The 69223-nt window shown below is 38.1% G+C and overlaps 1 protein-coding gene across 1 annotated transcript; it reads right to left on the reverse strand.

The window, feature by feature from the left end:
• Nucleotides 1–10795: 10795 nt before the first annotated feature.
• On the reverse strand, nt 10796–58926 carry TMPRSS11A (transmembrane serine protease 11A). The gene is made up of 10 exons (XM_052641766.1): nt 58862–58926; nt 55600–55721; nt 53783–53901; nt 30112–30179; nt 28019–28179; nt 23505–23543; nt 21158–21329; nt 17050–17309; nt 12780–12922; nt 10796–10957 (listed from the first exon to the last, which is right to left on the reverse strand). Exons 1-10 carry the CDS (start codon nt 58924–58926, stop codon nt 10796–10798), a joined length of 1311 nt encoding a protein of 436 aa, XP_052497726.1.
• Between the last annotated feature and the right edge of the window lie 10297 nt (nt 58927–69223).

A 69223-nucleotide genomic window follows, 5' to 3' on the forward strand; every position in this document is an offset into this window, starting at 1 on the left:
GAAGAAAAGGTTGTGCCTTTGTACCAGGAACAGTGTTCATTGCATGAGGAGAGAGAGGAAACAGAACTGTGGTCCGCTGTGGCATGACTTTTGACCTAGAATGGTCTCCATCCTACTTCCCAGTTGTCCCTCCACGGAAAGGAAGAGGAGCTTTGGGTGTTGGAGGCCCAGCTATAGGCTTGTGCTGACCCCCACTGTGCAGTGTATCATGAGCCAGATTATGTTACCATTTATAGTACAGTTACCCACTCCAGTGTTCTTGCCTGTAGAATCTCACGGACGGGGGAACCTGGTGGGCTGCCATCTATGGGGTCGCACAGAGTCGGACACGGCTGAAGCAACTTAGCAGCAGCAGCAGCATAGTACAGTTTCAAGAAAGCACTGATAGGAATCTGAATGCTGTCTCTACCCAGACATGATCCCAGCAAGATGATTTGACAACAGTTTAATATGTGGGAATCATCAAGATTGAGTGAAAAAATTTAAGGTTCCCTAGTGAGTCATTTCATACTTTTCTGCTTAAGTCACTTAAACAAAGCAGCAATGAGCTTCTACATGACAGATCCTCCTGAGATGACCCTGGGAGGCCCAGAGTGCAGAGGTGGTTGGTCCACTCTGTGAGGGCAGTTACCACATAACTCAGTCAGAGAGGGGCTCAATCTACTGTATTTTTCTGTACCATGATGTTACCCTAATTGATCATTATAGCCCATGCAAAATATTCAACAAGTTATGCAGTAATTTTCAGGGGCCCTGTATAGGACATAACATCATCTATATGCTTTAACCCATAACACCTATTTCAAGGCTAAACACAGTTTAGGGTAATCTGAAGAACTGCTCTTCAGTTCTTTTTCTGACTCCTGAAGTCTACATTTTTATCTTTGATTTTCCCTCACTTTCTAAGTGACATTTGGGATTTCTTTTCACTTTTTTAATTGACTTCTGGTGTGAGAGGAGTCTCCTGAACTTAGAAAAGAATAAAATCAGTTTAAAAATATTAGTTTATCATTTAATTCTTGATTACTAATGGAAAGGAAAGGACAGGCATATGGATAATTAAAGTTGGTGAACCAAATGTCATCTTTTTTTTTCTTCTGAAATTCCAATCCTTTTATTTCTGTGAGCATTCAAAAGTGGATATTGTATATGAATTTTAGTTTTATCTCTATTATCTTTCATTGGGAAAATTCAACAAAGAAGAGCCTAAACTGCAAAAATACAGTCATGGAGATCTAAGGTGACCTTTTGGAAGTACTCATATTTGTGAGGTCCATGAAGGAAAAAAGATGAAAGGACAGTCCTCATAGATCAAATAAAAACACAAAAAGGCAGATGCGAGATGTGCTTTTTGATCTTATCTCCAAATATCCTTTAGGTTTGGAATGTGCTCAGTTAAGGGAATATGGGGCAAAGTTTTTGATTTAGAGAGCCTCCTGAAAGGTTAGTGACTTGTCTTACTGTGTTTTGATTGCTTCTAATGTAGACAGAGAGCTGGAACTCCTTAGAAACATTCAAGAATATGCTAGATGGGGCCAGCACAGGTTGGAAAGCAGTGTAAAAGAAAGTGAGCTGAGGGAAGCAGTTAGTAACTGAGAACTGAGGTGTTTTTCCTTCATAGAATTCATAATTAGCCTGTTAATTTATTCTTTAATGAACCATAATATATACAGATTATTTTCCTAAAAGCTGTAGGAAATACAAAAATGAATAAAGCAGTCTTTAGCCTAATGGAACTTAGTATGTTTTTAGAGATAATAAATGTACATAAAAGTTATAATACAGAGTAAAGTATGAGAAAAGCTCTAGGGAAAGAAAAAAAGCATTCAAAAAAACTTTGGATAAAGAGTAATTTTTATTGGATAGTAAAGGTATTATTGATAGAGGTGATATTTGAGCTAGATCTTGTAGAGTGAAGAGAATCTTGCATAACCTACTATCTATGTGTTAGGAAATAAAAGAGTAACATTCAGTGTTACAAGAACACTGAGAACGAGTGAAACAAAATTTTACTTGGTTGTTGGCAGATTGTAAAGGGCCTTACAAGCTATGGTGATGTGGATTTATACTCTGTTTATCAGGCAAAGGGGAAATCAGGGAAGGTTTGAGTGCATGGGAATAGCAGTATTGAACAGTATCATAATCTAGCTGTGCTGTGCTGTGCTAAGTCGCTTCAATCATGTCCAACTCTTTGTGACCTTATGGACCTTAGCCTGCCAGGCTCCTCTGTCCACGGGCTTCTCCAGGCAAGTATACTGGAGTGGGTTGCCATGCCTTCCTACAGGAGATCTACCCAACCCAGGGATCGAACCCGAGTCTCATGTCTCCTGCGTTGGCAAGCAGGTTCTTTACCACTAGTACCACCTGGGAAGCCCCATAATCTAGCTACAGTTTGCTAAAAATATAGTTTGAAGTTAGGGAATGTAGTGGGAACAGGTGAGATAATAACACTATGGCATTAATAATGACGAATGATTATTCCAGAATGTGTTATAGTAACTGCAGGTTACAACTTGTTATTAATAGATTCTGAAATCAATTTAGTTGGTGGGTCAAGCATTTTTAAAAAGCAAAATAGAACAGAAATATTAAATTTTATTGTATTTAGTAAGAGAGGCATTGTTTTAGGAATCTTCTGTTTCAATTTTTAATCTATATGTGTTTTGTGTGCGGGCGGCTGCGAGAGTGAGCCGGCTCACTAAGCGCGGGCAGCTGAGAGAGCTGGCGAGAGCCGGCTCACTAAGCGCGGCCGAGAGGAGCTACCCACGTCCGAGGTCAGGGGCAACGGCCTAGAGTGACAGGCTGGGACAGCACAGGAACGGCCGAGAGGAGCTACCCTGTGTTCAAGGTCAGGGGCAGCGGCCGGGAGGAGCTACCCCGCATCCGAGGCCAGTGGCGTCCAGGAGGAGACACCCTGCGTCCAAGGTCAGGGGTGGCTGGGAGAAGCCACCTCATGCCCGAGGCCAGGGGCGGTGACCCTGAGGAGCCACCCCGAGCCTGAGGCCAGGGACAGCAGCTGGAAGGAGACACCCACGCCCGAGGCCAGGGCCCACAGCCAGGAGGAGCAACCCGAGGAGCAGTGGCTGCGCAGGCACAGGAGGGCCTAGAGGAGCTATCCCATGTTGAAGGTCAGGAATGGTGGCGGTAAGGAGACACCTCATCCAAAGTAAGGAGCAGCGGCTGTGCTTTGCTGGAGCAGCTGTGAAGAGATACCCCCACATCCAAGTTAAGAGAAACCCAAGTAAGATGGTAGGTGTTGCAAGAGGGCATCAGAGGGCAGACACACTGAAACCATACTCACAGAAAACTAGTCAATCTAATCACACTAGGATCACAGCCTTGTCTAACTCAATGAAACCAAGCCATGCCTGCGGGCAACCCAAGACAGGTGGGTCATGGTGGAGAGGCCTGACAGAACATGGTCCACTGGAGAAGGGAATGGCAAGCCACTTCAGTATTCTTGCCTTGAGAACCCCATGAACAGTATGAAAAGGCAATATGATAGGATACCAAAAGAGGAACTCCCCAGGTCATTAGGTGCCCAATATACTACTGGAGATCAGAGGAGAAATAACTACAGAAAGAATGAAGAGATGGAGCCAAAGCAAAAACAATACCCAGCTGTGGATGTGACTGGTGATAGAAGCAAGATCTGATGCTGTAAAGAGCAATATTGCATAGGAACGTGGACTGTCAGGTCCATGAATCAAGGCAAATTGGAAGTGGTCAAACAAGAGATGGCAAGGGTGAACATCGACATTCTAGGAATCAGCGAACTAAAATGGACTAGAATGGGTGAATTTAACTCAGATGACCATTATATCTACTACTGCGGGCAGGAATCCCTCAGAAGAGATGGAGTAGCCATCATGGTCAACAAAAGAGTCCGAAATGCAGTACTTGGATGCAATCTCAAAAACGACAGAATGATCTTTGTTCGTCTCCAAGGCAAACCATTCAATATCACAGTTATTCAAGTCTATGCCCCAACCAGTAATGCTGAAGAAGCTGAAGTTGAACGGTTTTATGAAGACCTACAAGACCTTTTAGAACTAACACCCAAAAAAGATGTCCTTTTCATTATAGGGGACTGGAATGCAAAAGTAGGAAGTCAAGAAACACCTGGAGTAACAGGCAAATTTGGCCTTGGAATGCGGAATGAAGCAGGGCAAAGGCTCATAGAGTTTTGCCAAGAAAATGCACTGGTCATAGCAAACACCCTCTTCCAACAACACAAGAGAAGACTCTACACATGGACATCACCAGATGGTCAACACCGAAATCAGACTGATTATATTCTTTGCAGCCAAAGATGGAGAAGCTCTATACAGTCAACAAAAACAAGACTGGGAGCTGACTGTGGCTCAGATCATGAACTCCTTATTGCCAAATTCATACTTAAATTGAAGAAAGTAGGGAAAACCACTAGACCATTCAGGTATGACCTAAATCAAATCCCTTATGATTATACAGTGGAAGTGAGAAATAGATTTAAGGGCCTAGATCTGATAGATAGAGTGCCTGATGAACTATGGAATGAAGTTTGTGACATTGTGCAGGAGACAGGGATCAAAACCATCCCCATGGAAAAGAAATGCAAAAGAGCAAAATGGCTGTCTGGGGAGGCCTTACAAATAGCTGTGAAGAGAAGAGAGGTGAAAAGCAAAGGAGAAAAGGAAAGATAATAGGCATCTAAATGCAGAGTTCCAAAGAATAGCAAGAAGAGATAAGAAAGCCTTCTTCAGCGATCAATGCAAAGAAATAGAGGAAAACAACAGATTGGGAAAGACTAGAGATCTCTTCAAGAAAATTAGAGATACCAAGGGAACATTTCATGCAAAGATGGGCTCGATAAAGGACAGAAATGACATGGACCTAAAAGAAGCAGAAGATATTAAGAAGAGGTGGCAAGAATACACGGAAGAACTGTACAAAAAAGATCTTCATGACCCAGATAGTCATGATGATGTGATCACTAATCTAGAACCAGACATCTTGGAATGTGAAGTCAAGTGGGCCTTAGAAAGCATCACTAAGAACAAAGCTAGTGGAGGTGATGGAATTCCAGTTGAGCTGTTTCAAATCCTAAAAGATGTTGCTGTGAAAGTGCTGCACTCAATATGCCAGCAAGTTTGGAAAACTCAGCAGTGGCCACAGGACTGGAAAATGTCAGTTTTCATTCCAATCCCAAAGAAAGGCAATGCCAAAGAATGTTCCAACTACCGCACAATTGCACTCATCTCACACGCTAGTAAAGTAATGCTCAAAATTCTCCAAGCCAGGCTTCAGCAATATGTGAACCGTGAACTCCCTGATGTTCAAGCTGGTTTTAGAAGAGGAACCAGAGATCAAATTGCCAACATCCGCTGGATCATCAAAAAAGCAAGAGAGTTCCAGAAAAACATCTATTTCTGCTTTATTGACTATGCTAAAGCCTTTGATTGTGTGGCTCACAATAAACTGTGGAAAATTCTGAAAGAGATGGGAATGCCAGACCACCTAACCTGTCTCTTGAGAAATCTGTATGCAGGTCAGGAAGCAACAGTTAGAACTGGACATGGAACAACAGACTGGTTCCAAATAGGAAAAGGAGTACGTCAAGGCTGTATATTGTCACCCTGCTTATTTAACTTATATGCAGACTACATCATGAGAAACGCCAGACTGGAAGAAACACAAGCTGGAATCAAGATTGCTGGGAGAAATATCAATAACCTCAGATATGCAGATGACACCACCCTTATGGCAGAAAGTGAAGAGGAGCTAAAATGCCTCTTGATGAAAGTGAAAGAGGAGAGTGAAAAAGTTGGCTTAAAGCTCAACATTCAGAAAACGAAGATCATGGCATCCGGTCCCATCACTTCATGGGAAATAGATGGGGAAACAGTGGAAACAGTGTCAGACTTTATTTTTTTGGGCTACAAAATCACTGCAGATGGTGACTGCAGCCATGAAATTAAAAGATGCTTACTCCTTGGAAGAAAAGTTATGACCAACCTAGATAGCATATTCAAAAGCAGAGACATTACTTTGCTGACTAAGGTCCGTCTAGTCAAGGCTATGGTTTTTCCAGTGGTCATGTAGGGATGTGAGAGTTGGACTGTGAAGAAGGCTGAGTGCCGAAGAATTGATGCTTTTGAAGTGTGGTGTTGGAGAAGACTCTTGAGAGTCCCTTGGCCTGCAAGGATATCCAACCAGTCCATTCTGAATGAGATCAACCCTGGGATTTCTTTGGAAGGAATGATGCTAAAGCTGAAACTCCAGTACTTTGGCCACCTCATGTGAAGAGTTGACTCATTGGAAAAAACTCTGATGCTGGGAGGGGAAGAGGAGAAGGGTACGACCGAGGATGAGATGGCTGGATGGCATCATGGACTCGATGGACTTGAGTCTGAGTGAACTCCAGGAGATGGCGATGAACAGGGAGGCCTGGCATGCTGCGATTCATGGGATCGCAAAGAGTCAGACACTACTGAGCGACTGAACTGAACTGATATGAGATATATTTCTTACTATGAATTGTGGTCATTGTAGAGAAATTCTTACTAGAGGGTGTATTCATAGAAAGCCTGTCTTCATAGCAATAGCTGATAGTGCTCTATCAATTTGCTGTAAGCAGGAGCATGAGAAACTCTTCAATCACATTGTATGTGAGGCAATCACTCTGTATCTGAAATAGTCACTGACTACAGTATCTGTCAAGTATCTGTCACTTATTCTGCCATTTCTTTTAAGAACATGATAGTGAACACACAGTTTGACCAGCAGACTATAGTTTTTGAATACTCTGTAAAAATTTTCAGATTATCTCTGGCATTTTTGAAAATAATCAAATGCCTTTGGAATAATAATTCTCAACAGGGAAGAAGTTCACCCGTTACGAGACATTTGCCAACATCTGGTGATATTTTCAGTTAACGTATTTTGAATGGGGTGGAGAGAAGTATATTTCAGATGTCTAAAAGGGAGAGGTCAGGGATGCTGCTAAAATTCTACAATGTACAGGGTAGCCTCTCAAAACAAAGAAATATCTAGTCCGGAAAGTCAGGAGTGCTAAAGTTGAAAAATCCTGCTTCAGAGTGACCCAAATTCAGTTCAGTTCAGTTCATTTCAGTCACTCAGTTGTGTCCAACTTTTTGTGACCCCATGGACTGCAGCATGCCAGGCTTCCCTGTCGATCACCAGCTGCCAGAGCCTACTCAAACTCATGTCCGTCGAGTTGGTGATGCCATCCAACCATCTCATCCTCTGTCGTCCCCTTCTCCATCTGCCTTCAGTCTTTCCCAGCAGCAGGGTCTTTTCCAACGAGTCATTTCTTCGCATCAGGTGGCTAAAGTATTAGAGTTTCAGCTTCAGCATCAGTCCTTCCAATTAATATTCAGGACTGATTTCCTTTAGGATGGACTTGTTGGATCTCCTTGCAGTCCAGGGGTCTCTCAAGAGTCTTCTTCAACACCACAGTTCAAAAGCATCAATACATCAGTGCTTAGCTTTCTTTATAGTCCAATTCTCACTCCATACATGACTACTGGAAAAACCATAGCTTTGACGAGACAGCCCTTTGTTGGCTTTGTTGGCAAAGTAATGTCTCTGCCTTTTGATATGCTGTCTAGATTGGTCATAGCTTTTCTTCCAAGGAGCAAGCGTCTTTTAATTTCATGGCTTCAGTCACCATCTGCAGTGATTGTGGAGCGCCCCCCCCCCGGCCAAAAAAAATAATGTCTGTCACTGTTTCCATTGTTTCCCCATCTATTTGCTATGAAGTGATGGGACTGGATGCCAGGATCTTAGTTTTCTGAATGTTTAGTTTTAAGCCAACTTTTTCACTCTCCTATTTCATTTTCATCAAGAGGCTCTTTAGTTCTTCATTTTCTGCCATAAGGGTGGTGTCATCTGCATATCTGAGGTTATTGATATTTCTCCCGGCAATCTTGATTTCAGCTTGTGCTTCATCCAGCCTGGCATTTCACGTGATGTACTCTGTATACAAGTTAAACAAACTGGGTGACAGTATACAGCCTTGACGTACTCCTTTCCCAATTTTGAACCAGTCTTCTTCCATGTCCAGTTCTACTGTTGCTTCTTAACTTGCATACAGTTTTCTCAGGTGGTCTGGTATTGCCATCTCTGTCAGAATTCCAGTTTGCTGTGATCCACACAGTCATAGGCTTTGGCATAGTCAATAAATCAGAAGTAGATGTTATTCTGGAACTCTCTTGCTTTTTTGATGATCCAACAGATGTTGGCAATTTGATCTCTGGTTTCTCTGCCTTTTCTAATCTAGCTGCAACATCTGGAAGTTCATGGTTCATGTACTGTTGAAGCCTGGCTTGTGGAATTTTGAGCATTACTTTCCTAGTGTGTGAGATGAGAGCAATTGTGCAGTAGTTTGAGCATTCTTTGGTATTGCCTTTCTTTGGGGTTGGAATGAAAACTGACCTTTTTCAGTCCTGTGGCCACTGCTGAGTTTTCCAGATTTTTTGCTGGCATATTGAGTGCAGCACTTTCACAGCATCATCTTTTAGGATTTGAAATAGCTCAACTGGAATTCCATCATGTCCACTAGCTTTGTTCGTAGTGATGCTTCCTAAGGCCCACTTGACTTCACATTCCAGAATGTCTGGCTTTAGGTTGGTGATGACACCTTGTGATTATCTTGGCCATGAATATCTTTTTTGTATAGTTCTTCTGTGTATTCTTGCCACCTCTTCTTAATATCTTCTGCTTCTGTTAGGTCTCAAACTAGTTTGAATGACCCAAACTAGTTAATTAAAAGAAATGTAATTTTTAAACAAAAGTTGAAAGAAAGATTTATTCAATTGGCCTAACACAGATTCAATGATACTATTTGTAGAATGCTCTGATCACCAACTTTATTATTAGATTTTAAATGATACACCAATATTTGCTTATACGTGATCCAGGATTAAATGTTTCACAACACTATTTAGAAACACAAAGTTATACCTCTAAGATCGTTCCTTGAATCTCTAGAAATTGGAATTATATCTTACTACCATAATATTGAATAATTTATGTGCCTATGTATATCTTTATGTATGAAGAAGCAACTTTATCCTGAAGTGAGTTCTGAGAATTGGCAGCCAGCTGCCTAAGTGAACCACATCATTTAAAATTCTTGAGATTCTTAATTTAAAACAGATTCAGTAGAAGTCACTGAAATTTTTATACAGCTGATGATTCAATAATATAGATGATCATAAAGATAGTTTGTAACAAAAGGATATGTGAAATTGATGGGTCCTAGGCCCTGAGCCGTAGGCCCACTGGGGATACAAATTACCTACAGCTTCACTAAGTCATTTAGTTTTCCTGGCTTCAGTTCTCTGAACTCTAAGTGTAATGGCCTACAGGACTTGTAGTGTTTTCTACGCTTCAAATTCTATGAGTCTAACTTCTGGATTAATTTTTATGGTGAATAAATTTTAAATCTCCTTTGGATTATTTTAGGATTATTTTTATGCCTTATCAATAGCACGTGAGGGGAATTATAAAATAGCTCAATTTTCTAATGGCTTGGTTTATATTTGGTTTACATGAGTAAATGATTCATAACCCTGATGTCTAACCAGTATTGTCACACAGAGTAACAGTTTCTACAAAATCATCATCTAATTGTATTAATATTATGGAATACATGAGCATGACTCTCCTAATATCTTCATGAGACACTTTATTTATGGGTTCATTTGCTATTTCAAAGAACTTTGTTCATATCTTCTGTATGGCAGGTCATCACGATCTGTATTTATTAAATTAGAAAAAAATACTTGGTATTTCATGGTTACAATAGGCTATTGCCACAAGCCTTAGGAGACAATTGGCTACAGTAATACAAAGGAATAAACTTTTATATTGGAGTGAGTAGCCTATCCCTTCTCCAGCGGATCTTCCCGACCCAGGAATTGAAACAGGGTCTCCTGCATTGCAGGCGGATTCTTTACCAGTTGAGCTACCAGAGAATCCCATGTGGAAAGATAATGCTCATTAATTCTTCAACATATTAACAAATTCTCATTTTTTTCTAGGCATTTAACCTTAACAATAATTTACAAAGCTTCCCCCTGGTAGTCAAAGCATGTAAATGCACCTGTAAAATGTTTCCCATTGTTTTGGGACAGCTCATAAAGTTACTATCACATTCCCTCAAATATTTGAAACAAAAATACGTTTTGACTAGCTAATTACTGTCTATATTTATCAATCACGCTTTTCTGGGAATATCTGAAGATAGGGATATTCTGTATGTGCCCATGTGTGTGGGGGTATGTGTGTGTGTTTGTTATCTTTATCACTGAAAAATTAGGGAGATTTCACAGCAGACAAAGGTCAGAAGATCTCTGGCTTAATTTATCACCATACTTTGTTTCTTATATGTAACTTTTTAAAAAATTAAAATCCTTCCAATGGATTTATAACTAGAAAATATGTAAAGTCTCTTGTTTCTTGTTTAAAAGACATCCCTTACAAAGACATCCTAAAAATGTTGTGGATTATCCTCAAAAATTTGCATTGCTTCTCTTCTATACTCTAGCTCACTGATTTAAAAAGCTCAGTATCTCTATTGTATTTTTCAAACCAGGCTAAACTGGCTCACTACCTTATAAATTTAAATCCTTTACAAATTGGCCATGGGTTTTTTGGTTGATTAAAGTGATTCGGAAATAAATCATGTCATTTAATCTCACTTCATTGTACTACAACCACAGAATGTATGAATTCTCATGCATGTATGGCCTGCATACAGCTCTCAGTGTTTAAGTTGTATAGTGAATTAGAGGCCTGTTTTTGAAGTAATCCAGTTTCGGTAATAAGTCACTTTTGTGTAGACTCCAGGTTTGTTCCTTTGACCACAGTTATCTCCCCAGCTCACAATTCCAATGAGATACCAGGTATCTTTAAGGTCCTTTCCAACTAAAGGTCCCCCAGAATCACCCTGAAAAGAAAAAAAAAAGAAAGAAGATGAATTAAATATGAAACTCATTACTTAAGATATTTTGATGAACCACATATTTTATTATTAGAAAGTATATTTGTAGACTACCAATTGTAGGATAATTCATTGAAACATGGGTTTCAGTAATTATAAAAGCCTTAAAGTTCAATTTCCACATTTAAAAAATATTTTTCAGTTTTATAGATGGATAATTCATGAATAAAATCATATATATTTAAAGTGTACATTGTGATAATTTGACATATATACTTTACGAAATGATTACCATGATCAGGTTAATTAACACATCCATCACCTCACATAGTTACTTGGCGTGTATGTGTGCATGTGTGCCTGTGTGTTTGTGTGTGTGTGTGTGTGTGGGTGGTGAGAATGCTTAAGGTCTACTCTTAGCAGATTTCAAGTATACAACACAGAAAGTCAAGCTGTGATTTTTTTTTTCTACTCCAAGTAGGGTGCCTGGGCTTCATTTTATCAGATAAACCAAACCCCTCCCCATGCACCCTAGTAGCCATCCTTGTATTCCTGCTTCCATTGTGCCTGAGTCCCTTCCTTGATGATTTCCCAACTCTTTTATGACTAGAACTGCCTAGAGCTGCCTTAGTATGCACTGCACAGCCACACGGCAGGAGTCTTACCTGTTCTCTCCAATGCAGTGAAAGCTCTCTATTTTATGACCCCCACTCTATCTAGAGACTTACCACTAATCTCACCATTCGCCTAGATTCCCATGTCCCCCGTGTTCCAGTCACCGCCTTTCACTTGTCTGTCATAGCAGAACCTCTCTCTGGAATCCCTGAATGCTAGCTGCCCCTCTCTACACTCTTGGCGACTGGGGCTAGATGTGTACCAGATTCTGCTCTAGCCCAGCCCATGTGCTGCACAACTCCCTGCTGGTTTTCTGACAGAGGTTGTCTATGCTGTGTAATCTGTGGGACTCTGGGCATGGTTTTCTGCCACCTGATGACAATACAGTTCCCATCATTTCACCATATGGAATCACCTCCTTGGAGTTTTCAAGAACCCCACATGTTCTTGTAAACACTTATAAAGCAAGTGCCTACAGGATGAAACACGTTACAAATGCATTTGTCCGAAAATATACATGCAGGACAGATGCTGGACAAGAGGAGGGCCCTGGAAAGGGGACTAGATACAACTTGACCTAATCCACCTCACCGTTTACTGCTTCTCACTGCTCATCCTCCTTAGGCTGAGACCCAACAAATTACTTGCAGTTGCCTCAAATATGAATTGTAATTTCATAATATGGCTATGCTTTATCTCTTTTCTGTAATATTCTCTGCTTATTCTATGACTGGCTACATGTTCTTTATCTTTCAGGCCTCATTGAAGTATTATCTCATATTTGTTCCAAACATGTTCCCTTCAAGCTAAAAATTTTTATTCTCCACATCTGAAACTAACATTGTATTGTAAATCAACTATACTTTAAATAAAAAATTGTTCTCCATTATATAACATTACATCATAGTGTATTGTTCATGATTATTTCCTTTTTAGATGTTAGCTCTTTAAGAAAAGAGACTCTGCTTTATGAAACTCTGGATTTCTGGTATTAAAATTAAATTTTATTGGTTAGTTTGATAACATCAAGAAGCTTTCTGGTTATTTTGTTTTGCTTAATAAAACATTAAAATGTTTGTGTTTGAAATTAGTATTTATAAATTTTTGCATGGACATATCTCTGTATTTTACTAATATAAAGAGCATAGAATATTTTTGAGCTAGATAAAATATTTTTGAGTTAATGACATCAAAATAATCTCTCTCCACCTACCCTGCAGGCATCATATATTCCTTCCAGATATCCAGCACACATCATTCCAAATTTTATATCACTGCCATACACATGTGGCTGCTTGCACACATCATCACTTATGATTTTCAGTCTGGCTTCTCGAAGATCATTTTGGGATTCCCCTTAAGGAAAAGCAAAGTAATTTTAGTGTTTACAACCAGTATTCTTAGCTAGAATGAAGTGCAGACCTTTTTATTTCAAACTAAAGTTGTCAATCCTAAAGGAAATCAATCCTGAATATTCATTGGAAGGACTGATGTGGAAGCTGAAGCTCCAATACTTTGGCCACCTTATTAGACTCATTAGAAAGGACCCTGATGCTGGGAAAGATAGAAGGCTAGAGGAGAAGGGGATGACAGAGGATGAGATGGTTGAATGGCATCACCAACTCAATGGTCAAGAGTTTGAACAAGCTCTGGGAGATGGTGAAAGACAGGGAAGCCTGGCACGTTGCAGTCCATGGGTTCACAAAGAGTTGGACATGACAGAGTGACTGAACAACAACAAAAACTGTCAAACAAGATGAAGGTAATGTAAACAATTCTTAAGGAAATAAGTTCTATTTATTCTCTGGCAAATGTAAATGAAAATTGTCCTTACCTCATTTTTAAATACCTATACTAGCAAAGAAAACATTTTGTTTCTTTTTTCTAGAAAACCTTTGTACCTTTCCTTAACAACAATCAGTTTGTATATTTAGGAAGGTATTTATTTTTTAACATAAGTTTTTATTTGTAGATTGTTCCCAGAAACTTTATAGGCCTAGACAGTTTTGGCTTGATAAAATAACTATATATCTTTATTTTATCCTTTATATTTTATGGGGAACTCTCACACACATAATGACACACAAAGGCAATGATTTCATTATGTATTGTAATTTTGGAACCCCAGGTCATAAACTAGAGCCTGAGTTATAGAAACTGATACTAATGCAGAAGACAACTATTTATGACAGAAACCAATAATATCACAGGTATTCAGGGGTTCTTTGTATCAGCCACATGCTGGTTGGGAAACTGACCCTGCAGTAGACAAAATTCTACTATGATCCCCAAGATTCCTATCTGATCTCTTTTTCCCTAGGTCTAAGTCGGATTTGTGAATATTATGGATGTCATTCTCATGATTAGGTTATATTCTGGGACACAGGTGAGGGGATATTGAAGATTAATTAAGGTGTAGTCAGCTTGACATTGAGTTCATCAAAAGGGAAATTATTCAAGGTGGGCCTGACCTAATCAGATAAGCCCTTTTGAAAGGGGTTTAGGCCTTCTGCTGAAGCTCCAATACTTTGGCCACCTGATGTGAAGAACTGACTCACTGGAAAAGGCCCTGATGCTGAGAAAGATTGAAGGCAGGAGGAGAAGGGGATGACAGAGGATGAGATGGTTGGATGGCATCACGAACTCAATGGACCTGAGTTTGAGCAAGCTCCAGGAGTTGGTGATGGATAGGGAAGCCTGGAGTGCTGCAGTCCAAGGGTTCATAAAAAGTTGGACAGGACTGAGAGACTGAAATGAACTGAACTAGGCTTTCCCTGAGTTCAGAGACTTTCTCCCAATGGTGTTGGAGAAGCAAGCTTCCATAAACTCTGTAGGTGCAAGAAACTAAATTTCATCAACAACCAGTGAGCTTGGAAAAGAGTCATAGATGAGACCTCAACCCCAGCCAATACTTTGATTACTAATTTGTGAGACGTTGAGAGGAGATGCCAGCTATGCTATGTCTGAATTTCTGACCCATAGAAACTGTGAAATAATAAATGCATTTTCTTTCAAGTTGTTAAATTTGTGGCAATTTGTTACACAGCAATAGAAAACTAATAATGGACACTAATTTCCGTAAAATGTCAATTCAGGAATTTTCAGGACAGGTATTTGCTAAACTGTATAAAAATGCTTAAGATATTCTGTTCTTTGAGTACACCTAGAGTAACGTTTTTTGGCTATTACATTATCAATTAAAAATAATTCATGCCCAGTGCTGGGAAAGGTGAGATGAAACGCATATTGCAGGTAACAGTGTAAATTCATAACTTTTAAATAAAACTCATTGGCAAGGAGTTACAAAGAGTTTAGCCTACAAATCCTGTACATCCCTCAACTATTTCTCAACTATTGTGAGAATGCTTAATGACATTTCCCAGAAAGTATTGCTCTTTTTTCAAGGAATCAGTTTTTAAATTCAATTTTCTCCATTTTTTCATTTTGATTATATTCATTGCCACTCTTACTTATATTATTTCCTTTTCGTGTTTATTTTAGGTTTATTTTCTCTTCTAGTGTCTTAAAAGGAGAGCTTTCTTATTTTATAAATACATGCATTTTGCTATGTTTCCCTCTGTACTGTTTTAGCTGCATCCTGCATTCATTTCATTCTATTAATACTTATAATTATCTTCAAGATTTCCTCTTTTATCTATGGATTATTTAGGAGTGCATTGTTTAATTTTTAAGCATTTAGAGATTTTCCTATTATCAGTCTATTACTGGTTTTTAGTTTGATTGCATTATCATCAGAGAGCGTACTATATATGATTTCCATTCTTTTAAGTTTGTCGGAGACTGTTTTATAGAACTAGATATAGTCTATCTTGGCGAATGTTCCATTGGTGCTTTAAAAAAGTAGGTATCTTGTTGCTAATTATAGTGTTCTACATAAATTAGATTCTATTGCTATTCAAAAACTATTATGGCACATATATTTCTATGCCAACTTTAGACTCCAGGTCAGAAATGATTTCTTTCCATCATGGCAAACAGAATTTGAGATGCTCCTCTCATCAAATAAAGAATGGAACTCTTATCTTAGGAGAAGATCCATTAGAGAGAGAGAAGACATTGTTGTCAGGCTTACAGCTCCCTGGGCTTACTAAGCTATGGGTAATGATTTCTGTGATTGGAAATATAACATTAAAGAAACCACATGGAACATCCGGAGAAAAATCTAAAGACCATCAAGCCCATCATCAACCACATTAGTGAAAGGTATTCCTGGTTCCTTAGTGAAGAATGAGAATTAATGATTTATTCTTTAGAGTTTATTGTATATCAATAAATTGTATAGAGCTCTGTGAATGAATTTTGTCTTTTTCAAAAAGTCCTTTCTTATCTTCTCAAGCCTAGAGTCAAAGAAACCCTGTCGCTGTTGTTATATGCATGCACCTGGACCAGATTTTAGAATCCAGAGTGTGTCTGAGTCTGTTTTGAAAACCTTAAAACATGAAGCCAATTTTATTTCTTAGGAGATTGTTAGTATATCAAGTTAAATCATTTTAGAGAGGTCAGTGGAAACTTTATTATCAGAGATGATTTGTCTCTATACAGTATTCTTACCCCACTCACTCTTAATTAGCTTCTTTAGGTTTGACGCAGATTTTGCTGCAATTGGAGATTATAGCTGAGCAAAGGAAACATTTTTGAGGTGGCTGAGAAAAGTGAAACTAAGTGACAGAGCAAACTAAAGGGAAGGTGAGGTGAAAAAGAGAGGAGGCTCACAGCGGTGAGGCTCAAAGTGAAGGAGTCAGAGTGAAGGCGGGCATGAGTATTTTAGCATATCTAATGTATATCTGGCATTGCATAGGCAATGGGACATAGAGATAGACTTTAGTGTTTCTCAGGGAACCTTCTTTCCCTTTATATCTTCCTTGAAGCCTTTCCTGTTGGAGCTCTTTCCCTCATTACATGTGATTCTGACCAGGCGGCCAATCACATATCTACTTTTCTTTCTGTAGGCTTAAGAGTGAGAATTGAGTCAACCAGTCAGTCTGGTACCCCTGGACACAACCTGGGCCAAAAGAGACCTTTTCAGGGGTTAACATAGATTCTGGCAAAGAGAGACACGTGTTCTTCCCTGGCATCAGCTAGGTGAAGATGTACACGCTGAGCTGCTGTTGGCCACCCTCACCACTATGTGGCGCTAGAATCCCTTGTAATGAAGGTGACCTGGGGAACCAGAACCAACCCAAGGAAAAACTCAGAGCCTGATGACATCACACAAATTCCTGAATCCACATGTATCTGAAGTCAGACTCATTTCACCTCTTAATTCCAAATTACAAGGGCCAAATTTGCCATATTGTTATTATTTTTTACTTAGTTAATTTGGGTTGAGTTTCTGTCACTTGCAAAACAAAAGCCCTAATCCAAACTGTGTGGAAAAGTCTGACAGGATATTACTGATGGACATTAAATAACACTGCCATAAATAGTGTTTAGAGCTCCGTGATTCGTTTTTAGATACCCACCACCATAAAAAAGTGCTCCAAATCCTGTGATATAGACAGTTGAATTTGGTTGGAAGGATGCAGAGGCTTCTGGCAAACAAATTCGACGGATGTCATCAGTAAAGGTGACTCTGGGAGAGAACTGCACAACAGCAATGTCGTACTCTCTTGCTGGGGAGCGGTACCTCTCATGAACAATAATTCTTTTGATGTTTCTTTTCATTAATGGAGGGTTGATTTTTGTTCCAAAGCTAACAGTCCACTGATGTGGGTTTGCTTTACTGGAAAAGTTTAGATATTAACAGAATATATGAACTGCATTACAATAATTGCATGTAGGCTAATAAAAAAGAAAATTCCACCCTAATACACTTGGATTCAATGATAACTTTCTTTGACCATATAGTCTACTGCTACTATTTTGAAAGATAAAATATATACAAAGAGCATCTTTGAGCTGGAATCCAGTACAGAATTATTGAATTTTAGAACTGTAAAGCCTATAAAATGTTGTTCATTCATTTCTTCAGTAAATATTTATTGATCATCTACATGTTGAACCTTATTTGAAATGCCAGGAATAAAGTGGTGAACAAGTCAGAAAAGCCTCTGCTGGTGGGTACATCTGATTCCAAGGAAGGAAAAAGAGCAAAATGAATGAATAGATCAATAACTTACAGCAGCGATAAGGACTACAAATAGGGCAGTGGACTAGGGTACAAGGGGGTAGTTAGATAAGTCACTTTTGAGAACATGGCACTTGGGTTGAGACATGATTGATGAGCAGTCAGCTATGGGAAAATGGGATGATAACCTTTCAGGCAAATATCCCAAGAACAGACTGGCTGCAGTTCAGGACACAAAGGAAGAATGGTGGGAAATGAGGTTTGGCAAGGTAGGCAGAGGCCAGATTTTAGAGTGTTTTGTAGGTCAATCAAAAGATGCTTAATCCTTGGAAGAAAAGCTATGATGAACATAGACAGCATATTAAAAAGCAGAGACATCACTTTGCCAACAAAGGTCCAGATAATCAAAGCTATGGTTTTTCCAATAGTCATGTATGGATGTGAGAGTTGGACTATAGAGAAGGTTGAGTGTGGAAGAATTGATGCTTTAAAATTGTGGTACTGGAGAAGACTCTTGAGAGTCCCCTGGATTGCAAGAAGATCAAACTAAATGAAATCAACCCTAAATATTCATTGGAAGGACTGATGCTGAAGCTGAAGCTCCAAGATATTGGCTACCTGATGCAAACAGACAACTCACTGGAAAAGACCTTATTGCTGGGAAAGATTGAGGGTAGGGAGAGAATGGGGAAACAGAGGGTGAAATGGTTGTATGGCATCACTGACTCAATGGACATGAGTTTGAGTAAACTCTGGGAGATAGCTAAGGACAGGGGAGCCTGGCATGCTGCAGTCTATGGGGTTGCAAAGAGTAGAACATAGCAACTGAACGACAACAAATAGGTCTTGAATAAAATGCTTAGATTTTATTCAAATAATATGGGAATTCACTGGATGATTTTAATGAGAGTAATGTACTCTCATTTACATTAAAAAATCACAGTGGTTCTTTCCAGAGATTAGATTGTTAGAAGGCAAGAGTGGGTTAGGTAAAGCTGTCAGAGGTCCTAAGAGAGATGATTGTGAGTGACTTCTAGCTTGTGGCTTGAGCAGCTGGTGTATCATGGCACAGGTAGGGACTGGAAAAATCATCTAGTAATGAAAGGTCATCTTGTAAAGCCTTTGTTTTATACTTAAGGAAAATATAGCCTAGATGTTTTAAATTATATGCCTAGTATCACATGTCTGTTTGCCTCTCTCTGTTCTTTATTGGATACCATCTCCCAGTAAAATATATTATTAATAATAAGATTAAAGTTCCTTGGCAACTAACTGCCTCCTTGCCTGCCTCTTGAGAAATCTGTGTGCAGGTTAAGAAGCAACAGTTAGAACCGGACAGGGAACAACAGACTGGTTCCAAATTGGAAAAGGAGTACATCAAGGCTGTATATTGTCATCCTGCTTATTTAACTTATATGCAGAGTGCATCATGTGAAACGCCAGGCTGGATGAAGCACAAGGTGGAATCAAGATTGCTGGGAGAAATATCAATAACCTCAGATATGCAGATGACACCACCCGTATGGCAGAAAGTGAAGAAGAACTAAAGAGCCTCTTGATGAAAATGAAAGAGGAGAGTGAAAAAGCTGGCTTAAAACAACATTCAGAAAACTAAGATCATGGCATCCGGTCCCATCACTTCATAGCAAATAGATGGGGAAACAATGGAAACAGTGAAAGACCTTATTTTCTTGGGTTCCAAAATCACTGTAGATGGTGAGTGCAGCCATGAATTTAAAAGACACTTGCTCCTTGGAAGAGAAACTATGACCAACCTAGAGAGCAACAAAGGTCCATCTAATCAAGGGTATGGTGTTTCCAGTAGTCAAGTATGGATTTGAGAGTTGGACCATAAAGAAAGCTGAGTGCCGAAGACTTGGTGCTTTTGAACTGTGGTGTTGGAGGAGACTCTTGAGAGTCCTTTGGACTGCAAGGAGATCAAACCAGTCCATCCTAAAGGAAATCAGTCCTGAATATTAATTGGAAGGACTGATACTGAAGCTGAAGCTCCAATACTTTGGCCACCTGATGCAAAGAATTGACTCCTTAGAAAAGATCCTGCGTGATGCTGGGAAAGATTGAAGGAGAAGAAGGGGATGACAGAGGATGAGATGGTTGGATGGCATCACCGACTTGATGGACATGAGTTTGAGCAAGCTCCAGGAGCTGGTGATGGACAGGAAAGCCTGGAATGCTACAGTCCATGGGGTCTCAGAGTCAGATATGACTGAGCGTCTCTGAACTGACTAATATTCCTTAACTAATTAACTGAACTATTAATAACATCATTGAAGAGGAATAGGCAAAGATACAGATGCTGTGTATATAGATATTTGTTTATCAACCTAATTATTTTTTAAAAAAATGATTGAATTATATTTGATGTGTAATATTTTGGGCTTCCCTGGTGGCTCAGACAATAAAGAATCCTCCTGCAATGTGGGAAACCTGGGTTCGATCCCTGGGTTGGGAAGGTTCCTTGGAGGAGGGTATGGTAATTCCCAGTATTCTTGTCTGGAGAATCCCCATGGACAGAGGAACTTGGTGGGCTGTAGAGAGTCAGACACAACTGAATGACTTTTACTCACTCAAAATGTTTTAGGTATGCATCAAATGATTCAGCTTACATATATTCTTTTTTTTTTTTCAGATTCTTTTACACTGTAAGTTATTACAAGTCATTGAATATAGCTCTTTGTGCTATACAGTAGGTCTTTGTTGTTTATCTATTTTATATATGGTAGTGAGTATCTATTAATACCAAAGTCTTAATTTATCCCTCCCCACTTTTCCTCTTTGATAACTGTAGGTTTGTTTTCTATGTCTGTGAGTCTGCTTCTGTTTTGTAAATAAGTTCAATTGTATCTTTTTAAGATTTCACATATAAGTGATATCATATGATATTTGTCTTTCTCTGACTTACTTTACTTAGTATGATAATCTCTAGGTCCATCTATGTTGCTGCAAATGGCATTATTTCATTCTTTTTTATGGCTGAATACTAGTCCATTGTACATATATACTACATCTTCTTTATCCACTCATCTGTTGATAGACATTTAGGTTGCTTCCATGTCTTGGCTACTGGAAGTAGTGCTGCAATGAACATTGGGGTGCATGTATCTTTTAGAATTAAGAGTTTTCTCTGGATATATGCCCAGGAGTGGGATTGCTAGATCATGTGGCAACACAATTTTTAGTTTTTTTAAAGTAACTTCCATAGTGTTTTTCATATTGGCTGCACCAATTTACATTTTCACCACCAGTGTTATATCCAAATGTTCTCTAGCCATAATTTCTTTATTTAAAACCCTAAGGACCTGATTAGCATATACTAGGATAGTGACTACTCCCCCTAGGAACTTTCCAAATAAGTTCAAGTACAAAGACGTGAAAGATGCTTTTCTTATTTTACCTCAGCAATACTTGGGGATGTTGATTATTACTCAGAAGACAATAAAACTCAGATGGTTTTTTAAGTAGTAGTAACATCAATCACTTACTTCTTAAAGCAGTGCGCTGCAGTAACAAGCCAAGTATTACTAATCAAGGTGGCCCCACACTGATGTATGTTTTTATGCTGAAGAGAAGCTTGCCAAGGCCAGGCAGCCTTGCCCGCGATCTCTCCAGACATTATTCTGTTGCTTACTAACGGAACAACTCGTTTCCCACAACCTGAAAGAGATGCGATCGTTAAATTATAAGAAATGTCTCTATAACTCTTGATACAGAGAAATTAGTAGAGGGCTGCAGTGCAATGTTTGCATCTGTCATTATACAAACAAGTACAATATGAATATCCACCTTCTCATTGATGCTTTGCTCACTCCCTCTATTTATAGAATGCATATACATTGCCCACTTAAGCTACTTAAGTCTGAGAAGTATTGACACACCACAAAGTGTATGTCTTGAGGACTTGCAGTGTCAATTATCCAGATGTTCTGGGAGCTCCTACTAAGATGATTCTTTCCTGGTTTTAGGTGATCCCACCATGTTATTTTGACATAAAAGTCCTCACCAGAAGAACTGATCAGAGAAGTAATTGCCAATTCCTTGGAACTCCTCTCATACATTTTTCTGAGTGACTAGTTCCTCAAGTGGCATGGTTAATGCATCATGACCAGTCTCTCACTCTTTAGGATGGAGGATTCTATGTTTCCAGGTAAATATCACATTCGCTATAGGTGGGGATAAATAAGTACTCTATTTTGTGTGTCAGATCAGAGATTAGTTTGCTGCTTAGGATTCCCGCTAAGAATGAAGCCTGTTTAAAGCATGCTGCTAATAAAGAAAATATGGTAGGTTCAATTTTTGTTCCAAAAAATTCGGTATCAAAGAGGAAATTCGCTTTACTGGTACTGATGACACTCCTACTGTGGCCAGTTGTTTAGAAATCCCCATCACTGCCATCTCTAGTTTGCTGCTGCTACTGCTAAGTCGCTTCAGTCGTGTCCAACTCTATGCGATCCCATAGAGGGCAGCCCACCAGGCTCCCCCGTCCCTGGGATTCTCCAGGCAAGAACACTGGAGTGGGTTGCCATTTCCTTCTCCAATGCATGAAAGTGAAAAATGAAAGTGAAGTCGCTCAGTTGTGTCCGACTCTTAGCGACCCCATGGACTGTAGCCTACCATGCTCCTCTGTCCATGAGATTTTCCAGGCAAGAGTACTGGAGTGGGGTGCCATACTGTTTTTCTCACCTGGAGGACTGCAACAGCTTCCCTGATCATCTCCTTACCTCCAGTGTTGCTCCTCCAATCCATTCTCCACCCTGAAACCCGAGTGGCCTTTCTGATTTGTCTAAAACCCTTGAGTGACTTTTCATTCCAGATAAAGTTGAAATGTTTTAGCATGATTCTGGTCCTTGATGACTATTAATCATTAATTAATAATACCCCTTTCTCATGTCCCCAATCCCTAATCCTATATTCCAGCCACACTGACATTTTTCATTTACAAGAAGTGATCATGCTCTTGCTTTTCTAGAGACATTTTTACATACTATTCTCCTTGCCCAAGACATTCATCCCACTTGTCGCTTGATTTGTGGTCCTTCCTTTCTCCTGTCTCAGGAATCACTTTCAGACCCCATAAGACCAAGTCAGGTTAGCTGACTCTGTGATTGACTTTCACTGCACTATCTCTGTCATAGCATTTATCACACTGTTTTAACATTTCCTGATTGATTTATGTCTTCCTCTAAATTCAAACCCTTAATTTTAGAGGAGGAATCATGTCTTAGTGACACTTGTATTCACTTTCTGGCACTTGGTAGATTTTAAAAGGATATTTATTGAATGAATATTGTATAGTATATTTGCAAGACAGATGAAAATGAATGAACACCTTTGCTCAAAGTCATCACCACTTTAAAAAAATTCTTTCAAAATTTAGGCCACAGTGATGTGAAGCAAATAATGATATGAAGTGAGTGAGTGGAGCTGCTGTCAACCATGAAGACGAGTATGATCAGTAAGTTGTATAGACAATCACAAGTAAAGGGGTCTATCTCTTTTCCATTTATCACTTTCTCATTATTTTACTTCTCAGTAGAAAGCGTAATTAGTAGCATTTAAAAATTATCAAGGCAAGTCCATTTATTCCAAATCAGAAATATAAAATTTCTTCAAATTGCTCCTAGATTTCCACCATGTAAAATATTTTTCTTGAAGATGACAAAAAAGGTTGGTTTTAGAGTTAGAAAAAAAGTATTTTCATTTTTTACACAATTGTTATTCTCTCCAAAAGAAAATGTGGAACATGAGTGGGAAATTATGAGCTAATATTTGAAGATATTATCCTTTCTGAGATGGAAATGGAACTTGTGTTTATAAACTAACTAGACTTACATGCTTGGACAGTTAGCTTCCCTGTTGATGAGCTCATTGCTGAAAAACAAGATAGAACAAAGAATGATAATTTGATATTCTCCTAGTTGGTCTCAATGACCAGAAATCAGAGAATACTCATCATATATGGAGTCCAGAAATTTGAGCATATGGGTGAGTCAGGAAAACAGCTGATATAACAGGATATATGTATGGTTTTGGTAAAGATTTATAGGCAATCTCTAGGCTTCCCTGGTGGCTCAGATGGTAAAGAATTCTGCACTGTGGGAGATCTGGGTTCAGTCCCTGGGTTGGGAAGATCCCCTTGAGGAGGGCATGGCAAGCCACTCCAGTATTCTTGCCTGGAGAATCCCCATGGACAGAGGAGCCTGGTGGGCTACAGTTCATGGGGTCACAAAGAGTCGGACATGACAGAGTGACTAAGCACTGCACATACAGGCAATAAGCAGTGAATGATTAAGGCTCAAATATGGATAATCAAAACCCACAAATCATTTGTAGTAATACAGAACAGTGGCTTTTCAATGGCTTAGGATAAATCTTTGGATTTTACTTAAGGATATAGAGAAAGTGGGGAAAGAGGGAACAACTAATGGAGTCTTTAGGTTCAAACTCAGCCTCAACTAGAACAAGTCTGCTTTTATCTCTTCTGTTTAAGATTTCACGTAAGCCTTTCTTTGGTGCAAGGGTTTAAGGATGGAAAAAAAAAAAAACTTTGAAAACTACCACAGAAAGTATATTTAAAATACTTCTAAAACACAGTTCTTAAATTATCAAAATGTTCCCCTCCCCGAGGAATAAACTACTATATATTGTTATCATACACCTGCTGGATACTGGATAATTATTGGACAGAATCTAAGATAAAATTCTGTCATTTCCAACGAAGTTGGTAACCTGATAAAGGAAATACAAACATAAGTTGATGAATGGTTGCATGAAAAGTGGGATAGTTTTCAAAATAAAAGCGCTTAATAGGTAGAATGAGGATGGATGGTTTTACTTATTTCTACCAGTCCTATGTGTCTCAGACTCATATTCTCTACATTTAACTTCCCATTATGCACAGTAAGAATGTTTCTTTCCACTTACCTTCTATAAATTTCACTTGGGAAACTAATGATGATGAACTATACAAAGTGGGAGCTCTTGAGAATATCCAATAAACTCGTAAAAGGCATGAGTAAATCATTATATAGTGAAGAATCAGTTGCTCAGTACAGATCCTCAGTCTTTATTTATAGAAGAAACTCGATTTTTGGTCAAATGTAGTTTTAAGGTAGTAAATTTGTTTTATTTTTTAAAACTATAGGCATACTTTGGAGATATTGTGGGTTCAGTTCGAGACCAAGGCAATAAGCAAATATCACAATAAAGCAAGTCAAAAATTTTTTTGTTTCCCAGTGCATTTAAAGTTTATGTTTACACCATTCTGTAGTCCATTAAGTGTGCATTATGTCTTAAAAAACAATATACATACCTTAATTAAAAAGTACTTTACTGCTAAAGCATGCTAACTGTCATCTGACAACACAGGATTGCCACAAACCTTCAATTTGTAAAAAAAAACACAACATCTGTGAAGTGCTATAAAGTGAAGTGAAATAAAATGAGGTATTTGAATATGCCCCATGTTAGTAATGCATTACAATGGTATAAATTTAGAATTCTTCAGTTAGAGCTTCTTCTGCTTAGTTTGAGCAAGATGCAACTCAGCTCTTTCCAGGAATGAGACCAGGGTACATGTAATAGTTGGGAGTTTCATTGGATTTTTGAGGAAAGCATTTTAGACAGAATGATTATACCTGAAGGTAAACTGCCCATATACAAGTGACTGACTCTTGCAAATTACCAATTTTGACAAAATGGTTTTACTTTCTATGTTTAGGAGTGAAAACAAACATTAACACCTTAGTTTTGAACATGACCCTCTAACATACTTCTGAGTTGACAGCAATCGTATTCAGGGCTGTACACACTACAAGTAACATGATAAGGACTGGCCACATCAACAGCACATGGGTGATGAGCAGCTCTTCCACAGCCATGGTATTTGCAAGTCAAACGAGTCAATATTAATTTTGTTCTGACGTCACATCACAGGAAGCTTGCACACCGCCCAGTTATTTGTCAAACCAAAAGACAGATTCTTGCCAGATTATGGATAAAATCTAGGGCTGCAAGGTTATTTCTAGACTTTGTCTAGAATTTCTGCAATTTTCCATTCATTTGAAATCCCCCAAATTAAGTATTGCTGGAGAGCAGTTTTTTTGTCTACAAGGATTGCCTTGAGGATTCTAATCAGTTTTCTACCAAGTGAGCCTTTCCTAAGTGCTAGTAAATGCTGCTTTTTTCACATTTGGAAATTTGGAAACCTTCAGGCTTCTAGTTTTTTCTACCACCAATTATTTGCATTAATGTTTTCAGGTTTCTAAAGCATATGCACAATTTTCTAGCTTTCTAATAGCCTATATGTTCAATATTATATTTTCTGTTTTCTTGTATATATTCTTTTTTTTTAAGTTACTAACATTTCTTTCTTTTTTTTTTTACTTTACAATATTGTATTGATTTTGCCATACACCAACATGAATCTGCCGTGGGTGTACACGTGTTCCCCATCCTGAACCCCCCTCCCACCTCTTGATATTTCTGTGACTTCAGGAAGAACAAATATTATATTTGCAAGATTATAGATGAGAAAGTGGAGGAAAAGGCATGATAGCCCTTTGGTGGACTTTGTAAATACAAGTCCTTTACAGAACTTGCATAGTCCTGTAGTGACTCAGTGGAGTTAGAACGTCCTGCCCTTTAATCTACTATAGACATTAAAACAGACTCCAGGTCACAAGCTGAACCTATAAGAAACAAAAAGCCCAGATACCCAATGGCCACTTCATGCTTCATGTCTGGTTTCAGATAGCTCAGGCTTTTAAGTTCCTTGCAAATTAACTGGTTATTTAAAATTATGTGGAACACATCTTGTAACTTATCACAACTTCCACTATTTCACAACCTTGATTCATTTGTTTCTCCACAAAGGAGAAAACAAAGAAGGCGGATTAAGCCCTTGAGAGGTTCTTCCCTCCTGGGTTGGGAGAGGTCCCCAGGTTCATTTCCTGACTAACTGACTCTGTCTCATCAGCACATCCCTGCCCATCCCATTCCCACAGATTTTATTTCCTGGTCAGGTTTCCTCCTATAGAGTCAGCCAGACCCTTGAAAGGGCAGGGCTTTCTGTTTCATGTCTGTTATGAATCACACTTACTCTGCTTCTCTTCTGGTGTCCACTGGAATGTGTAGGGGAAATCTGTACTTGTCTTTCAGGAATAGATGCTTGTGGAAGCAGCTTAACGAACAGGGGTAAACAGGTTTTCAGGTTTCACTAGTGGCTTAGACGGTAAAGAATCCATCTGTGATGCAGGAGACGTGGGTTCAATCCCTGGGTTGGGAAGATCCCCTGAAGAAGTAAACAGCAACCCACTCCAGTATACTGGCCTGGAGAATTCCATGGACAGAGGAACATGGCAGACTACAGTCCATGGGGTTGCAAAGAGTTGGACACGACTGAGTGACTTTCACTTTTACTTTCAAACAGGTTTCTGTCTGGCTGGACTCCTGAGAATTTTTGGTATGCTAATATAAGGGGTGAATTTCTAAGAGGTCAATATTGTAGACCGCATTTCTAAAAAGTGTTTGACCAAAGAACACTTTTTTTTTCGCATAAAGCCTCTCAAAAAATTAGCAATCTATCAACAGACTTGAATCTCTGCCCTTTTAAATTACTGGGTCTTTAACTAAATCGTTGCCCTTTTTAGTTACCAGAGTCCTTTCACTATAGATAGAAGGCCTAAAGCCCCTCTTTCACATCTTTAAAGATGAATTTGCCTAATTCATAAGAATAAAGAAGTTAAATGCTAAATGTAAAGGGCATAGAGAAGGGCCTCGATAAAAGTTACTTCTTTTAGAGAAACAATGATGATGTAATTGTTCCTATAATTTCTAGTTTTGTGATTATTTTAATCACTACTTGTAAGATGGCTTTTAGTGGCTCCAAAGTAAGTTTATCATTTTCCCAAAGGCCCAAAGGAAAAAAGTTAACACAAATTTCACAATTTCACTATTCACCGAAACTATTTCTATTTTTAAAGGGTAGCAACTGGGTTTATGTTTCTGAAACAGAAAAACAGCCATTGCTCAACACTTGGTGTTTTCACTTGCTTAATCATGGAGGCAGTGGATGGGTCAGATGAACTCTGTTAGTGGTAAAGGTTTGCTTTTATTTCAGGACGAGTGCCAGTCAATTACTACAGGAAAAGCCACTTGACTAATTTCAGATATGCTTTTATCAGAGAACAGTAAAACCTTTAAAAGTCACTTTTTTAACTTGAATTTTTTTTCTATCTGAATTCTAGCTATTATTTGGAATGGAAATAATAGTAAATAAATTTATGATTAGACATAAAATAGACTTAATAGAGAACTTCACATCACGTAGAAAGGTACCTACTTACCATTAACTTCTACTGATGAGGTGTTTATTGACAAGGCTCTTGTGTTCCTTATCTTCTCATCTAAGACGCTGCGGATTTTCCTATTTCTCACTGCACTTGACTCAGCAGAGGGGAACTGGAACACCATAATGACATCTACTGTCGTCCCATCTTCCTCTGGACTATGACACAGAATAGAAAGGTACTTGTTCAAAGAATACATCCAGTATTATCCTACACTCTTTTTTTTTGTATTTTATTCCCTTGAATTATGCCTCAATTGAAAGTGTCAGCAGCTGATTATCTCACATTGCTTCTCATTTATGTCACTCTGACTCAAGATTGTTTCATATATTCCCTCTTCATGTTCTCTTTTTGCTTGAAGTGAATTTTGCCGTTAATTTGAAGGCTTGCTATAGCATTTGTATAAGACTCAGATACTACAATGTTATCAGCAAAATCATAAACCCTGAAGACTGGAAAAAACTTCAGTGGTGTCTTTGATCTATCACTCATGTGATACCTTCATCAGCTCTAAGCCTCCATGATACGTGGTCATCTCACCCCAGCAAGTAATTAAAATAGTGAGAAATTTACTTCCATAAATAGGCTATTTCTCTTTGGTCAGCTTTGATTTTAAGAGAGTTCTTCACTTGGAGTTGAACATATCTCCCTAAAGCTTCCATTCCATAGGCTTATGTCTACCAGCTGGGACATACATAAAGCATCAGTTCTCTCTTCCATGTATAGTATTTCAAGACACTGGTATTCTTGGTCTCTGAGTATTCTCCAAATTAAGCATATCCAATTCCTTGAACTTTTTCCATATAAACACATTTAAGCCCCTTCACTTGAGGGGCTGGATTTTCATATATACTTAAAATATGAAAATCAAACAGTTAAAGGTCTTTTAACAAATGGAAAGCTATATGTTGATCCGCCACATTTCTTATTTTTATGCTTCAAAAGATCAAAGCTATAAAAAGCATGAAAGCCCTATTTTCCTGAATCCCTTGACTTTAAAAAAGAGGAAATGGTATCAATTTGAAGGGATTTTATATACTGTGGTTCATTTAGGCTCTGGAATGTGAAGCTATTAATAATCAGAATTTTATGTCAAATTGGCAAATATCCCCTCTTCTTAAACCAGAGGGAAAACATTGTTTACCAGGTGGAATGCACCCACACAAAAACTTACAAAATGATAGTGACTACACATTCAAAGGAGTGCATAAGGCTATGATAATTTTGCTAGGATGTTATGGCAAGTCAGAATTTGAAAATGGAGGGCAGGAAACCTAGAAAGTTTCAGCAAAAACATGCTTTGTCTCTCCTAGATATTATAAAATGTATCAAATTTATGTTGTAAAATCCTTCTGGAGGTCACTAGTTACTCGGTAGAGGTGTAAGAAACTTGGAGTCATTCTGCAAATAGGGCATTAGCCTATTGGTAAGAAAATTGATTATTATTTCCTTCAAATATATCCATCTGGATATTCTCTTTTTTTTTTAAAGAAAATGAGTCACACAGGCCCATAGGTTTGTATCTGTTACATACATGTTTTGCTATGAACTTTCCAGACAACTGAAACCTCTGAGGAATTTCTCAGTCTATGAGTCTCCTCCTCCACCTCTACAAATGGAAATTTATTTCAACATTTATTTCAAATTTATTTCTTTGTGTTTGGGCATGCCTCCTGTCACTAGGGGTTCAATACAGGAAAGACTTGTGACCCTATTTTGTAGTCAACTTTGGCTCCTTAATATTTTTAAAATGACATATATATTGAAAGAATACAATTTGGTGCATGCAGTGACATGCTGCTGGGTTTTCTCAAGGCCTGGTTTCTGGTAGTCTCAGGCCTTACCATCCATCACTTGATGGGATTTGAATCCTGTTCTGTCACTTGGGGAATTTTGAACGTTTCTCGTAACCTCCCAAAGTCTCAGTTTTTGCATTTACAAAATGATGGTGAGACTGTTGTTGCAATCATATTAATAAGAAGTCCTGGCCAAAAGCCAGTCTCGTAGAGGCAACAGTGTATAAAGGTTCCTGTCTCCTGTGCTTTTGGTCACTCTAGACTGTGAAGTCACCTTTGCCCAAGCATACATACGTCAGTTTCACTACTTGGTTCTTGATATAATGCTTGTTGAAGGCCGAATCTATAAATGTCTCATCCACCTGTTATTACAATAAAGAGAAACTATGTGTTAATAAGATATTTTATAATATAATAAGAACAAACCACTGATTAAATGTTAAAGTAAAATAAAAATGTTTAACATGAGTAATATCATTATTTAAACCACTGGTTCTCAAATCTAACAGTGCAACAGAATCATTTTCAGAAAAAAAAGAAAAGACTTAATGATGCTGGAGTGCCTCTGCCAGAGTTTTGGTTATAAATTACCCTGAGGAAACCTAGACATTTGTAGTTGTAAAAATCTCCCAGATGACTCTAATATGCTGATGCAGGTATTTGGGATAGACATTATGTTCCTAAAATTCCATAGAAAGTGAAGCAGAAAGATGGAGAGCAGAGATGGGATATAGAGGGAGTCCTTGAGAGGTGGTGGAGAGAACCCTGGCTTAGTACTGGGTTTGAAGCCAACCTTTTCTGCTACTCATAAACTGGGCGACTGTGGGAAAGTTACTGAGCCAATTTGAGCCTCAGTATCCTAACATCTAAAACAAAGATGTTGATATGCTACTCATAGGATTGTAAAGATTAAACACATATAAAATGCTGGGTATATTTTGGTAGTAGCCTGTCGGTAGATCAGGTTAACACTCATCCTGGCATTGCAGGTCTCAGGTTTCTTTGCAGGTCTTTGGATGTGAGTACAGGGAAGAAGTACTAGAGATTTAGGAAAGAGGCAACGATCTTTTAATTGTTGTTGACTGTGAGCCCTAGAGTGGGCAAGGGAGGAAGAAAGAGTAAGGTGGTCTTGAAGGTTTAGGTCAAAGTTGTGTTATTCAGTTTATGTCAACACGGAAGTAGAAGGAAAACTACTGTTTTGGGTCTGTTTGAGCAGAATTTTAATCACCTGCTGAGGCATCATATTAGAACTGGACATGGAACAACTGACTGGTTCAAAATTGCGAAAGGGGTAGGTCAAGGATGAATATTGTCTCCCTGCTTATCTAAATTATATGCAGAGTACCTTATGCAAAATGCCAGGCTAGAGGAATCAAAAGCTGGAATCAATATCGTTGGGAGAAATATCAACAACCTTGGAGAAGGAAATGGCAACCCACTTCAGTATTGCTACTGCTGCTAAGTCGCTTCAGTTGTGTCCGACTCTGTGCGACCCCATAGATGGCAGCCCACCAGGCTCCTCCGTCCCTGGGATTCTCCAGGCAACAATACTGGAGTGGGTTGCCATTTCCTTCTTCAGTATTCTTGTCTGGAAAATCCCATGGATGGAGGAGCCTGGTAAGCTACAGTCCATTGAGTCTCAAAGAGTTGGACACGCCTGTGCAACTTCACTTTCACGTTCACTTTCAGATATGCAGGTGACAGCACTCTAATGGCAGAAAATGAAGAGGAACTAGAGTCTCTTGATGAGAGTGGAAGAGGAGAGTGAAAGTTCAGTCACTCAGTCATGTCCGACTCTTTGCGACCCCATGAATCACAGCACGCCAGCCCTCCCTGTCCATCACCAACTCCCGGAGTTCACTCAGACTCACATCCATCGAGTCCGTGATGCCATCCAACCATCTCATCCTCTGTCATCCCCTTCTCCTCCTGCCCCCAATCCCTCCCAGCATCAGAGTCTTTTCCAATGAGTCAACCCTTCGCATGAGGTGGCCAAAGTATTGGAGTTTCAGCTTTAGCATCATTCCTTCCAAAGAAATCCCAGGGCTGATCTCCTTCAGAATGGACTGGTTGGATCTCCTTGCAGTCCAAGGGACTCTCAAGAGTCTTCTCCAACACCACAGTTCAAAAGCATCAGTTCTTTGGTGCTCAGCCTTCTTCACAGTCCAACTCTCATATCCATACATGACCACTGGAAAAACCATAGCCTTGACTAGATGGACCTTAGTTGGCAAAGTAATATCTCTGCTTTTGAATACACTATCTAGGTTGGTCATAACTTTCCTTCTAAGGAGTAATCGTCTTTTAATTCCACGGCTGCAATCACCATCTGCAGCGATTTTGGAGCCCCAGAAAATGAAGTCTGACACTGTTTCCAATGTTTTCCCATCTATTTCCCATGAAGTGATGGGACTGGATGCCATGATCTTCGTTTTGTGAATGTTGAGCTTTAAGCCAACTTTTTTCACTCTCCTCTTTCACTTTCATCAAGAGGCTTTTTAGTTCCTCTTCACTGTCTGCCATTAGGGTGGGTGTCATCTGCATATCTGAGGTTATTGATATTTCTCCCAGCAATCTTGATTCTGGCTTGTGTTTCTTCCAGTCCAGCGTTTCTCATGATGTAGTCTGCATATAAGTTAAATAAGCAGGGTGACAATATACAGCCTTGATGTACTCCTTTTCCTATTTGGAACCAGTCTGTTGTTCCATGTCCAGTTCTAACTGTTGCTTCCTGACCTGCATACAGATTTCTCAAGAGGTAGGTCAGGTGGTCTGGTATTCCCATCTCTTTCAGAATTTTCCACAGTTTATTTTGATCCACACAAAGGTTTTGGCATAGTCAATAAAGCAGAAATAGATGTTTTTCTGGAACTCTCTTGCTTTTTCGATGATCCAGCGGATGTTGGCAATTTGATCTCTGGTTCCTCTGCCTTTTCTAAAACCAGCTTGAACATCAGGAAGTTCGCAGTTCACATATTGCTGAAGTCTGGCTTTGAGAATTTTGACCATTACTTTACTAGCTTGTGAGATGAGTGCAATTGTGCGGTAGTTTGAACATTCTTTGGCATTGCCTTTCTTTGGGATTGGAATGAAAACTGACCTTTTCCAGTCCTGTGGCCACTGCTGAGCTTTCCAAACTTGCTGGCATATTGAGTGCAGCACTTTCACAGCAACATCTTTCAGGATTTGAAACAGCTCAACTGGAATTCCATCACCTCCACTAGCTTTGTTCTTAGTGATGCTTTCTAAGGCCCACTTGACTTCACATTCCAGGATGTCTGGCTCTAGATTAGTGATCACACCATCATGATTATCTGGGTCTTGAAGATCTTTTTTGTACAGTTTTTCTGTGTATTCTTGCCACCTCTCCTTAATATCTTCTGCTTCTGTTAGGTCCATACCACTTCTGTCCTTTATCGAGCCCATCTTTGTATGAAATATTCCCTTGGTATCTCTAATTTTCTTGAAGAGATCTCTAGTCTTTCCCATTCTGTTCTTTTCCTTTATTTATTTGCATTGATTGCTGAAGAAGGCTTTCTTATCTCTTCTTGCTATTCTCTGGAACTCTGCATTCAGATGCTTATATCTTTCCTTTTCTCCTTTGCTTTTCACCTCTTCTTTTCACAGCTATTTGTAAGGCTTTCCCAGACAGCCATTTTGCTTTTTTGCATTTCTTTTCCATGGGGATGGTCTTGATCCCTGTCTCCTGTACAATGTCATGAACCTCATTCCATAGTTCATCAGGCACTCTATCTATCAGATCTAGGCCCTTAAATCTATTTCTCACTTCCACTGTATAATGAGTGAAAAAGTTCCCTTAAAACTCAACATTCAAAAACCTAAGATCATTGCATCCAGTTCCATCACTTTCATGGCAAACAGAAGGGAAAAAAGTGGAAGTAGTGACAGATTTTATTTTCTTGGGCTCCAAAATCACTTCAGACTGTGGCTGCAGCCATGAAATTAAAAGATGTTTGCTCCTTGGAAGATAAACCATGATAAATGCAGACAGTGTATTAAAAAGCAGTGACATCACTTTGCTGACAAAGGTCCATACAGTGAAACCTATGGTTTTTCTAGTAGTCATGAACAGATGTGAGAGTTGGTTCATATGAAGGTTGAGCACCAAAGGATCGATGCTTTCGAACGGTGGTGCTGCAGGAGACTTTTGAGAGTCCCTTGGTCTGCAGAGATCAAACCAGACAATCCTAAAGAAAATCAACTTTGAATATTCATTAGAAGGACTAATGATGAAGCTGAAACCCAGTACTTTGGCTACTTGATATGAAGCACTGAGTCATTGGAAAAGACCCTGATGCTGGGCTAGATTGAAGGCAAAAGAAAGGGGTGACAGAGGATGAGATGGTTAGATCTATTGCTGACTCAGTGGACATAAATTTCAGCAAACTTTGGCAATTGGTGGAGGACAGAGGAGCCTGGCGTGCTACAGTCCATAGAGTTATAAACAATAGGACACTACTTAGCAACTGAACAACAGCAACAAGGCACCATGATGCTGTGACATCACATGTAGAGTTTGGCTTGCAGTATCCGCTAGTGACGAGTGTCATCTGAATCCAGGCACTGATTTTCATATTTGACTGATGAACCAAATGTGAAAAAACTACATCCTAAATCCTTAAGGAGGACACAGGAAAAGTTTAACTCTTAATGAAAATAAAAAGAAGACTGTTTCAGAGATCAAGGAACAAGTTATGACTTTCTTAGCACTATCAGGCATTCATAAAAAGCTTGATTAGGAAACAAAATATACACGATCTCCCTTATTCCTTATTATAACTATGAAATAAAAAAATGTTTTGATTCTTATTTCATTTGAAGACAGAACTGACACATGGAGACATTGTGTGAATTTCCCTAGCATCATGTGGATTAATATAATGGGATTTAAATGTAGGTTTCTGTCTTTACATTCATCTCTTATCAATCATACAACCTCCTTGTTAAATATAATGTACATTTTACTTCAATTTCTATCAAAGAACATATGACAATAAGTTATAGCATAAACAGTTGATTGACTTAAAGTGTAAAACTTGTAAATATATATTTGGTAATATATTTTTTACACTTTCCATCCAAGGCAGTATTTAGAAAACAGAGAAATTGTTTGTATCCAGAATATGCACTCATTTGACTTTAAATAAGAAAAGTTTAAATGGGCTGAAGAAATGTGGGGTTCATATGTTAGAAATGAAATTGTTTGGTAAGATATATTTTCATACAAGTGATATTATTTTAATCATTCCTTTTGTGGTACTCGGAGCCAGTCCTGTTACTCAGTATCTGGGGGAAATACAAAAGAAAAGAAAAGGCTAACCAAAAACAAAGGGGAGAAAATTGACCAATATTAAAAGGAGTAAAAGTAAATTTCTTTAGGCATTTAAAATAGTCTGGTTTGTAGTTATCCTCTGAAATTCTACCCACAGTAGATCCCTTGGCTGTTTGTGACTTGTTGGTAAAAGTATTGGATTAAGTTTTTGACTCCAGATGACATCATTCATCTGGCAAAGTGCCTGCTGAGGAGACTATCCAGCCCTAGCATCCATTCCATCTTTGAACAGTTCAGGTGTCTGGGAAGGTAAGCAATAAAAGAATAACACAGGAAAAATCTAGGTAGAAGTAACTTTTGTAATCACAGAAATATAGAAGTTTCTTCTCTATAGTTCAAATTCCAGTACCTGTCCCTGTAAAGTCTCATTGGTTGGGCCTGGGGTGAAGCCCAGAATTTTATGTGAGCCATATAGCCTGGTCTGGTGTGAAGCCCAAAATCTTAAGGTGATCCATGTAGCCAGGAAAACAGCTTGAGAAATACTGGGGGACAGAGACTGGCTAAGAAGTTCCTACGCCAAAGGAATTTAAAACGGGAAATCAGAGAAAACATGCTACTGCTGCTGCTAAGTCACTTCAGTCATGTCCGACTCTGTGCGACCCCATAGACGGCAGCCCACCAGGGTCCACCGTCCCTGGGATTCTCCAGGCAAGAACACTGGAGTGGGTTGCCATTTCTTTCTCCAATGCATGAAAGTGAAAAGTGAAAGTGAAGTCGCTCAGTCATGTCTGACTCTTAGCAACCCCATGGACTGCAGCCTACCAGGCTCCTCCACCCATGGGATTTTCCAGGCAAGAGTACTGGAGTGGGTTGCCATTGCCTTCTCCCGAGAAAACATGAATGCAAACTTTATTGCTGAATAGAGTTTATATATGAACCTGCTTTCTAGAGATCCTCTAAAAATGTTTCCCTGGCAGATTAAGGCCTCTTTCATCAAATAATCTGCCAACACTTTGGCATTCTAATTCTGAATTCTCAGAAGTTTCAAAGGACAGTTTTTAAAGCTGTGTGCCAACTTGTTATAAATTTATTATTTGTATAACTTAATAGATTTAGTGATTTATAAATCTATCTTTCTCCCTTTTGGGGGCATTTGCAGAGTTTTGTGATTGGAGTTAGTCTCCTAACATTGAATAAAAGTCCCTCTTTCAGGGTGGTACCTCTTTATGTATGATGATTTTGAAATACTGGAAGTTGAACTGAGATTAAATTATAAGAGGGCAATTGAAGGTTAGTTGTGTGTTTAATGAAAGAGTTAGGGAGAGGCTTTCCACTCAAACAAATAGACACACCCAGCCGTTGAACTCTCATTCCCGAACTAACTCTGTTCACACATGTAGCCTGTCTTTCATTTTAGATGCTTTCACCATCTGCCACTGATCCCCCCCTGCCACCTATCAGCACCACCATTATCTTTCATGCTTGGGAGCAGTGTTCTCAGGCATGGCTCTTGTTTCCTGGCATGCTTGCCTTTCTCAGACTATTCCTTTGGTCTGTGGCTCTCTCTCTAATCCTGCTAGTTTTACTTTTCTGAATCTCCTTCAAGGTCTATTTCAGATAAGACCTGCTTTGGGTTAATTCCTTAAACCTCAAAGTAATCTTTCCTTTTTCTCTCTTAATTGTTCTTAGGTGAAGTCGCTCAGTCGTGTCCGACTCTTTGCGACCCCGTGGACTGTAACCTACTAGGCTTCTCCATCCATGGGATTCTCCAGGCAAGAATACTGGAGTGGACTGCCATTTCCTTCTCCAGGGGATCTTCCCGACCCAGGGATCGAACCCAGATGTCCCACATTGGAGGCGGACGCTTTAACCTCTGAGCCACCAAGGAAGACATAATTGTTCTTATCCCTCTTATATCTTTTACTCCTTAATATAGTTGCTTATGCTAATACATTATCTCCTCTGAAGGTGAAAATCGCTCAGTCGTGTCAAACTCTTTCAACCTCATGGACTATACAGTCCATGGAATTCTCCAGGCCAGAATACTGGAGTGGGTAGGCTTTCCCTTATCCAGGAGATCTTCCCAATCCAGGGATCAAATCCAGGTCTCCTGTTTGCAGGCGATTTCTTTACCAGCTGAGCCACAAGGGAAGCCCTCTACTAAACTGCAAACTCTTTATGGATAGGGACAGTCAGTCTTTTCATACTCTACAGTATGTAGGAATGTAGCATGGTTTTTTGAATGAATTAATAAAAGAAAGAGAATTTATTGAAAGCCTTGCATTTACCTTGCATTTGGATCACAGCTGGTAGCTCAGTGGTAAGAATTTGCCTGCAAAGCAGGTGAATCTGTAGATTCAATTGTGGGTTCAGTCCCTGGGTTGGAAAGATCCCTTGGAGAAGGAAATGGCAACCCACTCCAGTATTCTTGCCTGGAAAATTTTATGGACAGAGGAGCCTGATGGGCTACAGTCTATGGTGTCAAAAAGAGTCAGACACGACTTATCAACTAAACAACAATACTGCTTGCATTTATTTACCAGGAGGTTTTTAATTAGCATTTTTTAATGAGATTTAGCCAGATTGAGATCAATGCTCCTAGAGAAAAAATAAAACTGCCCATGAATATTTGAGGGGAATTTTTTCTCCTAGTTGACTTTTTCAGTAATTTGATTCCTGACGTGTACAAGCAATGTGTAATGATTACCCATCTCCAAAGGCAGTCTATATTCTTTGCCCTTTAAAAATAAGGATAATAATCTTGATAGTCCTTATTGAAATCCTTTAAGCTTGCTAAGCTATCTATATAATAACCAGACTTTTTCAAAATCCAAAATTTAAGAACTGTGAATGATTATCCTAAGCCTGTATGGAATATGGCCAACATGAGCACTGGTGGTGCTCACAGGATTTTAGAGACTTATTGGTCTCTTGGTCTCTTTAGCCCCCAGGGAACTATAAAAAGAACAAACTAATCCCAAGGATAACAGAAGGAAAGAAGTATTAAAAATCAGAACAGAAATAAGTAAAATAAAGATTATAAAAACAATAGAAAAGATCAGCAAAACTAAGCTGTGTTTTTGAAAGGATAAATAAAATTGAAAAGCTTTAGTGAGAATATCTAAAAGAGAGAAGGCTCAAATAAAAAAAAATGAAAGAGTAGATGTTATAATACAGAAATACAAAGGATCATAAAGAGTACTGTGAACAGTTCAGTTCAGTCATTCAGTCATGTCTGACTCTTTGTGACCCCATAACTGCAGCATGCCAGGCTTCCTTGTCCATCACCAACTCCTGGAGCTTACTCAAACTGATGTCTAGTGAGCCAGTGATGCCATCCAACCATCTCATCCTCTATTGTCCCCTTCCCCTCCTGCCTTCAATCTTTCCCAGCGTCAGGGTCTTTTTCAATGAGTCAGTCCTTTGCATCAGGTGGCCAAAGTATTGGAGTTTCAGCTTTAGTATCAGTCTTTCCCATGAATATTCAGGACTGATTTCCTTGAGGATGGACTGTTGGATCTCCTTGCAGTCCAAGGGACTCTCAAGAGTCTTATCCAGCATCACAGTTCAAAAGCATCAGTTCTTCAGTGCTCAGCTTTCTTTATAGTCTAATTCTCACATCCATACATGACTACTGGAAAAGCCATAGCTTTGACTAGATTGACCTTTGTTGGCAAAGCAATGTCTCTGCTTTGTAATATGCTATCTAGGTTGGTGATAGCTTTTCTTCCAAGGGGCAAGCATCTTTTAATTTCATGGCTGCAGTCACCATCTGCAGTGATTTTGGAGCCCCCCAAATAAAGTCTGTCACTCTTTTCATTTTTAACCCATCTATTTGCCATGAAGTGATCTGACCAGATGCCATGATCTTAGTTTTCTGAATATTGAGTTTTAAGCCAACTTTTCACTCTCCTCTTTCATTTTCATCAAGAGGCTATTTAGCTCTTCATTTTCTGCCATAAGGGTGGTGTCATCTGCATAACTGAGGTTATTGATATTTCTCCCAGTAATCTTGATTCCAGCTTATGCTTCATCCAGCCTGGCATTTTGCGTGATGTACTCTGTATACAAGTTAAATAAGCAGGGTGACAATATACAGCTTTGATGTACTCCTTTTCCTATTTGAAACCAGTTTGTTGTCCCACGTCCAGTTCTAACTGTTGCTTCTTGACCTGCATACAGATTTCTCAGGAGGCAGGTCAAGTGGTCTGGTATTGCCGTCTCTTTAAGAATTTTCCACTGTGAACAGTTATACACCAGCAAACTGGATAATCTAGAAGAAATGGATACATTCCTCGAAAAATACAATGAAGACTGAGTCATGAAGAAATAAAAAATCTGAGACCAATGATGAGTAAGGAGATAAAGCAGTAATAAAAAAGGAAAAGCCTTTTTCTCAAAAGGAAAAGTCTAGGACCTGATGGTTTCACTGGTGAATTTACCAATCATTTAAATAAGAGTTGATGACATTCCTTTTCAAACTCTTCCAAAAAACCAGAGAAGAAGGAACACTCCCAAACCCAAATTGAGTGGCCAGCCTTACCTTGGTATCAAAGCCAGTAAGGATACTACGAGAAAAGAAAACTGCAAATATTCCTGGTGCAAAAATTCTCAACAATGTATTAAACAAAACTCAACAGCATATTGGGAGGATAATATACCATAATTAAGTGAGACTTATCTCTGAGAAAAATTAATTAAACAGTCAATCCTAAGGGAAAGCAACCCTGAATACTCATTGGAAGGACTGATGGTGAAGCTGAAGCTCCAGTACTTTGGCCCATGATGTGAACAACCAATTCATTGGAAAAGACCCTGATGCCAGGAAAGATTGAAAGCAAAAGGAGAAGAGGGTGGCAGAAGATGAGATGGTTGCATAACATCATTGATTCAATGGACATGAACTTGGATGAATTCTAGGAAATGGTGAGAGATAGGAAAGCCTGGCATACTGTAGTCCATGGGGTCACAAAGAGTTGGACATGACTTAGTAACTTAACAACAACGATCTTTGGGATGCAAGCTTGGTTCAACATATGCAAAACAATAAATGTGACACAACACATCAATAGGATGAAAGATTAAAATCATATAATCACCTCAGTAGATGCAGAAAAAGCATTTGAAAGAATACAAGGTTCTTTTAAGATAAAAACACTAAACAAATCACATGTAGAAGGAACATAACACAAGAAAGGCCATATATGACAAAGGCACAGCTTACACCAAACTCAACCATAAAAGATTGAAATCTTTCCCTCTATGATCAGGAGCTAGACAAGAATGGTGCCCATTCTCACTATTCCTATTCACTGTGGTACTAGGAGTTCTAGCCAGAGGAAACAGGCAAGAAAAATAACAGAAGCATCAAAACCAGAAAAGAAGAAGTAGAATTGCCTTATTTGCAGATAATATAATTTTACATAGAAAATCTTAAAGATGCCACTGAAAAGCTGTTGGAACTGGTCAGTGAATTCCACAAAGTTGCGTACATATCAATGGAGAAATCAAACATATAGAATTCACATATAGAAATCAGTTTTGTTCCTATACACTAACAACAGAATATCTAAAGAATAAATAAAACAGTCTCATTCATAATAGCATCAAAAATAATAAAATACCTTGGGATAAATTTAACCGAAGAGGTGAAAGATCTTAACACTAAAACTGCAAGACTTTGGTGAAAGGAACTCTTGCACACTCTTTTTGGGAATGTAAATTGATATAGCCACTTTGGAAAAGAGCATGGACAGTCCTTAAAAAATTAAAAATAAACTACCATATGAGCCAGCAATCCTCAGTTCAGTTCAGTTCAGTAGCTCAGTCATATCTGACTCTGCAACCCCATGGACCACAGCATGCCAGGCCTCCCTGTCCATCACCAGCTCCTGGAGTTTACCCAAACTCATGTCCATTGAGTCGGTGATGCTATCCAACCATCTCATCCTCTTTCATCCCCTTCTCCTGCCTTCAGTCTTTCAGAGCATCAAGGTCTTTTCACATGAGTCAGCTCTTCACATCAGGTGGCCAAAGTATTGGAGTTTCAGCTTAGCATCAGTCCTTCCAATGAACACCCAGGACTGATCTCCTTTAGGATGAACTGGTTGGATTGACTTCTGGGTATACATTCAAAGGAAATTAAAACAGGATCTCAAAGAGATATTTGCACTCCCATGTTCCTCACAGCATTATTTACAGTAGCTAAGATATAGAAACAGCCTAACTGTTCATGAAAAAATAAATGGTTAAAGACATAGTTGACCCTTGAAAAATGTTGGGGCTAGGGGTGCTGAACCTCTGTGCGATTGGAAGGCCCCATAAAACAAATAGTTTGCCCTACATATCCACAGTTCCCATATAAATATTTTCTTTCTACTCATGGCTCTGCATCTATGGATTCCACCAACTACGGTTGAATCATGTAATCCTACTGAATTTACTAATGAAAAAAAATCTGCATATAATTGGGCCCCTGCAAATCAAACCTGCATTGTTCAAAGGTTAGTTGTACATTCTATAGCCATGATAAAGAATGAAATTCTGCCATTTATGACAACATGGATGCATTTTAAGGGCGTTATACTATGTGAAATAAGTCAAACAAAGACAAATACTTTACTAAGTTACTTACATGTGAAATCTAAAAAGTTGAACTCATAGAGACAGGTAGCAGAACGATAGTTACCAAGGCTAGAGGATGGGGAAAATGCAGAAATATTGATTAGAGTACAAGCTTCTGGTTATAAAATGAATATGCTCTTGGATCTCTTGTATATTGCAGTGATTATACTTAACAACATTGTGTTATATATCCTAAAGCTGCTAAGAGAGTAGATCTTAAATGTTCTCACCCAAAAAAGGAAATAACTATGTGATATGATGGAGATGTTATAGTGGTAATCATTTAGCAACATAAGTGTATCATATCATCAAATTTCACATGTTATATGTCAATTATGTATTAATAAAGCTGAAAAAATTGATACAAGAAAATGAAGAAACTAAAGATGAAGCATCTTTATATAATTAGTAATGTAATCCCAATGTGTTGGCTGAGTAAAAGTGATCTAATACAACATGTAGATTTATAATATGTATGGATTTAAAAATTAAATGGGAGAAGAACTGATGTAGAGCTGAACTTTCTGTTATAGTTGAGTCCCTTCCTGACAAGTAGAAAAATTTAGTGGACAGAGCACATGTTAGAGTTAACCTATATGCTCCAAATCTCACCTACACGATTTACAAACTGTGCACTTTAGCTTCAGGAGCTTAATTCTCTTATCTATAAAGTGTGAATAACAATGCCTCCTTTGCAATGTTTTATTGAAGATCAGACATGAAATATACAACTAGCTTTTTTCTTTAAGAATTAAAATTAAATACACTGAAGGCAGAGGTTGTGATACACATTTTCCTCTATTAGTCATTCCTAATCTTCAGTTACAAAATGAATGTGAGTTTGAGCTCCCAAGTAAGAATTCATTATATTCTTCATCCAATTTTTCTGAACCTCTGAACATGAAGCTTTTGTTGTTGTTGTTGTTCTTGTTTTTAAATACTCACTGCTTATTTTCTTCTCTAGACTTTCAAGTTCAATCACTCCTCTCAGAACAGGACCATAGCCCTACACCAGGCATTGGGCCTCTTACTCCTATTACCTTATGCAACTCCAAACTTTAGATAGTGTAATACCTTTGCTAAATTTTTTACTTTGACCTGGTTGCCTTTTCTCAAGAGAAGAGCATCCTGCTTCAGAGAGCCAAGTCTCTCACTGGAGCTTCAATTTCTTTACAGAGTGTTCCTGAACTATGTCTTCTCCTTACATCACTTTCTGTTTCCAAGTTCTTTGTCTCTACAACTCTAGACACATAATCTCAAGGATAGTTTGAGGATCATTTTAGGCCCTGTTCTGGTGTTCCTGGGCACAAGGAAGATAAAATTCAGAACTACTTTGGGTACAGGAGTCATGTGTTTTTTTTTTTGGAGACAACCCTAAGAAAGTTTCTAACCAGTGCCATTATTGTCAATTCAGATGGTGGTTACATAGTTGACCGTTGAACAACCTGGGGAGTTAGGGCAAAAATATGCATATAGCTCACAGTTGGTCCTCTGTATCCCTGGTTCTGCATTTGTGAGTTCAACCAACCACTAATCATGCAGCACTATAGCATGCATTTGTTTTAAAAATCTGCATATAAGTGGCCTGTGCAGTTCAAACCCATGTTGTTCAAGGGTCAACTGTAATTGAAAGAGAAAAATATAACACAGATAATTACTTGATTTCTGGTGTTTTGTGGGATGGTAGATAGGAAATAAAATCATGCAGATGATTCTTACAGATGACAAAAATTTATTAAGAAAATGTAATATTAAATCCTAACTACATTGCTTACTAGCTGAATGACCTTGGGTAAATGAACTTTGATACCTTGATTTTCTCATCTATAAAACTGTGATAATAATTGTACTTACTTCATAAGTTTGTTTTTTGAGAATTAACTAAAATAATACAGATACAGTAGTTAAGGTGCTAAGCTAATTGAGAGCTTGGCATTCAACACATGTTAACTAATGTTATTGTTAGAATGTTACAAGTTTTTGGTTTTCACATTTGTAGTGATGCTATACTTTGAAAATATTTCTGAAATATATTTCTTCAAATGAAGTGCTCCCTTAGTCAGTGATCCTACTCAAACTTATAATAATAATGAAAAAGACCTACCTATTTGGGAATATCATAGTGTCTGGTTACTGGAGTCTTATCTGAAGAATAATATGAAAGATGAGATATGTCCTTGCTACTATCTAGTAACTGGAATGGATTTTAGTAGAATCTGAGCATGAACTCATTTCAGTTTTGCGTCTCCATTTCCATTCAAATCAGTAAATCCTGAAATATGAGGAAGAACAAGATCTACAACCTGTCTTTCTTGGCTGTTTAATTAGCACTCATATAGATCAGAGAGAAGAATCTGGTTTATTCATTGGGAGTTAGCAACAATACACAGGGGTGGCTCTGGATGAGGCCTGAATACTTCCTAGAATTCTCCTAAAGGTAAATTCATGGGGAGTGGAGGGAAAGGGACACCATCTAACTTAAACAGGGCTAAAATAATACACAACCTTTCTTGACCATGTGAACCCTAGTTGATCCTCTTTGAAGTTCTTCTGCACTTATTGTCCTCAATGGACAATTTAGTCCTTAATTATATCATGTGGTGCTATTCAGTTAATGTGTGTTTCTATCATCACTCCAAAGAGATGGAAAGGAGTTTGAAGAGGTGGATTGTGTTTCCTTTACTGTAAGACTCAGGGGCTAAAAATTGTCATGAGCTGAATAATCATATATTTCATAGATTGTTTAGTTAGTTACATTGGGAAAACTAGCTCACTACCTGGGTTCCTACCTAACATCACATTCAAAGGTAGACTTAAGATGCATTTAAAAACCTTCTGTAAAAGGTAAAAGTATAAGTTTAATAGAATGAAAGTACGGTAAAATAATTTTATGACTTAAAAAGAGGAAATAAATTCTTTTAAAAATTTATGGGCAGATAAAACTGGTAAATATGATTCCTTTAAAATTATGGACTTCTGTTTTTTGAAGGGCAATATGGCTCAAATTAATAAAAAATGGAATGGATAAGTGCAATGTCTATTACAAAAAACTGTTTACATGTACCAAACATAAGAAAATCTTACAAAGCAAGATTTTAATAATCTAATAAAACAGCTATAATAGAATAATAGGCAAACAATAAGAACAGTTTTTAAAATGTATTTATTTTAAATTGGAGGACACTTGCTTTACAATATTTTGTTGGTTTCTGCCATACATCAACATGAATCAGCCATAAGTATACATATGTCCTCTCCCTCTTGAACCTCCCTCCCATCTCCCACCCCAACCCACCCCTGTATGTTGTCACAGAGAATCAGGCTTAGCTCCCTGCTCATTAGCAACTTCCCATTATCTATTTTCCACATGGTAATGTATGTATTTCAATGCTACTCTCTCAATTCGTCCCAACTTCTCCTTCCCCTGCAGTGTCCATGAGTCTATTCTTTATATATGAGTCTCTATTTTTGCCCTGTGAATAGGTTTATCAGTGCCATTTTCTAGATGACATATATATGTATTAATACATGATATTTGTCTGTCTCTTTCTGAGTAACTTGTATAACTAGCTCTAGGTTCATCCACTTTACTAGAACTGACTCAAATTTGAAGACCTGGACGTTTTTAGAAATGGAAGTCTGAAAGGCTGACAAGTATATGGCAGTGATGCACAATTGAAATATGCAATAGAAAAATGCAGATTAAACTATGAATAAGATACACTTTTAATGCCTATTACACTGGCTGTAATTAGAAAGCCAAATGTTACCAAGTGTTGACAAAGATAAGGGGACATAGGAATCCTCATGCACTACAGATGGGAGTGCACACTAATTCAGCCATTTTGAAGAGCAATTCAGCATCAATTATTCAGATTAAGTGTATGCACACCCAATGAGCCAGTAATTCTGTTTCCAGAAGAACTGGAATGGATCCATAAAGGGATAAGTAGGAGGATGTTTAGTTCAGTCTTTCTTGAGATGATGGACAAGAGATCAGTATTGCAGATATACACTTGTTGTTTAGTTGCTAAGTCATGTCTGATTTTTTGCAACCCCATGGACTGTAGCCCACCAGGCTTCAATGTCCATGGAATTTTTTCCCAGGCAAGAATACTGGAGTAGGTTGCCATTTCCTTCTTCAGAGGATCTTCCTGACTGAAAGATTGAACCCACACTTCCTCCAATGTGGATTTTAGTTACTGTAATTATAGAGTTAAGATTCCAAAGAAAACAAGGGTTTATTGATGTTGTTGTTTAGTCACTAAGTCATGTCTGTTTCTTTGCAATCCCATTGATGGTAGCCTGCCAGGCTCCTCTGTCCATGGGATTTACCAGACAAAATACTGGAGTGGATTACCATTTCCTTCTCCAAGATATACACTACAACTCATTATACAGGAGTTAATAGAAATGATTTAAATGTAAATTTATCAATATGGATAGAGTTAAAAAAACAGATCTGGGTAAAAAAGTATTAAACAAAAATGATGCAATGGTCAAATATTTGCTTCCTGCCCAATTCATAGAAGCCCCCTTGTGACTCAGACAGTAAAGAGTTCTGCCTGCAAGGCAGGAGACCTGGGTTTGATCCCTAGGTTGGCAAGATTTTCCTGTGCCTGGAAAATCCCATGGATGGAGGAGCCTGGCAGGTACAGTCCATGGGGTTGCAAAGAATCAGACATGACTGAGTGACTTCACTTTCACTTTTCAATTCATATGTTGAAGTTCTAACCTGCAACATGAAGGTCTTAGAAAGTGGGGCCAGTAAGTGAAATTGGAGAAAAGATGGCAGAATAGAATGATGTGAGTTCACCTTCTCTCACAAAAACACAACTACCTGCTGAATAGCCATCCACATAAAGAGTAGAATCTATCAGAAAAAATATTCTTCATGCAAAGACAAAGAAAACATATCACAAGATATTAGAAGGAGCACATTTACTATATAATCAAACCCCATACTGGCTGGATGGGCTTCTCACAAATTGGAAAATAAATACATTTCAGAAGGTCTCCGATAAGAGTGAAAGTTCTGAGTCCCACATTAGGCTCTGGGGTTCTGGCGTTGAGAAGGGGAGGCCCCAGAGCATTTGTCTTTGAAGGCCAACAGGGCTTGAGTGCAGGGTCTCTGCAGGACTTGAGGAAATAGAGACTCTACTCTGGGACAGTTCACACAAATTTTCATATGCACTGGGACCCAGGGCAAAGCAGTGACTCCATAGGAGCACATAGATCTACCTGAAAGTCTTAGAGAGTCTCTTGGGGAGCCAAGAATCAGGTGTGGCCCACTGGCAAGGCAAGGACTTTGATGATGAGAATATTCCTTGGTGTGTGCTCCAGGGATTGCCATTTTTGCATGGAGATCTGGCCCCACCCAACAACCTGTAGACTCCAGTGCTGGAATACTTCAGACCAAACAACCAACAGGGTGGGATCACAGCCCCATCCATCAACAGACGGGCTTCCTAAAGCTTTCCAGAGCCCACAGCCACATCTAAAGATTGACAGTAACACAATGATGGTGGGGGACTTTTACATTCCACTTACATCAGTGGACAGATCATCCAGGTTGAAAATCAATAAACAAGCACCGGTCTTAAATGATGCATTAGGACAAATGGACTTAAATGATGTTTATAGAGCATTCTGTCTGAAAACAGCAGAATACACATGCTTCTCAAGTGCACATGGACCATTCTCCAGGATAAATCACATGCTGGGTCACAAGGCAAGCCTTGGTAAATTTAAGAAGATTCAAATCACATCAAGCATCATTTCCAACCACAACAGTATGAGATTAGAAATAGATCATGGCAACCCACTCCAGTATTCTTGCCTGGAGAATCCCATGGACAGAGGAGCCTGGTGGGCTATGGTTCATAGTGTTGCAAAGAGTCAGACATGATGGAAGTGACTTAGCATGCACATAAGAAAAAAACTAAACATTACAAACACATGAAGGCTAAACAATATGTTACTAAACATATTGGGGAAGTCCAATACAATATTACCTCAGGAAATAAGAATCTCAAACAACCTAACTCGACACCAAGGCAACTGCAGAAAGAAGAATAAGTAAAACCCAAAGTCAGTAGAAGGAAAGCAATCAAAAAATCAGAGTAGAAATAAATAGAGAAGAAGAAAAGAACAGAAAAGATCAATGAAACTAAAAGCTTGTCCTTTGAAAAGACAGAAGTAACTGATAAACCTTCAATCAGACTTATCAAGACAAAAAAGGAGAAATTTAAATAAATAACACTAGAAATATAAAAGAAGTTACACAGACACAGCAGATGCTTTAACCTCTGAGCCACCAGGGAAGCCCAGACACAGAAATACAAAGGATAATAAAGAGACAGAAGTAACTATTACAAGCAACTATATGCCAATAAAATGGACAACCTAGAAGAAATGGACAAATACTGAGAAAGGTACAGTTTTATAAGACTAAACCAGAAAGAAAAAGAAAACATAAACAGACTAATCACAAGTACTGAAATGGAAACTATGATTAAAAATCTCCCAACAAACAAAGTCCAGGACCAGATGACTTCACAGGTGAATTTTATCAAATGTTTAGAGAAGACTTAACACTTATTCTGAAACTATTCCAAAATTTACAGAGGAATGAATACCCAAACTCATTCTTTGAGATTAGCATCACCCTGATACCAGAACCAAAGATACATATATATATATATATATATATATATATATATTTATTTATTTATTTATTTATTTATTTATTTATTTTTATTTTTTTAAATTTTACTTTATTTTACTTTACAATACTGTATTGGTTTTGCCATACATCAACATGAATCCGCCATGGGTGTACACGTGTCCCCAGTCCTGAACCCCTCTCTCACCTCCCTCCCCATACCATCTCTCTGGGTCATCCCAGTGCACTAGCCCCAAGCATCCTGTATCCTGCATCAAACCTAGACTGGTGATTCATTTCTTATATGATATTATATATGTTTCAATGCCATTCTTCCAAATCATCCCACCCTCTCCCTCTCCCACAGAGTCCAAAAGACTGTTCTATATATCTGTGTCTCTTTTGCTGTCTCACATACAGGGTTATCATTAGCATCTTTCTAAATTCCATATATATGTGCTAGTATACTGTATTGGTGTTTTTCTTTCTGGCTTACTTCACTCTGTATAATCGGCTCCAGTTTCATCTACATCATTATAACGGATTCAAATGTATTCTTTTTAATGGCTGAGTAATACTCCATTGTGTATATGTACCACAGCTTTCTTATCCATTCATCTGCTGATGGACATCTAGGTTGCTTCCATGTCCTGGCTATTATAAACAGTGCTGTGATGAACATTGGGGTACACATGTCTCTTTCAATACTGTTTTCCTCAGTGTGTATGCCCAGCAGTGGGATTGCTGGGTCATAAGGCAGTTCTATTTCCAGTTTTTTAAGGAATCTCCACACTGTTCTCCATAGTGGCTGTACTAGTTTGCATTCCCACCAACAGTGTAAGAGGCTTCCCTTTTCTCTACACCCTCTCCAGCATTTATTGCTTGTAGACTTTTGGACTGCAGTCATTCTGACTTTTGTGAAATGGTACCTCATAGTGGTTTTGATTTGCATTTCTCTGAAAATGGGTGATGTTGAGCATCTTTTCATGTGTTTGTTAGCCATCTGTATGTCTTCTTTGGAGAAACGTCTGGTTCATTCTTTGGCCCATTTTTTGATTGGGCCATTTATTTTTCTGAAATTGAGCTGCATGAGCTAAAAGGTGAATTTCACCTTTTTCTCAAGTGCTCATGGAACCTTCTCCAGGATAGATCACAGCCTGGTCCATAAATCTAGCCTTGGTAAATTCAAAAAAATTGAAATCGTTCCAAGCATCTTTTCTGGCCATAATGCAGTAAGATTAGATCTCAAATACAGGAGAAAAACTATTAAAAATTCCACCATATGGAAGCTGAACAACACGCTTCTGAATAACCAACAAGTCACAGAAGAAATAAAAAAAGAAATCAAAATATGCATAGAAACAAATGAAAATGAAAACACAACAACCCACAACCTGTGGGACACTATAAAGGCAGTGCTAAGGGGATAGTTCATAGCAATACAGGCATGCCTCAAGAAACAAGAAAAAAGTCAAATAAATAACCTAACTCTACAAGCAACTAGCAAAGGAAGAAATGGAGAACCCCAGGGTTAGTAGAAGGAAAGGAATTTTAATAATTAGGGCAGAAATAAATGCAAAAGAAACAAAAGAGACCATAGCAAAAATCAACAAAGCCAAAAGCTGGTTCTTTGAAAGGATAAATAAAATTGACAAACCATTAGCCAGACTCATCAAGAAACAAAGGGAGAAAAATCAAATCAATAAAATTAAAAATGAAAATAGAGAGATCACAACAGACAACACAGAAATACAAAGGATCATAAGAGACTACTATCAGCAATTATATGCCAATGAAATGGACAACGTGGAAGAAATGGACAAATTCTTAGAAAAGTACAACTTTCCAAAACTGAACCAGGAAGAAATAAAAAAATCTTAACAGACCCATCACAAGCACGGAAATTGAAACTGTAATCAGAAATCTTCCAGCAGACAAAAGCCCAGGTCCAGACAGCTTCACAGCTGAATTCTACCAAAAATTTAGAGAAGAGCTAACACCTATCCTACTCAAACTCTTCCAGAAAATTGCAGAGGAAGGTAAACTTCCAAACTCATTCTATGAGGCCACCATCACCCTAATACCAAAACTTGACAAAGATGTCACAAAAAAAGAAAACTACAGGCCAATATCACTGATGAACATAGATGCAAAAGTCCTTAACAAAATTCTAGCAATCAGAATCCAACAACACATTAAAAAGATCATACACTATGACCAAGTGGGCTTTAAATCCCAGGGATGCAAGGATTCTTCAATATCTGCAAATCAATCAATGTAATTCACCACATTAACAAATTGAAAAATAAAAGCCATTTGATTATCTCAATAGATTCAGAGAAAGCCTTGGACAAAATTCAACATCCATTTATGATAAAAACTCTCCAGAAAGCAGGAATAGAAGGAACATACCTCAACATAATAAAAGCTATCTATGACAAACCCACAGCAAACATTATCCTCAATGGTGAAAAATTGAAAGCATTTCCCCTAAAGTCAGGAACAAGACAAGGGTGCCCATTTTCACCTCTACTATTCAGCATAGTGCTGGAAGTTTTGGCCGCAGCAATCAGAGCAGAAAAAGAAATAAAAGGAATCCAAATTGGAAAAGAAGTAAAACTCTCACTGTTTGCAGATGACATGATCCTCTACATAGAAAACCCTAAAGACTCCACCAGAAAATTACTAGAGCTAATCAATGAATATAGTAAAGTTGCAGGATATAAAATCAACCCACAGAAATCCAAAGATATATTTTTTTAAAAAGAAAATTACAGACTATTATCACTGATGAATATAGATACAGAAATCCTCAACAAAATGCTAGCAAACTGAATCTAAGAATATATTAAAAGGATCATTCACCGTGATTTCATGCAGCCATGAAATTAAAAGACGTTTGTTCCTTGGAAGAAAAGCTATGACCAACCTAGATAGCATGTTAAAAAAAAAAAAAAAAAACTCCACTCTAGATAGTTTCCTTTTTTTTGGGAAAAAAAAAAAAATCCTTTCCAGATAGTGGGCATAGAGGGAACTTAACATAATAAAGACAATGTACAGGAGGTGGCTTTCTCTCTGGTGACTCAGATAGTCAGCCTGCAATGCAGAAAACCCGGATTCGATCACTGGGTCAGGAAGATCTCCTGGAGAAGGGAATGGCAACCCACTCCAGTATTCTTGTCTGGAGAATTCCATGAACAGGAGTCTGGTGGGCTACAGTCCATGGGGTCACATAGAGTTGGACACGACTGAGCAACTAACACTTTCATAGGAGGTGGGGCCTTTAGGAGGTGATTAGGTCATGAGTCTGATTAGTGCCTTGTAAAATGTATCCCAGAGACTGCTAGCCTCCCTGCTCTCTACCATGTAAGGATACACCAAGAAGGCTGAAGTCTGCATTCTGCAAGATAGTCCTTTCCAATACCTGAGCACGTTAATGGCCGGACTTCAGTCTTCTCACAGCCTCCATTACTGTGAGAAATAAATTTCTGTTGTTTGTAAGCCACTCAAACTATGGTGCTTTTTTATAGCAGTCCAAACTGACTAAAACAAGGAATTTATAACACAAAGAATAAAGTAAAAACATGAGCTATACACAAAACAAAAACTGTACTTTTGTAAGAATTATTACAAACAAAAGAATATATGTGAAATGTATTATGGTTGCCTGCAAGGGGAGGTGAATGAGAATAAAGGAAAAGAAATAAATAGTAGCAACTAGAGAAGGAGGGCTTCCTGACAATACAGGAGATGCAGGAGACATGAGTTCAACCTTGAGGTTGGAAAGACCACCTGAGAGAGGACATGGCAACCACTCCCATATTCTTGCCTGGAAAATCCCATGGACAGAGGAACTTGGAGGGCCACAGTCCATGGGGCTGCAGAGTCAGACTTGACTGAATACACACGCAAACTCAAAAAAAAAAATAAATAAATAAACAACTATAGAAGGGACTTGCATGCTCTCATGATGGTAATGTGTTGTCACCTAACAACTTTTGTATCTAAAGTTCTTTCACATCTACAAATGTATGCTTTACTGAAGCTTCAAAGTCCACTTTCTAACACTTATAGATGAACCTTTATAAGTGCATTTCTTTCACTTTCTTTGAAAAGATCTGCATTCCTCTCCATTTACTTCAGTAGAAACAATGTCAGCCTAAAGCAACACCAACAATGTTGGCTGTAAAATATAAAACAAATTTAAAATTTTCCTGATAAATTATAAATATTTCTCAATGTTCAAAGAAATTATGTGTCTTTTTAACTAAGATTAATTAATTATTAGTATTTTCACATTGAGGAGGTTTTGTGGAGTCACTCAGGGTCAGAAGAAAAGGGGTACTGGGTTAATATAACCAAGTTTTTTCTGGCATTCCTCAAGAAAGGATTGCTAAAGCTAATTTTTAAGGTACTCTGAATATAGAAGAATGGATGGTATATATCAATCTATAAATGTAATTATTGATTTGGGGACATGAGACTGCAAGATAGAACATATGTGAATAATTTAATGAGAATTGAATATATAACTTATAAACCCCATCAATAATATTACTGTAAATATGTTGCAACTGGGTATCCACATGGACAAAGATCAAATAGTGATATGAAAAAATGAAATTGGTTTGAGAAAGAAAAGAAATGTCTTGAATAAAAAAAGATTCTTTGACTAAAACAAACCAACATACCTGACATTTCCACTCTTTTAAAATAACTCTATGCTCTGTGGCTCCTTGTCAAGGAAGTTAACTTGACCTTAGTTTTTGAGTGTGGGTCACACACATCATGAGCAGAGCTATGATACAAATGAGGTTACTTTGGGGGGGATGTAAAGGCTGTCCTGTATTTCAATTTTAACATAGTTGTTGGCATTACATTTCAGTATTTCACAATGTATCTATGATTTCTATCCTAATTAGTATGTTTATGAGATAAAATGAACATTTATAATCCTCTTTCCTGTTTTCATTCTTAAAAAATAGTTTAAATCTTAAAATATGGTCAAAAAAAGCATGTGGTTTTACTTATAACCACTTCTGGTATGATTAATCTTTTCATTTGAGTAATATTGTGGTAGAATGGAGGAGTGATGGACTCGGATACCTTGGCTTCTGTTCTCTCACTTTTAAGTGAGGTGGTTGAGTTCTATAAAGAGTGATTTATCAGAATCATCCATTTGCCAGATTGTAGATTCCCTTAGCCCCCTCTCCCCATTCACACATCCCATCAGACACTGAGGGTCTGGAGTGGGGCCTTGGAATCTGCAAGATGATTTTGGTGCAAGTGGTCTTAAAATCATGTTTTAAGAAATAGTAGGGGAAACAGCTAACAAAAATTCCTTCCATTTGCATTATTTAATGATAGAATTTTATCTGACTTACCAGATTTTCACTAATCTCCCGTAATTCCATAAACTGATATGGGCTGTTTTGTCCAGAATTACGGTTGCCTCGTAGATCTGAAATTTTAAAAGTGGCATGATAATACTCCATTTTCTGGTCTGTGATGAAAAGAAAAGTAATTAAATTAAGAGGTTTTGAGGATAGATTTTGGGATCCAAGGCTCAACTATGATGGGGCCAATATGAAGTCTTGAATATATATCTGAGATTTTACTTTAGTTTAATAATAAATACAATAAAAATAATGATTAATGCTCTCTGTTAATAATAGTTGTTGTTGTTCAAACACCAAATCTAAGATTGGTATCACCTTCATTTTACAGATGAAGAAAGTGAGGCATGAGACATTGAATATCTTGCTCTGAGCTATACAACTAGTGAGTGACTATCCAAGTTTAAACCCAGACAAGTGTAGCTCTAGAGGTGGCATATTTAATTACTATATTGCTTCTTGCTGAGGTGAAATGTATAACACCTTATACCCTACTGAAAGTAGAGGTAAATAAGTATTTTTGTAAATTTTGATTTGTAACAGAAGAACCAGGGACACTAAGAAAGATGTGAAAAGAAAGGCAGGGAAAAGGTTGTCTGAGGCTGGAGGTGAGAACAGTGTGTAATAGGAGTGAATCAATCAGATCTCTGCTTGTCTTCTCAGGAAAGGTAAGAAAACAGAGCAGTGAAGACTCCTAAGGAATGTAGTAATCTTAGGAGTATGGTACAGTGGGCAAGAAATCTGCAGAGTTAAAGATAGAGAATGGAGCAACCACAGAGCTATCGCTCTCCTTAGGGAGCCATGGATCTAGTTAAGAATGGGAACCTCAGGATGGTCTGTCTCTGAGGGACATCTCTGGACTCAGTAGTGCTTTTTTTGGCCCCTCCAATAGCTAATCTATATGGTCCATATTATAATTGACATTATACTCATAGTAAAGGGGCTTCTATGTGTTAAATGAACTGACCTGAGAATCTTTTGCCATTGGTGTAAACTACAGATATTATATGGGGCCCAGAACTATGTTTTTAGAAGCCCTGTAAAGTTCCTAAAAGAATCTTCACTGTTCCACCAAGTCTGGGGAAGATGACAACAGATAAGTCCATTCTAGTAAAAACTAGTTGTTTTTACAACATACATCTATGTGAGATTGACATTGTGGGCATTTATCCAAAATTTTTGCATTCTGCAGAGTAACGAAATATAAAGAGAATTCTGAAGTGAATTTTTGTGGAATTATAAATATATCATGTAATAGAAAAATAATCCCTGAATATTGTTTTTGAAAGAGTAAAATTTTTTCTGTAAAAACAAGTAATCATATTGCATCATACTTGTAATTTATTAATCACTTCAAAATTCATTATCTCATTGGACGTGTATTTTTTTCCTCTAGAAATGCTAATAGAAAATGCTGAGTAAAAAAGCCAGTTTTAATGACTAATTCATCAAAGTTTTTCACTTGCATATACATGAATGATTAGAATTTATTATGATTGCTGGTAAATTTTAAACAATTAATATTTTGATCTTTTGTGTAGACTCTGTAAAGAACACTAGATTGTGAGCTCCAAGGAAGTGAGAAATTTATCTGCTTTGCTTAATGCTGTTTCTTGGTGCCCTGAAAAATACTTGGACATACTAGACAGTAGGTGATGAAATGATTGAATAAATTAAACAATTTAAAATGTGGATACTTACTAGTGAAAGTACATTACTTTTGGATGGAATTAATTTACATATGTACAAATGAAGCTTTACAGAAAAAATGAATCAAACTGAGCGAAATCCATAATTTCACCTACCAGAGACTAAGAAGTGAACCAGAAGACCGATAGCCACAGCCACCACTGTCAGTAACAGTACAATGAGAAGGGCAATCATCCATGGTTTCAAACCTCTGCTTCGGCTGTCAAATACTGCCGCTCTGCAAAAAGGAAAACTCACCAGTTACTCTCATGTTGCAATGGTTACAGGCTTTCTGGTTGTCCTTGGATAAGCATATATTGCTTTCGCCTACCTCAGCAAGAAGACAGTTGTCTGGAATTTATGTCAAGGTTGGGGTTGCCCAGGTTGTGCTAGTGGTAAAGAATCTGTCTGCTCATGCAGGAGATGTAAGAGAGGTGGGTTTGATCCCTGGGTCAGAAAGATACCCTGGAGCAGGAAATGGCAACCCACTCCAGTATTCTTGCCTGGAAAATTCCTAGGACAGGGGAGCCTGGTGGGCTACAGTCCATAGGGCCATAAAGAGTTGGACATGACTGACTGAGCACTTAATCAAGGTCACATTGGCATTAAGGGAGGTATTAAGATCAGGATCTGTGAATCCATGCTAGTGCTCCTAGCTTCTATTTCTAGAGGCATTGGATGGATTGCTGTGTTAGCATGTGGTACAAGTAGTACCTATGCTTGAGAAAGAACTGTTTCTTCTTTCTCCAATAGTCTTTTAAAAAATCTCTTTATCTATCTATAGTTTTAAAGTTTACAAAGTGATTTAAAATCTATTGTCTTATTTACTTTTTATCTTTCATGTTTAACTATTATACAAATTTTCAGATACAGAAATTTAGAAAAAATACTATACTAGAACATTCCTATATTCATCACATCATTTTATCAGTTGTTAACATTCTGCTATAATGGCTTTACTTATTTTTTTGTTCTGTATTTTAATGTAAAATAGGATATCATGACTTTTCATAATACCAAATCCATCTTCAGGTTTCCTTTTTTGTCCCTATTATATTTAGAGATGGTTTGTACAAATCAAGGACCTCATAGTAGCATGGTTGTTATGTCTTTTAAGTCGTTTTTAATATTTGAGTACTGATCACTTTTTAATTTTTAATGACATTGACTTGTTGAAGAGATCATGCCAATTTTTCTTTAGAATGACCAGCTTCTGGACTTGTCTGAATGTTTTCATGTGATCCCATTTAATTTGTCATTTCTTGTGAATTTAAATTTAGATCTAAAATACTTGATTAAATTCATTTGGCAAAATATTTCTAAAGTGATACTGTATATTTTATATCACATCACTTCTGGATTAGAGGAAATTACCACAGTTTAGGAGGAAAAAAGTAAACCTTTGCTCTTCCTCTAGATATGCTCAAGAATAGTGCTAATCACATTGTATTAACTTTATTTTTATGTATATTAACCTATACTTACCTGTGAACTCCTCAATGTGTTGGGCTTCCCTGGTGGCTCAGATGGTAAAGAATCTGCCTGCAATGCAGGAAACCTAGGTTTGATCCCCGAGTGGGGAAGATCCCCTGGAGAAGGGAATGGCTATCCACTCCAGTATTCTTGCCTACAGAATTCCATGGACAGATGAATCTAGTCTGCTACAGTCTGTGAGGTTGCAGAGTCAGACACACATTCTGTGTGTTAGCTGCAGAGCAGTTAACACTTTCCTCAATGAGTTAAACTACTCTTATTATTTTTTTTATTATTAAGATCTAATAAGCTATCTAGTACAAAGTGAAAATTTTATAAATCCATGAGAATCAGGCAGGTATTACATCAGCCTTACATATGAATTAAGTGAGGTTGAGAGAGAGGATATGGTATTTGTTAGAGTCAAGAATCTTGAAAGGACATGTAACTCATTTTCTAGTGTTTCTTCTCTGCAATTTGCCATTGTAGTCAATTTATCCCTTTCATTAGAATTTATCTTTTTTTGTGTATGTATTGATAACCTAAATTCTTTGGGGGCAGAAGCTTTTTTTCATGTTTTACAAAATTTAGTGCATTGATTTACTCTAAGTAGTCGATGTTGTTTAATTACTAAGCCATATCCAACTCTTTGCAGCCCCATGGACTGTGTCCAGCCAGGCTCCTCTGTCCTTGGGATTTTCCAGGCAAGAATACTGGAGTGGGTTGCCATTTCCTTCTCCAAGGGATCTTCCTGACTTAGGGATCAAACTCGAGTCCCCAGCATTGCAAGCAGATTCTTTACCACTGAACCACCAAGGAAGGCCACTCTAATAGACTTTTTAAGAAATATTAATTGATTTACAGGAAGTCTTTTAAAATATAAGATATTTTCATTTATGCCAGCTTTTTACAAAATATTTGGATCTAAATAGTTAAGGTGATAGTTTGGGCATAAAAATTACATTTAGCCAATAAATCTAGTAGAATTTGAGAGACCTAAATTCTGTTGGTTATGGAAAATACTGGCAATGCACATTTGACTGATTAAAAATAAGCTAGACAACTCTCTGTGGACAGCTCTTTCCACAAGAGCTAAGGTGCCATAACATAAAAACAACAAATAAAAATTTCATGAGCTATTACATTACTTAGCCTCTTAGTTGACTTAAAATCTAAATTCAGAAATGAAGGATAACTTATAGACTATTTAGGACAATGCATTTAACATTTAACATTTTCCAGTTAAGGAAGCTGAGGCCTACAGATGATTAAGTGACTTCTTCAATATAGAAGAACTAGCAATCATCTCAAACTCATGTCTTCTAACTTCAGGGACACTATTTTTTTCTCAGTGCCAGAGTAACAGCCCCCCTCCCTAATGCTGCTTGCGTTTTAATACTTAACTAGATTATTTTATATATATACACATATAATCATATCAGACTTCCCTGGTGGATCAGATGGTAAAGAATCTGCCTGCAATGCAGGAGACCCAGGTTTGATCCCTAGGTGGGGAAGAGCCCCTGGAGAAGGGAATGGCTACTCACTCCAGGATTCTTGCCTGGAGAATTCCATGGACAGAGGAGCCTGGTGGACTACAGTCCATGAGGTCACAAAGAGTCAGTTCATTCTTCATTTATGATCATATATGATCATTTATTTTCTTAGAGAATCTTATCAGTGTATCTTCACTTCAAAACTAAGAATAGGCCAAAGGAGAAAGGCTAGATCTCAAGGAGATTCACAAACTTTCAAGTTTGTCTTCCTATCATGACATAGTTCATCTGAGTAGTACAAATGGAGAAAGTAGACACAGCAAGATCACATCCCCACCATCAAGAGTTATGCAGACTCACACTATTACAGACTATGAGACAGTAGGCAGGAGAATGTTTCAACACTCACTGACATGCTTCTTCAAGTGCCCTGGCAGTCACGTCCACAAATCCCATACAAGAAGCTGTGAACATTGCGGGGCAAATGGTGGCCAACAGATAGGGATGATACATTGTCATTTAGAGCATGTCTCCTTTCTCAGAAAACCTTTGTGGTATGTATGTGTGCACAATGCCAAATTGCGAAAGTTTCAGGATTCATAGGTTAAAGCCATAGCTACTTAATCCTATATGAATAAACTTCAACTCAATATCGACTTTGATAAATATGAACAAGAAATGCATGAGAGCAAATATACATCATCAACCACCCATTATGAAGAGGTTCTGCTAGTGATTTGCATCATATCACTTCAGATTTGAAAAGAAATATACTTCATAAAGCCTTTTGGAATCTAGCCTATTTGTAAGTAGAGATGCTTAAGCATGTTTTTTTACCTGCACCCATTAAACAAACACTGGTGTATTAATTTTCTGTGACTGTAACAATTACTGCAAAATTAGCAACTTAAAACAGCAGTCATTTATTCACTCACAGTTCAGTACATGGCATGGCTGAGTTCTCTGCTCAGGATCTCCTGAAGGTGAAATCAAGCTGTTGTTTGGGACTGCCGTCTCATCTTGTGACCCTCCTCCAAGCTCACTTAGGTTTTAGGGAGAGCTCAGTTCCTTGACACTGAACCAGGATTCCTATTCTCTTGCTGACTATATAGTCAGAGGCCTCTCTTGGCTTCTAGAGGTTACCCACGTTCTTTGCCATGTGGCCCACTCCATCTTCAAAGCCAGCTATGGGGAATCTTCCATCAAATCTCTCACATTCTGAGTCTCTTTCTCTAGGCAGAGTCTTGTTCTTTTCAAAGATGTCATCTGATTAGGTTAGGCTTACTAATTGTCATCTCTCCATTTAAAAGTCAACTGATTGGGAATTCCCTAGTGGTCCAGTGGTTAAGAATTCACCTTGCAATGCAGGGAATGTGGGTTCAATCCCTGGCTGGGAGACTAAGATCCCACATAGCATGGAGCAACTAGGACTGTGTGTCTCGATTACTGAACTGGTGTGCTCTGTAGCACACATGCCACAATTAGAGAGTCCATGCACTGCAAGGAAAAATCCTGAGTGATGCTACGAAAATCCTGTGTGCCACAACCAACTAAGACCAGATGTAGTTAAATAGATAAATGTTACCAAAAAAAAAAAAGTGATTTAAGATCTTCATTATGCCTGCAAAATCCTCTCACAACAGTACCTAGGTTAGTGTTTAAATGTGAAGGAATGCATACACAGATATATGGGAATCTTGGAGGATCTTATAATTTTTTTCACAATGGAAAATACAACTTTCATAAAAAGGGGCAGAAATCTGCAGCCTTCAGAGGAAAGCATGTGAGATATAAAATATTCTGTAATTTTTGTGGAGTTGGGAGAAGACTATTAAAAGGGAATTCTATTCATGTCAATGTATGGCAAAACCAATACAGTATTGTAAAGTAACGTAAAAATAAAAACAAAAACTAAAAATAAAATAAAATATATTCAGGATAAAAAAAGGGAATTCTATTTTAATGATACAATTATAAGACTATTTTATTCAGTAACAACTTGGGAGAATACAAAGTGAATTCTTATAAAGTAGGAAAAGAGCTGAAAGTAATCCCTAGTCATGACCTAATTAGCACGTTGCATTCCTTTAAAGAAAGCACAAGTACAGAAGACATTTATTTAGTCTAACGTAACCTATAATCTGTGTGAAATCCAGATTATCCATTACCTTCATTAAGTTTGATTATTCATTGTTTAAAGGAGTTTATTTATAGTATGATTTTTCCAAAGATGTTATCAATAAAAACATGGTGATAATATGAATAATTTTGTGACTTTGCTTTCTGCAAATTTGAAGACTGAAGGATATATACCTTGAAGAATACACAGAGCAGCATGAATTGTTAATGATCAGAGTTGGGATGTTCATTTTCTCAGTAACCAAACTAAGCTGATGACTTTAAAATATGTGAGTTCAAAGATGAGTTAGCAAAAGACATCATGGATCCCCTCCTCCATTAAGATCCTCCTCCCTTCCTAAAAAGACCTCCCCTGAAGGCAGTCACTTTGGTTTACTCCATAGTCAACTACGTGCCCTTTATCATTTTATCTACAAGCTCTAAATCTTTACTTTTTAGCATTAGTTTTCTGCTTTCTTGCAGTTGCATGTTATCATTATACAAATCTAGATACATGTGATAATTATACAAGTGCCAATTTCCAGGCAGCTTATATTCCCATAAATCCTCATAGAGACAATTTTCTGAGGTTTAAGATATACTAAATGACTTGGAAAGGTTTATTATTGCTAACCTTTTGATTATTGGTTAGCTTCCCAGGCCAAACTATAGTCTACTTAACTCGTAACATAATTGTCAAAGGTGCTAAATGCATTGAATTCCTGGGAGCCGATTAGTATAGAAAACTTTGCTCCTCTTTTCCTAGACTGGCACCCATCCCCGGAGGAACATTCTTATAAACCAAAGTGCCAAACTCTCCTTCCATCAATAAAAATCATCATTCCCTTTGAGCAGCTGAACTCAGTCATTTGCTACAGAAAAGCAACCTTTCATGGTGACCTAATAGGCCCTGATATGTGAGTATCTGTCTGGGTACTCTGTGACTATTTTAGAATGACATTTAGTACTAAAGGTGATAAGATCAAATGCTACTATTTGGCAAGTGCTGTTTTCATCAGTTCAGTTCAGTCACTCAATCGTGTCTGACTCTTTGCGACCCCGTAGAAAGTGTTGATTTTATTCTCCAAACGCTCTTGTCAGTAGAATTATTTATCTTCATTTTACAGGTGAACAGTTTGTTCAACTCATGTAGCCAGTTGCAGAGATAGTACCTAGTTCTGGCCCAACTTTTGCAGAGGAGCTTGACAAGAGCATTTGGAGGATAAAATAAACACTTTCTATGAAGTGTTATGAAGTTTTTATAAAGTGAAGGCAGAGGGTGTTTTACTGGTCAGAGGGGATGACCCATCTCCTTTGTGGTCAAGCCTTGAATTTGTTTTTGCTTTCACATCTTCTTCCTTTCTACTGACTTTAAATGCATGTGAACTCTCAAAGTATAGTATGGTATAGAACTCTCAAACTATACTATAGTATAATATTGCCTTTTCTTTCTCTAGACAGTAGCAGAGGTCATCTAGAGGTGAGGAAGAGGAATGAAAGAAGAATGTAAAAGCAAGTATGTATGAGGAGAATTAATAATCACATTTGGGCTTATCTGGGCTCAGATGGTGAAGAATCTGTCTGTAAAGCTTGAGACCTGGATTTGATCCCTGAGTTGGGAAGATACTCTGGAGAAAGGAATGGCTACCCACTCCAGTATTCTTGCCTGGCAAATCCCATGGACAGAGGAGCCTGGCAGGCTACAGTCCATGAGGTTGCAAAAGAGTCAGACATGACCTAAACAAAAACAGATGTATTTATACCAATGTGCTACCTCATGGAATGTTTCATTGACAGAAGGTTAAGGAAAAAAAAAAAAAAAAAGAAACAAAGAAAACTTCTAATATTCCTTCTGTATTTAATTTTCAGCTATGAATGAAGTGAGGGCTGTGACAAAGAAGGAGGGGCAAAATTGAATAAAACATCATTGTGATTCCAGACCAAAGAAGATTGTCTATAGAAAATAATGAAGATTCAAGCTGAACTGAATTCAGGTGACTCAGAGAAAGAAAATGAGAACACCAGAAGAGACAAGACCCTACTTCTTCACCTATTTAGGGAAATACCTTCACCCTGGTCCAAAAAAATGATTGCACTGAGCAAAAAGGAACATAACTGAGCATTTGAGTCTGGAAGAAGAAAATGTGAACTAAAGGGGATTAAGAACACCTTTCCTGGAATCGCTATGGACGTACTCATCCTCTTGGAGGGATATGTACTCATCCTCCCACCCCTGCCTCTCCCTGGCATAGACAGTTACTCACTGCTTATCATATCTTCCTGCTGGGCTGGATTTGCTTTGAATCCTGGCAGCTCTGTCTTTCTTCTAGCATCTACCCAGCCATAATGAGTCCTTTCTAGATTTCCCTGTCCTGAATCAGTAAGGGGGATTTCTCTAGCCTTAATCTGAGAAATGACTGGCATTTAATTCTCTCACCTTCATATGTAAGCAAAACAGGGAGTTTTATTGTGGTAGTTTAGCACAAAGTCTAAATAAATGGTGTTGAATTTTGATTTCAGATTAGAGGTAGAACAGAGTCACATGTTAGTTTTCATTAATGCGACATGATTGAACCCACGTGTATTGACTCCAGATTGCTCAAATCCCAACTCTTTTACTCAATAGCCTGTGATGTAGGGCTAGTTACTTTTTACTCTATAAAATGGAGATAATAGTACTGCTTGATTAAAGAATTGTTTTGTTAATTAAATGAGCTAATATAATGCAGTGCATATGTAGCACCTAACAAGCACTATGAATTTGCTAAAAACTAATAAGACAGTAAAATTTAATTGATAATTTATACAGATTTAGTGATCAGTAACATGGAGGTTTTAGCCTGTTATTTTGACTTTAACTCTGAAGATACAGTTTTTGAGTATATTAGAGACAGAAATTGGCAAATTAACAAGTTGATTAAAGTGAGTGTTCAAAATGAAATTAAAGTGTAAAACATGAATGCTTGCAAAGACTTTTCCAGGACTTTTTCTCTAAATGAGGATAATGACAAGGAGAAATCTAATTTTGCATTTATGAAGTGATAGGAAGAGAGAAAGTTGCTCAGTCATGTCCAATCTTTGGGATCCCATGGACTATACAGTCCATGGAATTCTCCAGGCCAGAATACTGGAGTGGGTAGCCTTTCCTTTTTCAGGGGATCTTCCCAATCCAGGGATCGAACATAGGTCTCATAAAGAATCTGCCTGTGGATTCTTTACCAGCTGAGCCACAGGGGAAGCCCAAGAATACTGGAGTGGGTAGCCTACCCTTCTCCAGCAGATCTTCCCAACCCAAGAATTGAACCGAGGTCTCCTGCATTACAGGTGGATTCTTTATCAACTGAGCTATGAGGGAAGCCCAGGAAGAGAGAGATGCCAGTTGTCTGGGTTCAGGACAGGAATCTCAGATGAAAAAAGTCATTTGATATTTTATCTTTTATAAGAGAAATAATTGAGATTTTAAGTGAATGCATCACTCAACTAATAAATTTATAGGAAAGAGCAGGGGTAAGGATATTGCTACAGGCAAGTGAAAGTGGATATTCATTGCAAAGTTGGGACACTAAGGACTATCTCTGAAACGTCAAGAAGAAGGTCACAAAACCCACAGAAAAAAGTCCAAGATTTAACAGAAACAGCGATGATACGAATCAAGTATACTTTGACACAGTTTCCACATTGAGTTTCTTGTTAGTGGAGAAGTAAGAATGGTCAGCACGACTCTAGAGCGTATTGTAGAATTTGTGTAGGTGAGACATGGGGTGTCATAGTAATTATTAAGCATTTGCTTTGCCTCAATCTCTAAGCCTGACTGGCCAACTCCTGCAAATCCTCCAAATCCTGGATTAATGTTCCTTGAGTTTATCTTAAAGAAACCATAAAAATTCAGTGTTTCTCACTGTTCCCTTTGTCATGGAGGTTCTAAATAATAGCACTGATTCCCCATATTACTCTTATAATTTACTTCCCTTTAGCTGAAAACATTCCTCTAAGCACATAAATATTCATTAAAAAAGAGGATTTTTGGTGTTTATAATCATGAGAGTTGATATTTTTAAAAGAATACTTTGGAAAATGTGAAATAGGAAAGGTTGGAATTACTGCTTTACAGTATCATGATTTCTATAGGCATGGAATATATATTTTCAAATCAACAAATTTTAATAAGCAAAACACTAATGCTAGACATTTGCATTTGTTTATTCATTAATTTGTTCAACAAATATTTGTGGAGTGCCAGTTTTGTGTGAAGTGTTGTAGACCCCATCTAAGGATCTCAGAGACCCTCTGACAGCTACTATATGCTCACTAAAGAACTGATCTAAATGTGTATTTTATTAGTGAGGAAGGAAACCCAGTGAAATTCACTGGGCTTAGTGGCTGATCTTGTGTCAAGCTCTCATCTTTGAAATTCCCCAGGTGGAATCCTGGCCACCTAGAGAGGCTGCAAGAGTCCAGGAAGACTGGACTTAAGGATTTGTGGGTTGCAGTACTCTGATTCTGGTATCACAGCTCTGTCGACACACAGAAGCCCCTTAACATCTGTTTTCCTTAGATTCCTCATTTTAAAATGGTAATTGATTTCTGTTCTGCTGATTTCACAAGGTTGTCCTGACTATTATGAAATATAGTCATATACATATAAATGAAATAATATATGTAAAAATGTTTTGGAAATGGCATACATATAAGCCATGGTGAAATATTATTGTTATCATGGATGTTTAAAACCACTATTTTGATTTTATCAAAGGTTATGCCAGTAAGCAAACCTTACTTTGAATAAGAACCTTGAAATCATTTAGTTTTCTGTTATCTTTAATATTTAATAGAAAAAATTTTAGAGAGTAAACATATTTTCCCCAAACTTAATTCATCTTTTTTCTCTCAGCAAGAAGTCCTAACATTTCCAGATAAAGGCAAATGTCTTGGCAGCTTTTGACCTCCCAATCTGTATTAGTTCCCAATGTCTGACTATAAGGTGCAAGAAAAAGCAGGTGAAGGTAAAGTGTTAAAGAAGATAAGTTTAATCAGATTGCTGAAAGGAGGCTTTTCTTAAATCAAATTAACACCTTCTTCCATCCCCTCCAAAATCAGAAGCAATCAGGACACAACGTAATATAGTTTTTCATTATCTTCTTCTAAAATCCCAACTATTGAATTTGGCAACATGAAATAAAGCTAATAATGATTTTAATACAAAAATACTCATTTTAACTATGAAGATTAATTAATTCAGCTGCTATAATAATTTCTGAAATCTTACAACATCCAGTCCAGAGTGAATCCACTGAGGACACCTCACAGGCAGTCCTCCGGATACACCGAGAATCTAGCCATTGACAGAGTAGACAAACAAGCCATTACCAAACAATACTGAACTTACCGATACATTATCTGCAGGAGGAAGAAGATGATCTCAAGGTGTGCGCCCACTCAATCTGACCTTCTAATCAACTATATGACATCTCTAGATATATTAGAGGTCTACGGCTGGAAGAAATAAGGAAATGAATTACAAGCACTTGAAATGAAACTAGTTTGACAAGTCTGAACAGAGAAGCCTCAACCCATAGAACAGCTTGAAGAAAAGAGCCCAGAGAGAGCATAGTCCCAACAAGAAAGCAATATTTCTTTCTTTCTTTTTTTTTGATATTGACTAATTTTGTTAAGGGAGAAGAAACTGGTTACAGGGATTTGAGTGAGAAATACCTTAGGAATGCACTAGGATTAAGAGTTTAAAGAAGATTATTGGTAGGTATGCAAATATCTTAAAGAAACCTGCACATAAAAGCTCAATAAAGACAATCAGCTATTCTTAAAGCCTAGATTTATAATATGACTCAGGAAATGCTGTTAAATTTTTGTTGAACAAAAAATTGCTTCCTTCCGTATGCTGGGGCTTCCCTGATAGCTCAGTTGGTAAAGAATCCACCTGCAATGTAGGAGACCCTGGTTCAATTCTTGGGTCGGGACGATCCACTGGAGAAGAGATAGGCTACCCACTTCAGAATTCTCAGGCTTCCCTTTTGGCTCGGTTGGTAAAGAATCCTTCTGCAATGTGGGAGCCCTGGATTCGATCCCTGGGTTGGGAAGATCTCCCGCAGAAAGGAAAGGCTACCCATGCCAGTATTCTGGCCTGGAGAATTCCGTGGACTGTATAGTACTTGGGGTTGCAAAGAGTTGGACACGACTGAGTGACTTTCACTTCACTTCACTTTCATATGCTGCCAACTTCTCTCTCACTTAGTACTCTCTTGATTAAAAAGATAACCTTAGATAAATCCAACTTTTTATGATTCTACACCTGTAACTTATGCAGATATACAAGGTGAGGTGAGGTGAAGTTGCTCAGTCGTGTTCGACTCTTTGAGACCCTGTGGACTGTAACCTACTAGGCTTCTCTGTCCATGGGATTCTCCAGGCAAGAATACTGGAGTGGATTGCCATTTCATTCTCCAGGGGATCTTCCTGACCCAGGGATCGAGCCCAGGTCTCCCGCATTGAAGGCAGACGCTTTAACTTCTGAGCCACCAGGGAAGCCTGTAGAAAAACACACAAACTGATAGATCTAATTTTAAATTTCTGTCATCCTAAAGTGGAATTTCTTTATATATTTCTGGCTGCTGCTGCTGCTAAGTCACTTCAGTCGTGTCTGACTCTGTGTGACCCCATAGACGGCAGCCCACCAGGCTCCCTCCTCCCTGGGATTCTCCAGGCGAGAACACTGGAGTGGGTTGCCATTTCCTTCTCCAATGCATGAAAGTGAAAGGTGAAAGTGAAGTCGCTCAGTGCTGCAGGTAGTCAATTTATAGTTCATAGGCCTTTCCCTTTCTCACACTCCTGAACAGCAATTTTTCACTTCTCTTCTTTACTCAAATCCCTTCACTTCTCACTATTAGCTGATGACTTTGATTATGTTAGGCTGCAGAAGCTGCTGTCACAAATTACAACAAACCTAGAAATGTAATCTCTCACAGTTCAGGAGACAGAAGTCTGAAATTAAGGTGTCATCAGAGCTGCACTCCCTCCAAAGGCTAAAGGGAGCCCGTCCTTGCCTCTTCTAGTTCTGGTAGCTCCAGGAATTCCTTGGCTTGTATCTAAAAACTCCGATCTCTGTTTGAGTCTTGACATGGATTTCTTCTTTGTTCTCTTTGTGCTCCCTCCTTTTCTCTCTTTTTTAATGTGATAAAATATAGAGATCACAAAATTTACCATTGTATTTATTTTATTAAAGATGTTTTGATGTGGATGATTTTTAAGTATTGAATGTGTTACAATATTGTTTCTGTTTTACATTTTGATTTTTTGGCTCTGGGTGTGTGGGATCTTAACTCCCTGACCGGGGATTGAACCCATGTGTTCTGCAACCATCACCATCATCCATCTCTAGAACTTTTTCATTTTCCCAAACTGAAACTCTGTACCCATTATACACTAATTTCTAATTTCCCACTTCCCCTAGACTCTGTCAACCGATATTCTATTTTCTGTCTCTATTAATTTGATGACTCTAAGGACCTTAAAGCTACCTCATACTGGTATAATCATATAGTAGGTTTTTTGTGACTGGCTTACTTCACTTAACATCCTCAATTTCATCCATATTATAGCATGTATCAGGATTTCCTTCCTCTTAAAACTGGAATTATATCCCATTGTATACATACATATCATATTTTGTTTATTCATCTGTCGATGTACTTGAGTAACTTGAGTTACTTCCACTTTTTGGTTATTGAGAATAATGATGCTATGAATATGGATATATAAATATCAGTCCCTGTTTTCATTTCTTTTGGATATATACACAGAAATTGAATCATTGTTCATATGGAAACTCTCTGTTTCATTTTTCGAGGAACCACTGGTTATGGACTGTTTGTGTTGTCTCAAAATTCATATGTAGAAATACTAACCCCCTTGTGATGATAAAGGAAGTAAGGCCTTTCACAGGTGATGAGGTCATGAGGGTAGTCATCATGAATGAGATTAGAACCCTAATAAAAGAAACTCCAAAGAACTCTGTTTCTTCTTCTGGATGTCAGATCACAGCAAGAAGATGGCTATCTAAGAACCAGGAAGCAAACTTTCAATAGTCATGCATTTGCCTGCACTTTGACCGTGAACTTCCCAGCCTCCACACTGTGAGGAACAAATGTTTATTAGTAAGCTACCCACTCCATGCTATTTTTGTTATAGCAGCCAGAAACAACTAAGACATGTCATACCACCTTCCATAACAGTTATATCATTTTATATCCTACCAACAATGAACACGTATTCTAATTTCTTCATATCTTTGCCAACACTTGCTATTTTCTGTTGTTGTTGTTGTTGTTGTTTTGAATCCTGATGGATGTGAAGTGGTATCTCACTGTGGTTTTGATCTGAATTTCCCTAATGATTAGTGATATTGAGCAACACCTCTGTGTGTTTAGTAACTCAGTCATGTCCAACTCTTTGTGACCCCATGGACTGCAGCCTGCCAGGCTCCTCTGTCCATGGGGATTCTCCAGGTGAGAATACTGGTGTGGGTTGCCAGGGGATCTTTCTAACCCAGGTATCACACCAAGGTCTCCTGCATTGCAGGTGGATTCTTTACCAACTGAGTCATCAGGGAAGCCCAAGAAAACTGGAGTGGGTAGCCTAT

This window comes from Budorcas taxicolor, chromosome 6 (assembly GCF_023091745.1).
Source record: "Budorcas taxicolor isolate Tak-1 chromosome 6, Takin1.1, whole genome shotgun sequence".
Lineage (NCBI taxonomy): Eukaryota > Metazoa > Chordata > Mammalia > Artiodactyla > Bovidae > Budorcas > Budorcas taxicolor.

Bases quoted from the DNA above. Each gene is read 5' to 3' on its own strand.
- TMPRSS11A (XM_052641766.1), bottom strand. From the start codon at position 58,926: ATGTTCACAGCTTCTTGTATGGGATTTGTGGACGTGACTGCCAGGGCA. The intron at 28,180-30,111 runs GTATGTATGCTT...TCTGTGTCATAG, and splicing joins AACCAAGTAGTGAAACTGAC to TCCAGAGGAAGATGGGACGA. The intron at 17,310-21,157 runs GTAAGTGATTGA...AAACTTTTCCAG, and splicing joins GCAGCGCACTGCTTTAAGAA to TAAAGCAAACCCACATCAGT.